The sequence below is a fragment of the Melitaea cinxia genome, chromosome 20 (genome assembly GCF_905220565.1).
Source record: "Melitaea cinxia chromosome 20, ilMelCinx1.1, whole genome shotgun sequence".
Taxonomy (NCBI): Eukaryota; Metazoa; Arthropoda; class Insecta; order Lepidoptera; family Nymphalidae; genus Melitaea; species Melitaea cinxia.
This window is the reverse complement of record NC_059413.1, coordinates 9,728,245-9,800,333: the sequence shown is the minus strand read 5'-3', so window position 1 is coordinate 9,800,333 and position 72,089 is coordinate 9,728,245. Positions and strand designations below refer to the sequence as shown.

Here is a 72,089-nt window from a genome sequence, read left to right as displayed (position 1 = left end):
ACTGTCCATCAATTTCGCCATTTTCGATATAAAAAATTATATTTGAGGTTATTGATGATCAGTTTTTATCCTAGGTATTATACGTTAATATAGTTTAATATAAATATTTTATTATATAATTTTATTATTAACGCACTTCGTATATCTATAATTAAAGAGGTAATTTTCAATTTAAAACTGCACTTCAAGTACATTCTTATACAATTATAAAAAAACTCTTACCGAGTGACTGACAAATAACAGCTGAAACTACTGGGCTCAAAAAGCTGAAATATGGCATATATCTTTCTTGGCAATGTAGGGCAACACTTAGAGAGTTTTTAGAACTCTAAGGTGTGAAATTCGAGGTACAAAGTTGTATAATTTTTGTTATTTCTTCAAAGGATCCATTTGAAACTTTGTACATAGGTTCAAGTGATGTAAGTGAGCCCTATGTATTGATATTTTGTGTTGATTGTTAGTCCGTTTTTCTAGAGAAATCTTCGAAATTACTGTACTGATTTTGATGGGACTTTCAGTGAAAGGTTCATAAAAGCCTCAAACACACGACAATAATACAGATGCAGGTGAAGGAAAAAGCTAGTGTAATATAAATTCCCAAAAAAATAGTATTATCTGTCTGTCTCTATTTAAGAAAAAAAAGTTTACTTTCCTATGTAGTCAGGTATAATTGTTGAATAATGTAGCCGACAAGTTTTGTAATTTACATCCTAAACCAGTGCCTCTTAACCTTTTGTAGATGAGAGACTGTTTGTCAAAATGTATCTTTTGCCCCGGACCACCAATTGTTTTGGGGTAAAATCATTACATAGTATAAAACAGTCGCTTCCCGCTGTCTGTATGCTTAGATCTTTAAAATTACGCAACGGATTTTGATGCATAATGAATAGTACATGCACAATATAGTAGAGGAACACTGATAGTTTTTGCAACTGTGCGAAGCCGGGGTGGATCGCTAGTATAGAATAAATATTTATTCCCACTTTCAGGGACCACTAGTGGCCCGTGGACCACTGGTGGCCCGTGGACCACTGGTTACTGTAAAATTCTCATTTTATTGTAATTTGGTAAAAGATCTGAAAAACTATAATCAAATAAATTGGTAGAAATTATGTATTTCATTGGATTAATTTTTAACAATTAAATTTTATTTTTTCAGAAACTATGGAAGGACATCAAGCACAAGTATGAATAAAAAAAACTGTTGTAACTGATTAATTGTTTAGTTATATTAACATGATTAAATTATACTAATTTACAAAATTGTTTCATTGCCAATCTATACATAGACTAGACCTAGAACTAGAGACATTCTTTAGTATATCATGCAATTTTTTACACAATTACAATTATATTCCATTATTTGTCAACAGTTTTTCATATATACCTAAAAAATTAGTTACTTTTGATAAGTTTGTCAAATTATAATATTTTTCACTATTTTCATTCAAAATACTACTTACAGATCAAAAATCGTACATAAAAAAAGTCGAGGAAATACTTATAGGTAAGCAAAATTAAAATAATTTGTGTAAATGTGTCATTCTAATTTTTAATGTCTAAAAGTTCGTCATCTTTAAAGTAATCTCTTATTATATTTATTCTCATATTTAGGGTAACTCAGTTGTTTTTCGTACTAAATACAGATGTCTCGGTACGATGTAATTTTTTTCGATATAATTTACAAAAAACTCAAGGTGGAATAATATTTAATGGTTTTAGATAATGCAAAAGAACTTAAAGTTTATAGTTGTGTCATGTAATGAACTACTATTTTGGAATAACAGATATTTTATAAAAAAAATCCGAAATTCTTATTGTAGGCATGGAGTATAATGTTTACTACCATTTGTAACCATAGAAAAACATACTTCAATTTAAGTCAGTTTCCATTAGGCGATTTGTTAGATTGTAATTCAAAAATGTCATGAAACACGCGGGGTGGAGAGCGCAGTATCCGAATAACTTGGCCGAAAGGCGTCGTAATGTATGCGTGTGTTTATTCGTAGATCGCTGAGTTACCGTACATAATATGTGACATAAGTGCTTTGATTATAATAGTAAAATTAAAAATATATGTATAAATTTATCAAAATCATCGACATGATTGGAAATTTCACATTCAGCTTTATTAGCGTATTTGTTAAAAATTAATTCTCTAATACAATTCTCACTATATATAATACTTATTCAATATTCCTTAACAAGAATTTATCAGAATAAACAGTCTTTATAAATTAAAATGACATATGATCTTTGGTAATGTAGTAACATATCAATACTAGTCAGATTTTAATCAAGCACCATTTACTAAACAGTTACAAATAATGATGGAGTTAGTTTTGTTTCTACCTAAACTCGACACACATAATTTCAATAGTTTTGTGTATTGAGCGTCAACATCATACGTTCTCCTCAATATGCACACAAGTATTGTCAATCAATGTAGTTTATTACTGATAAAAGTTGAGATTTCTTGTTGAATACAGTTTCTACATAGTTTTTATTTGCCTGATCTGTGGCGTATGTAATCAGGGTCATCTGTTAGAGTGTCTGCCGACGAAGATGAGGGGAGGGACCGGGGTTGAAGGGGTAGAGGTGTGTCGAAACGTTGTTCTTCAGCAAGCGCCCAAATAATGTCCACTAATAAAGGTTGAGCGAGATTCTTTATTGCGTCTTGACGGGCCACCTAAAAATAATTTTTGTCACATTAATCGCCATTAAAACCCATCGCGGGTCGTTGAACAAATAAAAATTGTAACAGTTGATAATAAAAAAGAAAAACGAAGAAACTGAAAACACTAAATAATTTGAAAAGTTCATAATAAATGTGTATGTACATTTTAAATTTAACATCAACTATTAATGTATACGCAGTTGTTTTTTTTTGTAAAAGTGGTTCTTATATTATGAAATACAAAAAAAAAAAACTACATATGAAAATATACTGGAATCAAAGACAATCAATAATTTCAACAAATCTGGTAATTTTTGTGAAAAGTTTTGAATATTTATAGCTCATATTAATTTTAAATATGTCAATAGCCTTGAATCTACTTACCAAGTCGAAATGATGGACTATCATCTTAAGAGCATACTCCTTGATGTCAGCAGCTCGCATTCTGTCAGCAGCTTGTAATATTGCTAAGACATTTTCCGGTGAAACATTGCTTTGCAGATTATGCTTGCAGAATACTTGGAGACGGTTATTTGTGAAACCTAAATTTATTAAAATATTTTTAAATGAAAAAGTCAAATGTGTATGTAATTATGAATAAATATAGAAATTATATAGAATTGAGAATCTTTAATTTTATTATGTATATTATGCATTTTTTTAACAGAATAATTTAATTTAGTTGCAACAATCTTAATATTGAAAGTTAAGAATGATTTTGCTGAATTGTGTAAGTTTTGTTTTATTTACTTGACCTCTTGGCCCATTGACATGATACACTCACACACTTCAGCCTATTGCAGTCCACTGCTGGACATAGGCCAAAAATGGCGTGAACTCATGTATTTTGCTCATAGTCACCACGCTGGGCACGCGGGTTGGTGACCCCAGGGCTGGCTGTGTCTTCGGCCTGTGCATTTCAAAGCCAGCAGTTGGATGGTTATCCCGCCATAGGTCGGCTTTTTAAGTTCCAAGGTGGTAGTGGAACTGTGTTATCCTTACGACACCCACGGGAAGAGAGGGGGGTGGCTATATTCTTTACTGCCGTAACCACAAACGCGAAGTAACTATTAGGTGTTTGATTAGCACTAGTTTAAATTTGTAAATTAAAAAAAAAGCTGAAAGAGCTTGGTATTTGAATTAGGTTAAGTTATAATTATTTAAAAAATTTGAAATGTAAAATTTGCCGCGCCCTTGCAGGATTCTTGTTTGTTCTTCAACATTGTTATGTTATGTATAATGTAATATGAGTAATAATAAATAAATTGAAATTAATTGAAAAGAATTTCATCTGGATCAAGATTAGACTTTAAGTAGGTAAAATTGCTACTTTGGGTATTACTTGTTAAACTATAACAGAAGTGTAGAAAAATTGTGAAATATAATGGAACAATAAAATCATTTACAATTTAGATGGTGATAAAATACGGTAACATATTTAGAAAAATCAGGTTAAAATTTAATGTAGCAGCAATCACTTTCTGTTTAAAGAGAGCCCATACTTTTGTTTATCAAATGTTATTTTTACAAAATTTACTGTAATCATAGAAAATAAATATTACCATAATATATAGGTGCTTGGAACAGGTACAAAGAGTCTTCTGTGGGCATGTTGGTATCGCCGTAGTAAATATACCTCAGCAGTGAATCGAACGCCTCTTCAGATGGTACCGTGTCGCATATTTGAATCTGAAAACGTATTTTACGAAATGATTCAATATTTAGTTTCTTGGAGTTTAAATTGCCATAAACAGCTTGCTTCATCTCAGAATTTCTTTCTAAAGATAATATTTTTTATGAAATATAAATTAATATGATATAGAAATGAATATAATATGTACAGCTCTCAAGTAATGTTGCGTTCCTGTGGTAAGGGTCAGTACCTTCAGTCTGCTCAGGGGGGTTGGAGGACAAAGAAATTAAATGTTGTAGAGTCATGAAATTTCATGGAGCACCCAGCATCAGGAACTATTTTGCTCAAAATTTGGAGCAACTCAGCTGGGGCTACATCACAGCTAAATAATACTGCTCTCAAGCAGTGTTGTGTCGGAGCGGAACATGGCCTCGAAGTAGGCGGCGCGCGCGGCGAGGATGGAGCGGTGCGCCGGCCGCAGCGCGCCCCCACGCGCCTGTATAGATGTAGAGGGCTCACGTTGACGACGTTGTCCTGCGGCGAGAAGGAGCGGAACATGGCCTCGAAGTAGGCGGCGCGCGCGGCGAGGATGGAGCGGTGCGCCGGCCGCAGCGCGCCCCCACGCGCCTGTATAGATGTAGAGGGCTCACGTTGACGACGTTGTCCTGCGGCGAGAAGGAGCGGAACATGGCCTCGAAGTAGGCGGCGCGCGCGGCGAGGATGGAGCGGTGCGCCGGCCGCAGCGCGCCCCCACGCGCCTGTATAGATGTAGAGGGCTCACGTTGACGACGTTGTCCTGCGGCGAGAAGGAGCGGAACATGGCCTCGAAGTAGGCGGCGCGCGCGGCGAGGATGGAGCGGTGCGCCGGCCGCAGCGCGCCCCCACGCGCCTGTATAGATGTAGAGGGCTCACGTTGACGACGTTGTCCTGCGGCGAGACGGAGCGGAACATGGCCTCGAAGTAGGCGGCGCGCGCGGCGAGGATGGAGCGGTGCGCCGGCCGCAGCGCGCCCCCACGCGCCTGTATAGATGTAGAGGGCTCACGTTGACGACGTTGTCCTGCGGCGAGAAGGAGCGGAACATGGCCTCGAAGTAGGCGGCGCGCGCGGCGAGGATGGAGCGGTGCGCCGGCCGCAGCGCGCCCCCACGCGCCTGTATAGATGTAGAGGGCTCACGTTGACGACGTTGTCCTGCGGCGAGAAGGAGCGGAACATGGCCTCGAAGTAGGCGGCGCGCGCGGCGAGGATGGAGCGGTGCGCCGGCCGCAGCGCGCCCGCCACGCGCAGGCGCACGTCCGCCAGCTCCGCGCCGCCGCCGCCCGCGAACACGCACATGTCTTGCTCCAGCGTCGTGCCTGCGCAAGCACAATCATATTATTCTAGGACACACTATTTCCTTAACAAAAAAAACCCTTGGCATAAAAGAGTAATAATAAAGACAGAAAGATACACACAGACAAACATTAGCGTCAAACTTATAAGGCACATCTTTTTGCGTCGGTTGTTAAAAAGCCGTATAATGTACTTGTGTACGTTGGCAAGGGAACAGACCGTTTATTATACACACGTATGCACACTCACGCCAACAAACCATTTCACATACACGTGTACGCTCACTTGTCCTATTTCAGCGTCATGCTTGCGCGCACACGACAACAACCCGTACAATAGGCAAGACGACAGTATCAAAAAATCGTCAATTTAATGATTTTAGGGGAACACTCATATTCAAAAAATTAAAAATACTTCACTTCAGCCTATCGCAGTCCACTGCTGGACATAGGCCTCCCCAAGTTCGCGCCACATATCCCGGTCTTCCGCAATCCTCATCCAGCCTATACCGGCAATCTTACGTAGATCGTCGGTCCAACGGGCCGGAGGACGTCCCACACTGCGTTTGCCAAGACGTGGTCTCCACTCTAGGACCCGTCTACTCCAACGGCCATCGGTCCTGCGACACAGATGACCAGCCCACTGCCACTTCAACTTGCTAATTCTGTGGGCTATGTCGGTTACTTTCGTTCTCTCGCGGATAGTCTCATTTCTAATCCTGTCTTTGAGAGAGACCCCAAGCATAGCCCGTTCCATTGCACGTTGAGCGACTTTAAACTTGTGGACCAGTCCCTTGGTCAGTGTCCACGTCTCGGCTCCGTATGTTAACACAGGCAGGACGCATTGCTCGAAAACTTTTGTCTTCAAGCATTGCGGAATCTTCGAAGTGAAGACTCGACGGAGTCTGCCAAACGCCGCCCAGCCCAACCGAATCCTCCTATCGGCCTCCTTCTCGAAGTTGTTGCGGCCTAGTTGGATAGTATGGCCTAGGTAAATATAATCCTGAACAACCTCGAGAAGGGTACCATCGACCGATACCGGTATCGGTATGACTTGGTTGTTAAACATAACTTTCGTCTTATCCAAGTTCATACAGAGACCGACACGTCGGGAGGACTCGTTTAAAAATACTTGTTTAATTTTATTTAAAAGAATCACATTATTATGATTTTCAAGAAAATAAATCATTCATCGCTTCAGCCTGTAATATCTCACTACTGGGCATAGGCCTCTTTCTTCATGTAGGAGAAGGATCAGAGCTTAATCCACCACGCTGCTCCAATGCGAGTTAGCGAATATATTCCCTACTATGAGTAACGATCGCTATCAGGTGTACATGATAACAACCGGGACCGACGGCTTAACGTGCTCTCCGAGGCACGGTGGGGAGACCCACAAGGACTGCACAAACACCCAGACCATGGCAAACACCTGTATGGCCAATATAAATGTTTGTCATGTGCGGGGATCGAACCCGCACAAAATAATAAAAATAAATCATCAAAATACTCCAATCGGCCATTTTGATTGAAACACGAACCACAGCGCATGACGTCAAGCTTATATAAACATCCTGTCAATACTCTCATTCCCTGTGTTTCGTTCCTAGACACAATAACTGTTTACCTAAGCGTAACGTCAGAGCCGACGCCATGACACCTGCAGCCGTTTTAGCGCACTATTTAAACTTCGTAAAGTTAAGTTTATTACCGAAATAAAGGTTTTTTCGTAAATAGTAAATGTATACCCACAATACGAAAGAGGTTTTCAAAATCTTTCGTCACGCCTATACACACGCCTAAGCGAACGTATAATTATCGGAAGGAATATTGAGCGTTGACCTTCAACTTTACTTCGACTTTTATGGATATATTTAATGGGTACAAAATACTTTATTTTTATTTTTAGCACGAAGCTATCCCCAATGTGTCACCGCTCGCTCAATATCCGTGCCGACACCGACACTGTTATACGTTTACACGCATACATACGCCAGAAAATCGTTTACTATAATTATACACGCATATATAGTTCGCGTCATGTAAAAAGGACGCTGGCCTTGAAGCTGCGCAGAAGCGATTTATCGGTCTATTTGGTGGTATGGGGTAGCGGACGGAAGTGTTTATCACGTGTCGCATGCTTGCCAGTGTGCTATTGGTTGGACAGTTCGACGTCGACTCAAAATATTATCGCGCACAAAAGTTTTAAATTACAAAATTCTCCATTTACTATTTATTTCACTAAAAAACAAATATCAATTTATCATTTTAAACACAGAAAAACTATTAAGATACGAATATCGAGAGTACAGATAATTAATATTTTTGAATACGACATTTCAATAACTGAAAAATTTGTTATTGCTTTTAATTTTTTTTTTTTTTTTTTTTTGTAATTTTGTAAAGTGATAATTATTATACTTATTTAGTCCGAATTATTCGCACTTGTATTTCTAGTATTTTTTAATGTACCTACCAATAACCATTATACGAAGCCGCGAGTGAAAGCGTAATTAAAAAATAAAACAGAAGTACTTTTGTGCGCGAGTATACCCATGCGCAAACGCACCCCCTCCAGTTTCTTTCAGCGTTCTTTTTACATGACGCGAACTATACTCACTTGTCACACTCCGTTATTATTATTATTTATTTTTGAGCCATTGAACTAAAAGGTACAATATGTTAGTTTATACAGAACATAACAAACTTATAAAGTAAGCTGTTGAAAGCCTGACGAGAGCGTTACAAAAAGTGTGATCAGGCGAGGCGAACGGAAGTTGAGACAGATAAGTTAGTGAAGATAGAAAGTTTTACTTCACTCGTGGTCTTAAGCACAGTCGTTTTTTTTTTTAAAAGTAAAACTACACACGCTTGACTTGGGGACTAAGCTGGTGAATGCGTGACGAGAGCGTGACAAAAAGTATGATCGGGCGAGGCGAACGGAATTTGAGAGGAAGATATAAGTTACAGAAGATAGAATGGACTAGTGTTACGTTTCGTATATTACGTAGGAGAAACTAAAGAAGTTTTACTTCAGTCATATGGCCTAAAGCACACTTGTTTTTTTTTACATAAATTGCATTTGTTAACATTTAATAAAAACTATAGTCTAGCTAATGAAAGTACGGCTAGATATTCCCCAATTAAAGAGGTAATATACCCGATGGTGGTAACCCTACAGTGTTGTCATTTAAAAAGTATGCAAAAAAACCGAGTATCTACTTTCGTTAGCCAGACTATATACATTTAAATTACCAATCACTTCCTCCTCTTGCTCGTTGTTAGCGGATATTTTATGCGTTGGTTGGTGTCGACGACGGATCACTTCTACCATTAACCGCTGGTCCATCTGCTCAAACTCCGACGACATCACGATAGCCGTAAAATTGTAGTCTTTCACGACGAACCTACATGAAATTAATAATTTAATCAACTTACGTTAATTATTGAAGAGTCTCTTAATTTCGGGAAGAGTAGCAAAATTATGGCTCGGTATAACTCGCTCGCTCGGTAACATTGTTGTTAACTTGGAATTACGTTTTTATTAAAAACATAAATAGTTTTTTCTTGCAGCCCACGAAAACAATACTGAAACCTATTTTTGGCCCCTATAAAAAAAGGTTGAGTATGGCTGCGCTCAAGGGGCGGTAACGCTCTATAGGGTCGGCAACGCGCTATAGGGTCGGCAACGTGCTATAGGGTCGACAACGCGCTATAGGCTCGGTAACGTACTATAGGGTCGGTAACGCGCTATAGGGTCGGCAACGCGCTATAGGGTCGGTAACGCGCTATAGGGTCGGTAACGCGCTATAGGGTCGGCAACGCGCTATAGGGTCGGTAACGCGCTATAGGGTCGGTAACGCGCTATAGGGTCGGTAACGCGCTATAGGGTCGGTAACGCGCTATAGGGTCGGCAACGCACTAGAGGGTCGATAGCGCGGCAGATGGTCCGGTAGTAGCGGGAGCCACCTCAGGCAGTACTCCTTGATGCAGGCGAGCGCGGCGTGGTGCGCGGCGTGCAGCGCCTGCAGCACGTTGCTGTAGCACAGGTTGGCGCGCAGGTAGCGCGCGCACAGGCCGCGCAGGCGCGGGATGTTGAGCCGCAGCGCCAGCCGCAGCACCTCCATCACCAGCAGGATGGTGGCGGGCGACGCGGGGTCCTCGTCTGTCGACCAACAGTTAAGACAGTTTCAGTCATTTATATAACCATCATCAGCCTATTATACTCCACTGCTGGACGTAAGCCTCACTCGGGGTACGCCACGAGACCCAATCTCCCGCTTTCGTTATCCAGTCGACACCAACTACGCTTTTCAAGTTGTCGGTCTATCTGGCGAGCCATGGCCTCCCGCATTATTTAATAATTTCACAGAAATAAGGTGATTGCTGCTGTGTGGTTACGGCAGTAAAGAATATTACTCTCCTCCTTCTCACTCACCCCCTAAGGGGGGCTTTTCCCGTAGGTGTCGAAAGAGGCGATTAAGGGATAACAGTTCCACTACTACCTTGGAACTTAAAAAGCCGACTGATGACGGGATAACCATCCAACTGCTGACTTTGAAATGCACAGGCCGAAGACGGGTAGCAGCATCTTCGGTGCGACAAAGTCAACCCTACGGTCATCAATCCGCCTGCCCAGCGTGGTGACTATGAGCAAAACACACGAGTTCACGAACTTGTGCAGGCCTATGTCCAGCAGTGGACTGTGATAGGCTAAAATGATGATGATGATGATGATGATAATGATAATGATGATGTTAATGATGATGATGATAATGATGATGTTAATGATGATGATGATAATGATGATGTTGATGATGATGATGAATTTGATTCTTCTACAGATTTTGTATTTACCCCAATGATTAAATACAAGGTTAAGTTAAGTCCAAATCAGCGCCAAAGTCTCAGAATTATTTGTCACTGGTAACAAAAACTACTCGAAATCATTCGTTCTCAGACATTAAAGAACTTTAGAGGGTAACATAATAAAGTTTCTGAACGCTGCCTAACCCATTTCAATTCCTGTTACCTCTTTTTCGAAATATAATCTACTCAGTTGGATTGTATGTCCTAGCTCCTAAGGATAGGTACTCGATAACAATTTATAGAAATAAGCATTAGTTAAAATGTCAATTTGGCTTATATTTTTAGGCTTTCTTCATGAATGGTTTAGTGTGCATTGTAATAAAAATAAAGTAATATTATAATTAAATAATATTATGTTACTACACGATATCCATCTAAAAAAATTACATTACCTTTTTCGGTTGGATCAATTCTGTCAGTGTAAATGTAGTTGAGGACCATATTAAATGCTTCAGGCGTTGCTTCCGGCAGTATAACAGTGAGTTGAGGTCGAGATTTGTATGAACATTCCGCTGTAGCCTCTTCTTCACCTGCCGCTATACGCTTCGCCAGTTCTTCTTTTGCTTCTCTGAGAATTAAAAAGAAAACATACAAATGATTGATACTAAACAATACCTATGTATATATGTCACCAACCCGCCTGCCCAGCGTGGTGACTATGGGCAAAACACACATAAGTTCACGCCATTTTTGGCGCGAACTTGTGGAGGCCTATGTCCAGCAATGAACTGTAATGGACTGCAATAGGCTGAAATGATAATGCTGTCCGTCTGTGGAACTCTGTTCTGCTTTCAATAAGACAAGCTCCAACGCAAGCTTGTTTTTGCATTATTTGTGTTTTTGTTGTTGCATTATACGTCGCTCATTAAGTAATAACGGCCGTGATTTGTAATTTACTTTATATGTGTATATATATATATATATATAAAGTTATATGTTTACTTATTTATATATAAGTTTTTTTATTTATGTAAGTCTATCATATCGTAGTTTATATCTACGTATGTCTGATAATGCCTCGTATTTTTAGTATTAAACATGTAAACAATTTGTTTAACGTTATTTATTATTGATTTTTCCTCCTTAATATGTGCACACTTCTAACCGCTGCTACTGTATCGTGTCCAGTACCCAAAGGTTATCTGGAAGAAATCGCTTCATAGTGATAAGATTGGCTTTGTACATCTTGTATTGTATCTTTTTTTATATGTGTCTGTATTTCGGTGTACATTAAGAATAAATAAATGTTTTTACAAGTAAAATTTTGTAATGCCAATTGTATAAAATTTAAAGTCTCCTTACTCATATATAAAACTATAAAATAATATTTCTTTTTGTAAATTAAAATGTTTCCAATAAAAACGATGTAAAACATTCTTACTTAATTTTAGCTCTAAGATACTGCGATCTAGCAGCAAGCATGGCCTGATGTGCGTAAACTGTGGTTTGATCAGCTCCAACCAGTAGCGTCACGTCGCAGAACTGCTGAGACTTTAGGATACGACCAAAATCGTCGTGCAGTGTACACCGAGGGTAGTTTGAAAGCTAGAAAAAGATTTTTTTTAAAGTAGTTTCTATATAATAAAGATTCCAAATAGAACAAAAACAGTAAATTATAATAATAAAGCCTAACATTGGCGAATTATCTGAGATCTTTTGACACCATTGAAAGTCTTTAATCCAAAAGACAAAGAAGAAATATATTGTTGGTCTATATAAATTTGATTTTGAAGGTCTAATATTTAAGTAAGTATAATAATACCAATCACACTTGCAAAAGTTCTGGTCCAAAGAAAATCAGGATACGTAATTAATCGATCTCCATATAATAGACATAATATAATATTACTTCTTAAGTTGTGAGTTGTTTTGTAGAATGTTTAGTGATAAATAAATTTATACATAATAAAAAAAATCATAATATAACGCAAGTGAAACATTTTACATTTTAACAATTAGGGAAGAAAAGTTAACGAGTAATTGTCAGTTACCTGAAAACGATACAAATCTCCACTCCGCACATTGTTGTCTACGGTGCCGCCGAAGATGTACATGGCATCGCCTACTACCGCGCCTGCGTGGAACAGCCGGCCTGATGGGATCTGGGAATCCGCAGCTGGGTGGACTACCGACCTAATCGAGAATTTAATTTTATAGTACACAGGAGACCGACCGAATAAAACAACAGTAATTAGGAGCAGAATCTTGTAGGCAAGCTCAATTTAAAGTAAGGTAGGTAAAGTAGGTAAGGTAGGTAAAGTAGGTAAGGTAGGTAAAGTAGGTAAGGTAGGTAAAGTAGGTAAGGTAGGTAAAGTAGGTAGATGTGCCGTTCTAATTTTATTTGCGTATATCATATTTGCCGTTCTGCTTCCGGCTGTGAAGTGGCCAACTTCACCCTATAACTTGTCAGTCTTTTTAATTTATAAACACCAGTTTTTATCCGTGTTATTATAACATTTGTTGTGTTGTGGTGAGAGATACGATTTTTGGAGAGCAGGGGTAAATCTATAAATAATATAGTTGCTCAATAGTTTACACAAATAATTACGAAAGATCATCGCATTAAAGGTTTATTTACAGACTACCCCCATATTTTTAACAACAACCGACAAAAACGAACTTCGACTTTTGCCGTCATCGAACGTCAAGTACGACCATAGTGTTGCCAGTCTGCTAACGGGAAAACCACAATAGAAGGACAATTTAAATTACTTTGACCAGATGAAAATTGAGATGGATAAATAAAATAATATAATATCATAAAAAACTAACTGACAGCTAGAACCATTAATAGAAGAAAATAAAATTATGAAGTAAAATTAAGATGTTGGAAAGGAAAATAGAATACTTGGCAAAGGAAAAGAAGAAAAATAATATTTTTGTTTTTGGTATAGAAGAAAAAGAAAAATCTACATTGGAATTATTTCAAATAGTGCAGGGCACTATCGAATCTGAATTAAATATTGCTCTAGAGTCAAATGATGTGTCGAAGGTTCATAGCATCGGGGTCAATAAAGAAAATAAAATACGCCCTGTGCTTGTTTCTTTTACAAATATTTGGAAGAGAAAAGAGACACTAAAGCAGAAAGGAACTTAAAGGAGGTTTATGGAAAGACGAAGAGAATTGTAACTAGAGCTTAAAGAAGAACGGGCGAAGGGAAACTTTTCATGTGTCAAGGAAGTGTAGAAGGCAACATAAATAAAGAGAAAAGGAAAAGAGTACAATCTACGCCTCCAGAAAATTATAAGTATGTAAAGAAACTAGTCAGCGACACTCCATCAATAAAATAAAACAAGAAAAATTCATTCAAGATAACAAGAAATAGATCAAATTCACTGTCTCAAGAAAAGCTCAATCAAAACAAGTAGCAACAATATACTAGTAACCGGATGCAGAACAACACTACCCTAACCTAGCTGGTCCCCGTAGGGTTGTTAAACCATCACCCCCTAGAAAAACGTCCTTCACCATAAACGAGAAGAAATTTTTTTATCACGCAACTTTAAACGTCAGAACTCTAATGGAAGACCATAGATTAGAAGAATTAAGAATTGGAATACGCTCTAAAATCAATAAACTGCGATATTATTGGATTATGCGAAGTTAGGAGATCAGGAGAAGAAATAAGAGAATATAACGAATACATTTTTATCACAATGGTGAGATACAAGGAATGTATGGAATAGGATTTTGAATTTTAAAAAGGCTTAAAGGCAGGCTTATCAATGAATACAAAAAAGATTAAGCTAATGACAAATGCGATAAAACATAACATAGAATTAAGGCAAGAGCCTATTGAATATGTCGACGAGAATACGTATATCTAGGGCTAATCATATCCACAAAAGACCAATATTCAAAGGAGATCGACAGGAGGATAAACAGCACTTGGAAACGCTATTGGTCTTTGAAAGAAATATTTAAAAACGAAACAATCCCAATGACAATATTTACGAAACAGGACAAAAGTGAGTGCTATTAGCAAAAAATTAAAAAAAAAAAATACTGAAATGGAACTGGACCTATTATGAGAACTAACAAAGTGAAAGAAATGTGTGGGAGCACTAGGGGAGGCCTATGTCGAAGGACAACCTAACAAAAGAACCAGTCACTAAAATAGTAAAAAACTGCCATTTTGCAGTGCTACTTGTTATTGAATACACATACATACATATAATCACGCCTCTTTCCCGTAGAGGTAGGCAGAGACCACTACTTTCCACTTGCTACGATCCTTACATACTTCTTTCGCTTCGTCCACTTTCATTATTCCCTTCATACATGCTCTTCGGTTTAGGGTACTTTTTTCAAGACGTCCCTTATTTGGTCTCGGAACGTCCGCCTAGGTCTACCCCTTCCAACTCTTCCATCCACACTCGCCTTATACACTTTTTTGTCAATCGTTCTTCACTCATTCTCTTACATTCAACTATTATATACTTGTTATTGTATTTACTTTATATCTATTTTACTATTGTAATAATTAGGTCTAAACAAAATGGTCAGTGAATAAAGGCTTTATTTATTTATTATCATATTTGCAAAATTGATTTGACTTATTGCTTTTATTAACTTTCTAAAAACTAATTATCCTTTCCATTAAGTTACTAGTCTATTGTAAATTCACCATAAGCGACTAGACTGACTGAGGTCACAGCAGGAAAATATCCTTCTCTCTAAAATCTTGAGCAGCCCCAACAGATTGGGGAAGTGCACAGCTCAACCTTATAGAAGATCAAAGCTAAATAATAGTGCTTTCAAGCAGTATTGTGTTTCTGTAGTCAGTAAGGTGACCAGACGTCTTGGGGCGCAGGGTGGACGTATAGGGTTGGTAACGCGCTTGCGATGCTTCTGGTGTTGCAGGCGTCTATAAGCAACGGTAATCGCTTACCACCACGTTTACCATCACCGCTTATTGCCGACCTATGTACTTGTTTAAAAATAAAATATCTGGTACCAAGCAATAAGTACAGAGTAATCCAAACACGGTATATATAATTACGGCAGCACGTTGTGCTGCGTGGCTACGGCACTAAAGAATTTAGCCACCCCCTCTCTTCCCGTGGGTGTCGTAAGAGGCGACTAAGGGATAACAAGGTTCCACTACCACCTTGGAACTTAAGAAGCCGACCGATGGCGGGATAACCATCCAACTGCTGGCTTTGAAATACACAGGCCTAAGACGGGCAGCAGCATCTTCGGTGCGACAAAGCCAGTACTGCGGTCACCAACCCGCCTGCCCAGCGTGGTGACTATGGGCAAAACACATGAGTTCACGTTATTTGTGGCGTAAACTTGTGGAAGTCTATGTCCAGTAGTGGACTGTTTAGGCTGTAATGATATATAAGTACGGGTTGTTACCACATCTGCGTGTCGAGGTCGTAGCAGTGCAGGTCGGAGGGCAGCGTGCTGTCGGCCGCGCCGCCGAACACGTAGAGGTGTCGCGCGTGGTGCAGCATCACGTGCCCGTAGCGGCGCGCCGGCGCCGGGCCCGCGCTGCGCAGCAGGTGCTCCGTGCACACGCGGCTCCACCTGCGCGGGAGACAACCTCAACACGTGACATACGCTACGACAATTGTGCCTACGTTTTATCTTCTATTAATGTACACAAAATCACTGTCCATATTGGCATCTAGAAACAAATCGATATTCAATATGCTATATAGTCAAGTAATTAATATATATTCTGTCGCCAGTCGCCATTCTAACTTCACACTGTAACATCGTCGCAATAATTAAATATTGTAAATTATAATATTACAATACATATATCTACGCTCAATAGCCTTTCATTACATCAACCACTAGACAATTAGACAAAATGACAACACGTGAAATATGGGTATGATACGTGGAAATGGGTACGGCATGTGTGAGACAGGGACGCCAGTTGCGAGATGGGTATGACGTGCAAGGGACACATGGGAGGAGAGGGACAATACGTGGGAATACAACACAATCTGTGGGAGCAGAACATAATAGATGCGATAATGGATGGTCGCGGAGTCAATCCGCGCCACAGAATTGTTGAGTATATTAACTGTCTTTTGTAATTCAGGAGTATATTATAAAAAATCCCTTTTCAGAATATGTTCTGGGACATCTATGTCAGCAAGTAGAAATGAAATTGCATGATGTATGTACAGTTAAGTCTATACCATATTAGCACAAAAAATTAATGCACTTCAATACTCACGTATGCGTCTCAAAGTCAAACTGGAAGAGTGCGTTGGTGATCTTTGCACCGCTTTGCCCACTGAATACGAACATCTTCCCACGAGCGACAGCCACGGGGAAGTTGCAGCAAGTCGGTGGACACTCACCCTTCTGCTCTACTCGCTCCCATTGATGATTCTCACCCTAGGCAATAAAATATTAAGCCTTGAACCGTTATTTGAAGCCTTTTTATTTGAGAGAGACGAACTTGACTTCCGGTAGCGTGTCGGTAAATTTCTTCCTTTTTGACTGGTGGGTCATGTGACTTCCTTTTAAAAGTACCTCCCACCACGTTGAAGTTTCCTTTTTACCTGAAAGAATCTTGTGGCTCATTGGCGTCTTGCCTTCGGTAGCGTTCGGACACAATTTGGTAAGTCAGTAAAACTTTTATATAACTAGTATAAACTAGTATAAATTATAAATATTATAAATTATAAATTATATTTATTCCTATTATTACTACAATGTCATTATGTCATGTTGATATTATATTATAGTGAGGGTAATACTTATGTTTATTTGTGAAGTGACTTTAACTTCACACTGAATCCGTTTTATTATGTTGATGAAAGAAGATTTTTGCATTACGTTGTACTACCCTCCGGTTTTTTCAGACATTGTGGAATATCGAAGATAATAATTAAACATAGTGATTGTAAGAATATTTATGAACAATTAGTGTGACGTGTTGTTTTTGAATATTTGGTATTAAGAAACTTTATAGGCAATTATAAAAACTGTTTCAGTGTTTTCATTATTATTCAATATGGAAAATGAGGAGCATAATTCATTGGTCTTGTCTGAGGAATCATCTTCTGAGTCGGATTCCTCTGTGGAAGCACAACCAAGTACATCGAAGATTGCTCAAAGCAACAACATCAATAAGAGGAAGAAGACAATATATAAATCCAGAAAGGCGAGTGAAAAGAAAAGGCGGTTAATGGAGAAAACTGTTAAGGATTTAGCTGATCAAGTAAGTCACATTAAAAATTTTATCACTAGTAGCGTTGCTTTTCAACCTGCTTATCAATCAAGTCCTTACTCACATGAGCAAGCTTTGCTATCAGAGAATATTTCTGAGATTAGTGCAGATGTTAGTAGAGAATTATATGATAATGAAGTTGATGTAGCGCAAACATCCAACAGTTTTGATATCGCGTTAAATACAGTTCTTAAAGAGCCCTCATTACCCAAGACTCTTTCTAATCATATTGACATTTTGAATAATATACAGTACTTTAATACTGACGATTGGAATAATGTAAGATTTGCAGAGGTACAGAAACAGTACTGCTCAGTGCCCGGGTTTATTCCATTAGAAACCAATGACGAATTAAAACCTTATGATAAATACGTTCACTTAGCATCTATTGAACGTGGTTTTGCTGCTATTACTCATGCTCTTATTATGCAAAATGAAGCGTTACAACAAGGGTTTAAATCACTTGTAGATTGGTCAAATTCTGTTCAAAATAATATTACGTCAGTTTCATTACAAGAGAAATTAAACGAAATTTTTATAAAGGGTAGCCTACAAAAGATATCGAGTGATGTTTTACAATTAACTTGTGGTCATAGAGCAAATTTGATACAGCAGAGGCGTGAAAATATATTGCGTTCAGTAAAAGATGCATTTTTAAAGACTGCCTTGAATAAGATTCCTCCCACTCAGGATTCACTTTTTCAAAAAGAAACTTTTACTGCTGCTATTGAAAAGGCTGGAGGTATTACCAAAGCTTTTTGGCCTTCACAAAGGTCTTCATATAAGAGGGCTGCTGCGCAAGCTCAGCCATTACGACAGCAAACTCAGGCTCTGCCTAGTTATACGAGGGATTATTATGGCCCTCAACGATTTAACTATCCAGCAAATAGCAATATAAATGATTATTCAAATCGATTCCCAGCTCAGGCTTACATTAATGACAATTTTCAAATGCAAACTCGAGATCCATCTCGTTTTGTTCAAAGGCATCAACAGCCACAAGTTAGATCCTCGCATTTGAGATCTAATCAACAATTTCAAAGCCATCAACCCTTTCCAAAAGGGGCAAGGACTAGGTTCAATAGTCAGGCACGAACTCAGGGTAAACAAAGATTATGACTCGAAAACTTTCCATGCTGGTCAGCTAGAGTATTTTATCCAAAGATGGATAGACTCAAAAGCTCCCTTAATTGTCGTGAATATAATAAGAAACTTTCGGATACCGTTTGTAAAGAAACCACCATTACATACTCCAAATTTAAAAAAGAACATTTACAAGACACCAAGTTCCGAACAAATGGACTATGTAATAGCTCAACTTCTGCAAATGAGAGTATTAGAGCGGGCTCCTCTCAGTCCAAGTTTTGTTTCTCCAATGTTCGCAATATAAAAGAGCGACGGTACATCGCGTCCAATTTTCAATTTAAAAAATCTGAACAAGTACATCCAGATATCCAAATTTCATCTAATCAATGTACAAAGAGTGCCGAATTTTTTACAACTAAACGATTACATGATCACAATAGATTTACTAAATGCATACTTCCATTTGCCAGTAAACAAATCGCACAGACGTTATCTACGTGTTATATACAAAAACCAGTTGATGCAGATGACATGTTTGCCTTTCGGTCTTGCTTGCGCTCCAAAAATTTTTGCTTGCTTAACAAACTGGATCGCCCAATATTTGAGAACAATAGGTCTACGAATTCTTGTATATCTAGACGATTTTTTATTAGTCCATCAAAACCCTCAAACGCTTTATTTACAAGGCCAAAAAGTCATTCTGTTCTTAGAGAGATTAGGATGGAAAATAAATTACAAAAAATCGATCCTTATCCCACAAAAAAGCATTCAATACTTGGGAATTATTTGGAATCCCCACGAGAACCAGAAATATCTGCCGGTACAGAAATGCAAGCAGTTATTGAAAAAACTCCACAAATTGCAAAAACGTCAAAAAGCAACATTAAACGAAATGCAAAGCTTGATCGGGTCCTTGAATTTTGCCAGTTTCCCGGTTCCCAGAGGTCGTCTGAATCATCGAATGCTTTTAAGGCATTGCAATGTGTTACGGCGGCTAAATCCCCGTTATTGTTATCCAATCCCTCCAGATGGAATACGAGAATTGGACTGGTGGATTGTGAATTTAACAAACCGTTCTCCGATACTTTACCCACGAGTAACGAATTATCTCGTAACCGATGCATCAGAGATGGGATGGGGAGCAAAATTGAATCATGTAAGCCTTTGCGGTCAATGGTCTTTAGAAGAAGCAGCTTACCACTCCAACAAGAGGGAGATGTTAGCAATTTGGTGCGTCTTAAAAGATCACGCTCGTGTCCTAAGGAATTCGACTCTTTTAGTTCAGAGCGACAACAAAACGGTCATAGCCTATTTAAGGAACGAGGGCGGAACGAAATCAGATGCTTTAATGAATCTTTGTCGAAAAATATTCAGAATTTTAGATTGCGCGAAGATACACATAGAGTGTCACTACATCCCAGGTCGTTACAACAGCGAAGCAGATCACCTCTCGCGCAGTCTAGCGCGTCCCGAGTGGCATCTCCTGCCAGAAATAACCGAGAAAATTTTTGCTTTATGGGGAATACCGACAATAGATTTATTTGCTTCAGCCCGGGCTCACGTAGTACAGAAATACTGCAGTCTAGACATAAGGGATCCAAAAGCACGTTTTTACGACGCGTTCAGTCAAACTTGGAATTATCCACTTGCATGGGTGTTTCCGCCCCCTTACTTGATACCCAAGGTTCTTCAGCACATGAACTCAGCCAAGGGAACATTTTTGATCGTGGTACCACGGTGGGAGAAGGTATTTTGGAGACCGGATCTCAGAAACAGGGCAATAAGTCCTCCTTACATAATACACAATCTCGACAAAGTCCTTATAGATGTAATGACCAGACGTCCCCCACCCAGATGGCACGAGATGACTCTAGAAGTTTGGAGATGTGGGGGTGGTCTGATAGCCTAAAAGATTGGTCTAAGGAACAAAGATTGTTCTTACAAAAAGCCTGGCGTAGTTCTACTTTGAGGACGTATAAAAATGCATGGCAGAAATGGTCAAATTGGGCTAACAAAAATTCAGTAACTGTTTCTAAACCTTCCGGTTCTGACTTAGCAAAGTTTTTGATTGACTTGCATCAAATACAAGGCCTTGCATATAATACAATTTTAGTTTACAAATCCGCGGTCGCTACATTGTGTGATCCAAATTGTCATGACAGATTAAGCTCGCATTTGTTAGTACATCAAGCATTAAAATCAATTAAATTAAACACTTGTAATAACCGGCCTAAGACAACACCAATTTGGGATGTCGATGATTTAATAAAATGGTTGAAGGAAAATGTTCCTGATAGTAATAGTTTTTATGAATGTTCTGCTAGAGCGGCTTTATTGCTTTTGCTATATTCAGGTCGCCGAGTCCATGATTTGACCTTATTGACAATTGAAAAAGAAGGTTGTTTAATAAAAGAGGGATATATAATATTGTGGCCAAGGTTTGGTTCGAAAACAGACTCGGTACGAAATTGGCAATCTGGATGGCGCATTTTAGAAAATAAAGAATGTATTAATTTAGATGCTGTGTATTGGATAAAACGTATGATTGAATTATCTCACGATAGACGTTCAAAGTATGGCCTGAATAATTTATTTATTACAACATGTGGTTTACCAAGACCTGCCTCTCGAACATACATAGCTGGTTGGGTTAAAAGAATTTTCATTCAAGCGGGTATTAATGCTAGTCCTGGAAGTATACGGTCAGCAGTTAACTCAAAGAACTTTATACAAAATTGTCCAATTGATGAAATTTTATCTAAAGGAAATTGGCGTTCAGAACGTACTTTTATGAAATATTATTGTCGTGAGGTCAGATCGAAGCAAACAGGTCAATCTATGTCACAATATTTTGAACCAGTGAATGAGAACTAATAAATTATTGTACCTATTGTAATTCTTGAATAATAAAAGTTGTATTGATTATAAGTTAATGATTAAACGGTTAAATAAATTATATATGTTTACATTAATTTACAGGAGTTTCATTTATACACCTGGAGATAACAAACAGGTCTCAAATAAAAAGGCTTCAAATAACGGTTCAAGGCTTAATAACAGCGTTTTACCTACCAATAAAACGCTTATTAAGCGTTAACCTTATTTAAAGCCTTATACTCTACCACTTCCAGGTGAATATATGACTTTTATTTGAGACTCAATGAGCCACAAGATTCTTTCAGGTAAAAAGGAAACTTCAACGTGGTGGGAGGTACTTTTAAAAGGAAGTCACATGACCCACCAGTCAAAAAGGAAGAAATTTACCGACACGCTACCGGAAGTCAAGTTCGTCTCTCTCAAATAAAAAGGCTTCAAATAAGGTTAACGCTTAATAAGCGTTTTATTGGTAGGTAAAACGCTGTTATTATTGAAAAATAGGCCAGTTTGATTCACACCTACAAACTAAAGAAGTGAAAATTTTATCATGACTTACCACTAAGTTAATTGTCCACATATCATTTAGCCGCGCATTCCCATCATAGCCAGCAAATATCCACAATTTGTCATCATATACTGCAGCACCATGAGCTGAACGGGGTACTGGTTCTCTAGAAGATAGATAACAAAATAAATGTCAAATCTAACTGTCAACATACCTTTCTTAACCTTAATTATTAAAATTAAACTAATAAATAATTATTAATTAATTTAATAATTAATAAATAATTAATATTAAAGTGCAATTTTCGAATCTAATAAAATACAAATTATATTTTGAGATCTTTTTCCACTGCTAAAAAGGGAAATACAAATTACTATTACAGCTCTATATTTGATATGTAACTTACTGGCCAGTAAACTTCCACTGTACCCATTGAGCATTTTGAAACTTGTATTCAAATAGATCATTTTTATTGGTTAAATTTGAATTTGCTAAAATGTTGCCAGTGTATCCACCAAAGACGAACATTGATGATCTGTGCACCTGCAAAAGTTAAAACAGATTAGTATTCATTTTAGAATGTTAAACCTTTTTATTTTGCAGACAAAACAAAACTGAAAATCATATGCTTTCCTACAACACAAAGCGTTGTATGCAGAAGCAGTATGTGAATTTCGAACGAACGAACAAACTATTTAAAGATATTTCATATATTAATCATTACCGTAATATTTCGGTGTATTTAGTTGATATTACCGAATTCTTAATAATTATCTTTTTATGTAATAATTTTGAGTCTGAATATCAAATTACAACAAGCCGCCATTTATAAATCAAAGTTGAAACGTTTTGGTAAATTATCAAAATAAAAATAATAATTGTGTTTGATAGCAAATGAAAAAAACCGACTTCATATACATTGGCAAGTAATACAACGTAAGTAGACAAAAAAAATAACAAACGCATTAGTCGTCACTACGATTTTCGAGGGATACCCTCGATTTCTCTGGGATTCTATCTTTAGATCCTGGTTTCCTTATCATGGTACCACCCTTAGGATATCTCCTTTGCAACGAAAAAAGAATTATTAAAATCGGTTCATAAACGACGAAGTTATCCCCGAACATGCATTTAAAAAAATTGTTGAATTGAGTAACCTCCTCTATTTTTGAAGTCGGTTAAATAAGTATTTTAGTTTCGTATAACATTTATATCTATGTTTTATTTGAATTATTTTAATATTGAAATATATTACAAAATATCTGCTCTAAAATAGAGGATTTATTAACACAAGATGTGGTATGGTTAGTAACTCAATCTGTAGGACATTTTAGGGATATCTATCTAATATTTATCTTAAAAGTATTATTTCACATTCAATGGTTATTATATTAATTTTCTAGACCTATAAATATTTTTTAAATGTGAAGTTAAAATAAGTTATTTGGAATTTGTGATTTTATAGAAACCAAATTCAGTACTTGTAAGGATTTTAGTAAAACAGAACTTTATGTATTACTTAATATATTGTATTTTGTTATTTATCAAGTATTCAATTCATAGTAACCAAGTAAAAGAGCAAAAGTTTTATCAATTCTTAACATAGGCTTCTTGCTAAATATGTAGTAAAACATCAATTATACATGAATAATAAATAATTATAATATTTTGTGAAATAAATTTTGGTGCATATTAAAGCAATTAAAATATTGATTTTTGAATAATAAAAATTATCTGTACCATATAGGTAAAATTTCTGAACCTCATACATGCTAATCAAATTATTGTTCTGCTTATATATCTCTGCTTCCTTTAATATAGAATCAGATAGATTCTTACATTATTCAAAAATGTAAATACATAATGTGGTGGTTGTATAAAGGTAAAACTAAAATTGATTCTGGCAAGTATTAAGCTTTATCTATAATATATATAAAAGCGAAAGGTCACTCACTCATCACGAAATCTCCGAAACTATAACACCTAAAAACTTGAAATTTGGCAGGTAGGCTCCTTATAAGACGTAGGCATCCGCTAAGAACGGATTTTACGAAACTCGACCCCTAAGGGGGTAAAACAGGGGTTGGAAGTTTGTATGAAAGTCCTATGTTTTTGAAGTAAGGGACTTGAAATTTAAAATGTATGCTCTATAGATGGTGAAAAGATGTCCAAATAATGTATCTTTAGAAATCAACTCCTTTTTGGGGTTAAAACGGGGGATCATAGGTTGACTCACTGATCACGAAATCTCCGAAACTATAACACCTACAAACTTGAAATTTAGCAGGTACGCTCCTTATAGGGCGTAAACCACCGCTAAGAACGGATTTTACAATACTCGATGCCTAAGGGGATAAAACGGGGGTTGGACGTTTGTATGAAAGTCCTATGCTTTTGAAGTAAAAGACTTGAAATTTAAAATGTACGCTCTTTAGATGGTGAGAAGGTGTGCAAATAATGTATCTTTAGAAATCCGTTTCTTTTTGAGGTTAAAACGGGGGATGGTAGGTTGGCTTACTCATCACGAAATCTCCGAAATTATAACAGTTACAAACTTGAAATTTGGCAAGTAGGTTCCTTATAGAACGTAGATATTCGCTAAGAACGGATTTTACGAAATTCAACCCCTAAGGGGGTAAAACGGGGTTTAGAAGTTTATATGAAAGTCCTATGTTTTTGAAGTAAGAGACTTGAAATTTAAAATGTACGCTCTTTAGATGGTGCGAAGGTGTCCATATAATGTATCTTTAGAAATCAACTCCCTTTTGGAGTTAAAACGGGGGGTTGGTAGGTTGACTCAGTCATCACGAAATCTCCGAAACTATAACAGCTATAAACTTGAAATTTGGCAAATAGGTTTCTTAAAGGGTGTAAACATTCGCTAAGAATGAATTTTACGAAACTCGACCCCTAAGGAATAATGCTTCGTAATGTATATAAAAGAAAAAGGTCACTAACTCACTCATCACGAGAATTCAAAAACCGCTGGATGGTCCAACCAAAGATGAAACATTTATATTGATCACCTATAAGTAGTACAAAAAAAAAAATATTTTTTACAATATCTAACCTTTACGTTACTAGAATACTTTTTTATTTACCCCTGTGGTCACGGAGTCACGGAGGAGCGTGCGTTATGCTATTCGTTGGCATATATTTACGCAGAACCATATTAAAAACTAAATTGCATGCAATATTTTAAACATATTTACACTACAATACTATATTATTACTACATTATTTCATACCACAATTCTGACGAATTCAACGAACCATTTTGTTCGACGCGACGCGCGCTTCACGCGGACTTGGTCGCGGGCAACAGTTAGTGTATTATAAAACAAAGTTTCCAAAAGTGTATGTGATCGATTCTCTCAAAATCTACGTTTACGGAATGGCTAAGCCGATTTTGATGAGAGTTTCACTGGAAGTTTAGCGGGAAAACTTTGTGACACACAGATTTCAACGCGGGCGAAGCCGCGGGCACAGCTAGTTCCTATATAAAGAGGAAAATTCATATACTGTTTCTTCATGCAACTCTATGTGTTTTATTCAACATATAGTAATTGTTTTGTTAGAATGCATAAAATTATATTAACTAGTTTTTTTTGCATTAATGTTTCTTTGTATATGGCTAGTAGATTCAGGATCTAGAAGCAAATACTATGCATTAGATATATTCATTGCTTAGGCTAATAGGCACTATCCTAGAGAAAGGTTGGTGTAGGACTTATGCAAACTGTTTCATTTCAGTTCCCAGTAATACCATAATAAAACAAATTCATGTTAAGAAACCTTAGAAATAAAACTAAAACATAATTTATAATATTTTGTAGCCTTTTTCTCTTCTTCTTCTTACCTTTTATTTCAGACGTTGTTGTTGTATATGTGTGTTTAAACCAAAGATGTACTCACCACAGCTGAATGATGATATCTCGGAGCTGGACGTGTGCCCATACATCCTGTCTTTGTCCATGACTTTTCCTTTATATCAAACCTTATAAGATCGTTGAGCATAGATTTGCCATTGTCACCACCAAAAACATAAATGGCATCTTTGTAAGCCACAGCTGTGTGTTTGCTTCGCCTGAAGTTATTTTTTAAACCAATGTCATTCATAACAAAAAAAGTATTGTGTAATTTTTTTAAATACATAAATAAATGGAAATATTTTATAACATATTATTTATATTATTATATTTAATTTTTTTGGGGGTTTACTTTTAAGACATGGCCTTTATTTCTCTATTTTTAGTTTATTAAACTCCACAAATAAAATAAAGCTTTGGTAACAGTTAAGGAATGTATGGTAGAATGGGCAGACATAACTATTTAGTCATTTCTAGTTAACAATCCATTCATATATATTGATAACATTTACTTTGTATTGTTTGCTATTATTTGTATTAATGCTATGGTGATGATGATTTTTCTTTGGCCATCTCAATCACCACAGGAACACAACACTACTTGAAACCAGTATTATTTAGCTATGATCTTCTTTGTATTCTTATTTGTATAAGTCAAACCTTTGTGGTTTTTGTAATATTGTTATTTGTAGATATCATTTTTTAATGAATATCGATTAAAAAATTAATGATACAATAACAGTTCTCATGCAAATAATTATAATAATTAAATTATAAGTGATTTTGAAGAATTTTAGGGTAATTAAAATTTTTAGGATAATAATCTCACCTTGCACCAACAAACTCGTTGCACTCAGACATTCTCTTCCATTTATGTACCGTTTCAAATGGCCCAAATTCCATTCTTAAGCTTATGTCTAGTTCGTTTGGATTACGGAGTTGTTCCGTTATCATTTTTGCTATATTTTGCATTTTTGCATCTACAGGAATGTTTTGTTTTTTCGATATAGTTGTTCTTTAAATATAATCTGTAAAAAAATAATTAAATTTATTTTAAAATCTAAAAAAATGACCAATTGTTACATATTAATTTTTCTGTAGGAATTCTTGTCTAATAAAATAATGCAACCAACTCAATGTGTCTTTTCACTTAACTGGTTTCCTAAATAAACAGTTTTTAATTTAGAGTTTTATTACATATACAAAAATATCGATGGCTCCTAAGTATACTGAGTCAACTCTACTTTTAATAACTTTATTTTTTTCATATGTAATTATGTAAATAGGAAATGAAGTAAATGTTATTAATATCTTAAAAAATGAAATTATCAAAAGTTGTTAGTTGACTCAGTATACTTAGGAGCCATTGATATGTTGTTTCTTAAAATTTTTAATCTTTAATCTTTTGTTACTTTTTTTAAAAGATTAATTAAAAAAATGGATATTTAATACTATGAAATGATAATATAATATGTGTTCATTGAAATTTTAATATCTCTTGTAAGTAATAAATATATACAATAAAAAAAAATATTATAAGTAATATGTAGGGTAATTAGGTAGGTAGGTAGTAAATAAAATATGACTAAAAAACCTCCTAAAATCAATTTATTACACACTAAGTTCTGTTTTGACGTACTTACAAACTTTACTCATCATGCAAATTATTAAATAGTACTTTAAACTCATGCAGAATTTTAAAGAATTAAGATGGAACAAGTATAGAAAATTTAAAATAAAGTAAAAAGACCCAATTAAAGAGGTGACTCCAAAGATGTTTGGACAAAAGCCTTAAATGAGCATTGCTAGTTACAAAACTTACTTCTTAGGAGTTACAAGGGTGGCAATTCAAAATTATCATAACCTTACATCGAATAATCAACAATATCTCCAGGTATATCACATCTCTCAGCCCATTTGACAAAGTTACACTGTATTAAGGACGTAAATTTCAAATTTTAATATACTTCAAGTTAAAAAAATGAATTAAAGCAACACAAACCACAATCATATTATATTGATTCATGGGGTCTAAGCGAAGATTTAATTAGTACATACCGAATAGATTTAAATCAGGGCAGCACAAGTAAAGTAGAATATTAATCCAGCACAACGATGAAAATAAAGTAAACCTCAAAATAAACTATGGTTGAAAAATGGGTCGATGTTTACGGTTTAAGAGTTTTTATTTCCGGCAGGAACTTTTTTTTACGACAGCGGTTATAGTTTATTAACAAGTTTAGGCCTCTTGTACTTTACACAACGAAGAATTACTATTACTACTATCCGGAAATAATCTAAACATCCGAGAAGACCGACAATACACTTTCAGTTCAATTCTATTCTAACCAAAGTTCTGTCTAGTTTTAGAATTTGATATTTTGATTTGACTTTGACACACAAAGGAAGCTGTAACCATGGAGCATAGTCTCTCTCTATGCTCCATGGCCGCGTTCCACTGAGCGTCCGCAACGCCCGCGGCCCTTAATCACTCGATGTCATAGATGACGCCACTGTTCGCAACCTAGGTTCGCAACTATTCTTTTAATTTGTACGATTTTATTTTTGTGTTAACCACACATTAGGAAATTCTAAACATTTTTTAATATCATATCAAAAATCGACCGTTCCAGCGGGGATTGAATCTGTACCTCCGACTGACCGTGTCGGTGCTCTAGGCAATTAAGCTATGGAACGATGTACTCGCTAGATCGAAATTTTAACTAGAAAACTAGTTAAAATTTCGATCCAGGAGGAAACTCGTTTTTGATGCAACAAAAGACAATTGTTTGGGTTTTGTTACCTGCAGACAAATATAACAAAGATTTTAGTAATTATCAGGGTATACATCTAGGTATACATCTAGGGTAGGGTCTAAACATAATTTTACTCTACATTTTATCTAACCATGTAATATAATATAATTATTTATTTCAATAAATAGCATATAGTCTTTGCCTCAAATTCATAAAAATTATAATTTAATGTTATTAATATTAATAAAGTTGGATAGGAGAAATACCAATTCGGGGTTGGTGTAAAAGTTTAGTAGAGAGGAAATATTCGTAGGAAGAGGAATGTTCAATTCAGAAAGAAGATTGTATATAGTCATAGAGCAACACGGAGGGGAGTAGCCATTGCGTTTGTTACCGATACAAAACTGTCTGTCATTTTTTGCGGGGGGAAATTACACACATGCACACTTTATCTAATTCCCACACAAAAATAATCGTCTGTCACTACGAAACTCACACATACTAAATTAAAATCACACTTACATTTTTCACACACACAAAGATACATTCTGTGTCATTACAGTATAATGACACGCCGCAACTACACTGACAAGTTGCTTACAGCCGTGGTTGTACCAACTGTCGATATGCATTATCGATAAATTCAAGTACTCGGTTAGGGAAATAAGGTTTTTAAAGTGATACAAAGGTAATATGTTATTATAAAAATAGACTTAATTTATTATATACTACAAATCAAACATCTTCATGTAAAATAAACGATTATAAAGAGTAAAGATTTGATTGTTCGTTTGTTAGCATTGAATAGGCTCCGAAACTACTGGACCAATTTAAAAAATTATTTCACCATTGAGAAGCTACACTATCCTTGAGCGACATAGGTTATACTATATTTTCAAAAATATTAGAGATCCTTACTAAAACTCCAATAATGTAACCCAAGGGATAAAAAAATAACTTAAAAAATTCCTTACATTGCGTGCGCTGCAAAAACTAATGATAATAGAAATATATAATGTAGTAAGACTTTGTAGAACACATCATTATCTACAATTATTGTATTTGCTCGCAAACGAAAAAAAAAAAACTGACTTCAATTATATCGACAAGCAATACAATATACGTAATATATACGCGTTATCAAAGGTTACTCAAAAAGTTGTTATCAGACCTCGATAAAATTTGAACACAACCACATGATAAACATCAGCTTTCTATTAAATTAAAAATCATCCAAATCGGTCCACCCAGTCAAAAGTTCTGAAGTAACATACATAAAAAACACAGTCGAATTGAGAACCTCCTCTCTTTTTGGAAGTCGGTTAAAAATTGTCGCGACAGCATATATCTAACTATTATAATTATGTCACAATACGTTTGGTGCAACGTTTTTGTGCCAAAAAATGCCAGTCTACAATAAACGATTTAAAGTTAACATACATTTTGAGGAGTTGATGATGTACACGGTGATGTCAACGAATCGGGAATAGGGAGCGTAGCACTAATGGCATCATAAGATGATAGCTTGGCATCTGCTAGATTGACTGATTTGTTGATGACTCTGAAAGGATGGACATTGTTAATTTTCAAAGTTGATAAATCTAAGCTTCATTTCACTACTATGACTAAGGTGAACCATATCTTCATTACCTTGTACATGAGACCAAAAAAATCTTACGGGACAAAAACAGTGTGGCGTTAGTGTTGGTTTGGTGCTCTCGACTAATCCTTTTGTTGTTCGCCAACACTTGAAAGTTAGTGGTATTGATATGATCTGAACAAATTACACTTTTTTTTTGTGGGCGTCCAGGTTAATCTGTTATTACAATTTTTTCCATGTATCCCTTAAATTTGGATTTTTAGAATACCTGCTAAATTTTTATATAAAACATTATGGTCGAAGTTCACATTAAGTAATTCTAGTAAAATGTATTAATACTCATAATACGTGTATTATATTTAATTTAATGCAATTTTATTATATAACTATGTTTATTAAAAAAGCTAGCAATATAATATTTTAAATAAATCAAAATCTCAAAAATGTCTGTCTCCTCTTTTGCCTTTGCCGTTTTTATCGATAATCATCTACAAACAAACCGGTAACAACACTATCGCTCGGCGACAGTGACCTCTCGGAAATAGACTCCGATCAGTCGCTCGACCGATCCGCATATTGTATGAGGGCGAGCGGCCTGTGTTGGTAAACAAATCGAGTCAACACGACCGATAATATTTGTAATTTTTAAGTTTAAAAAAGGTTTAAAAGAAGTATACAAGTAATAATGTGATGAAAAAATACTTACGTATGAAAGGTAACGTCATGTTTTAGTAAATTTGACGTGGCAGATCTTTTTTTGCAGAAAAAAAACAGAACAATTTGGTATTATTTGAAGGACGTTGATTTAATTGCGCAACTAGATTTAGTCTAGTGATCAGTGCGGCTGCAACTAGTTTTATTGTATGCATATGACCATTTGGCCTTATACCTTGACAGAGGGGAACGCCTGTACATGGCTACTCCCCTCCGTGTTGCTCTTTGTATATAGTGAATGTGTTGTTACGACAGGCGAAGAAAATATGGTCGAGGGATCCCTCTTCAAAACCACACTCACACAGAGAGGAGTCTCTTATTCTAATTTTATTTAGAAAGACTGGGGTACGGCAATGGCCAAAACGAATTCTACATAAAATAGAGACAGATTTTTTATTCAATTTCTTGAACTTTGAAAACCATGGTTTTCTTGGAATGATGGGAATGAGGCATAAAACCTTCCTTTTATTTTGTTGGTCTTATCCCGGTCGTTTCTCCCAAGATTGGTATGCTTGTCTCTGAGGAAGATTGAGGATGTCGTAAGTTTGATACCTGTAGTATTTATTGTCTACCTGATGAAAAGTAGCCTGCTTTGTAAGAGAATCCGCTACCTCATTACCTCTAATGCCTGAGTGTCCTGGAATCCAAACTAAAGTAACGTTTAGGCCTTTACTTGAACTTTTGAATAGAGAGTTTCTAATATTTAAAATGATATCACTGCTTAATTTATTATAAATAGTGTTGATAATAATGGATTCCAGGGCACTTTTTGAGTCAGAAAAGATGACAGCGCTAGATATATTATGGCTCTCTATAAATAGACAAGCCTCTAATATACCCACACACTCACCAGTAAATACAGATGAATAGGGAGGACACCGTAATTGTAGGGCAATTTTCGAATTTTGGTAATAGACAGCTACACCTGTTTTTCCTAATTCTGTCAATTTGGATGCATCCATAAAGAAGAAGTGACTGTTATTCCATCTAGTGGCTACCTCTAAAGTAAAAAGGATGTTATTATGGGGGGATTCTTTGGCGAAACCAAGGTTGACTATCACGTTAGCTGAATATGTTATCACCTCATACGGAAATTCATGACAAGACAGTTTCGGAAAGTTTGGATAGGAGAGTCCTGTTGTACGTAGCGCAGTTTTTTTAACTATTAATTAAAAGTGGAGTCTGTTTATGATGCCAATAGGATGAGGTAAGGCAGAGGTTGTATAGACACTCAAGTTTCTGCTTAAGTGGATGATCGGAGCGAGCATTTACACGAAGTAAAAAATGATCAGACAAAAACTGAAAACGGATAAGGAGGGGTGGTTCACCGCACTCTACTTGCAGTGCATTAATGGGGGTAGATCTCATACATCCGAGGACACAACGAAGTGCCCTAGACTGTAAGGATTCTAAAGAGAGGATTTATTAGATGGTTTTAGGAGGAAGGTGCCGTAGTCCAGGGCACTTCTTCTTTGTCCAGGAGGAGTCATTCTTGTAGGTCAGCCATCATTAAGGATACAGAGACCTAGCTCCTCGAGCAATTCTCCTAATTTACTGCCAAAGGAGTCGTTTGTAAATCTAAACAACCAAAAACCAAACTGTAAACACGAGAAAATGCGAAGAAAGAAACAACGTTTTTTAGAATAAACAAACCCAACAAACTTGTCAATTGAAAGCAGAAATATGCAGACATATTGCGAGCACACAGCTGACATCCAAGAAGCTTATACAAGTGACATCTGACACTTGACAGCGCCCAAATATGCTTTCCACGTATAAAGTTCGCCCACAACACCCGCTGCGTTTTTTACATTAGTGGAACGGTAATTTCAGGGGTCGTGGTTTATGATGTTGTGGGCCTTAGGTAGAACCCAACCCGGTAAAGTGCGTTTCAACGAATAGTTCCTATGGCAGTACTGATGTTTCAGATATCCGTATCCGTATCCGCGGGTATCCACGGGAGAAATGAGGTCCGCATCCGTATCCTTATCCTCACGTCACTTTTCTCGAGGATCTTTTACGGATCTTTTATTGATTTTCAAAATCAATTGATAGGATATAATGCTACATAAAAACTTAAAATTAGGATCATGTGATTAAGTAGTATAATAATTTAAAAAAAAAATCCATTCAGAGTATTCTTTATTTCTTAAAATCAAATATTTGGTACTTTTAATTCCAAGCATTATATTCTAGTAAGTTACTATACCAATAGTATATAACTCAAAGATCCTGAATCAATTATCTTATGAGATCACTATTACACATAGAAAGTTATGACATTAGTTTAATAAAGTTAAAAAAATGAAAAACAAATAACTTTTTTATTGAAAAAACTTTTTCAGATTTTATCCCGGTTTATTATTTATTTATCTGGTTGGTAGACAAAAGTAATACGCGTACAAGGCAAGTCAAAACCTGCCCGTCGTTGCAGCGGGCGTGACGTCAACTATCAAAGAGTATATAAGTATTCAACTATTATTTCATAGTCACGCGCCGACACCGATTGAGTGAGTAAATAAATATTCGTATCCGTATCCGTGAATCTTGTTACTAAATATCCGTATCCTGATCCATATCCACGGATATACATTTTTGACGATCTGGCACATCACTAATTGGCAGTGATGTTTTCCAGTGTTTCCACGTCATCACCTATAATAACCCACCTCACAGTAAGGGTGATTTTAAATATGTTTTTTCTAGGTATCTGTAAGCGGTGCACAGCAAGAGCAAGTACCGTAAAATGGGGTGAATAGAAATCGCGGGGTGAATAGAAACAAAACTGGAAGTTTGATTATTTTGTCTCTAGATTATCTATAGCTTATTATTGAAGGTTTATTTCTTCTATTGATTACACGGCAATATTTTTCCTTTATGCTGACAACACACAAATTTACTTAAAATTTAATGGTTTAAAGAAAAAAGCCGTTAAAGTGAACGTGTGTGAATAGTGATTTTAGACCTTGCGAAAAGTTTTGCTCAATATTGAGTTCTTTGAAGATTTCACCCAGGGAATTGATTTATTTGGAAAGATAAATTTCTAATCTTTTAGGAATACAAAGGTAAAGTATTAATATTCAATTATTTCTTTCTTATTTCTTGTAAAATCAGGATGCAGGCATTTTTCTGCAATTTCGAGGTGAATAGATACGAGAAAGGGGTAAATAGAAACGCCTTTAGGGTCAATAGACACGAAGAAAGAGGTGAATAGATACGAGTGAGAGGTTAATAGAAACGAGAAAGGGGTTAATAGAAACACGTTTTTTAGGGTTGTCTATTGTAGACTAGTTCATTATACTTAGCTACCTACGTGCTTTAAAAATATTATAAGTATCAATTAATTATTAGAAAACCATTTTAAGTAGTTATCTCTTTTTTTAAATATAAATTAATTATAAATTTTTAATTTTAAATTATAAATTTTTTGAATTAAATATAAACAGGTACGCTACATCGTATTGCGTTCGCCATGCCGAGGAAAAGGTATCCTAAAGAATTGTTCTTCTGAGCGATGCAGAATTAAAGAAAACATTGTCAAATACATTTGTTGAGACAGCATCAACGAAAACCATTTCTAGGCGGCCCACTTATTATAGGTGTGATCATGATATATTAAATGCTCTGATGGATTCAGATTAAATAGGTAATATAACAAGTTACCAATTTAATTTCCAAAACTAAACCCCAAAAGTGAATTATATTGCTACTATAATCACAATGCTCCCAATTTTATTTTCAATTGTGATTTTTGATCTCATTTTATAGAAAACCTTAGATTATTTACCAAATATAGTTTTTTTTTTTTAGAATTTTATAGTTTATGTTAGAATTAAACATTCTTATATTTTTGTTATTTTTTAAGCTTGTTTGCTTGTAAAATATACTGCTCATGTTTATATTCCTAAATTATTTAATTAAATGTTCCTAAAAATACTTAATACTTATATATATATATATATATATACTCGTATACTGATTTATAAAATATATACATACATTTATGTTGTCTTTGTTCTTACTTAGTATTTCAATAAATAAATTAAAGTTGAATTTGACAGCCCTAGTGTTTTTTCTCTATTCACCCCTTCTCTCGTGTCTTTTGACCCCAGTTTCCGGGTAAATAGAAACCACCCACTTTTTCTCAATTTACAAATAATGGACATAATTTCGCTAATTTTTGGGATTCATATTTGGCATATTACAACACGACTCACGATTTCACAATGTTTTATTAATAAGCTTCTATACAAGATATGTAAGAAAATCAGTGTTGAAGTTGAAAGTTGTGTCTATTCACCCCATTTTACGGTACACAGATTGGTAGTTTTCCAATTACACAGTATAATGTGACTTAGTGGCGCATAATGTCGAATTGTGCTAATGCTTACTTGTAATGTGAATTAGTTTTCAAGTGCACTAGCAGAATGCACTAAGTTTAGTATTGAAAAAAAAAAAATCATAGACAGCAACCTCGTCAATTTATTATAAAGTGGTATAAAAAAATAATTGGTTGAATATTAGTTACGGTTACTTTAAGTAATTTGGATTTTGATTAAAAAATGTTTCTGTTTTGAGTATTTTTTTAAATGAGTTCTAAAAGAATTATATACTTCTTAACATAGAGCTAGTAAAAAAAAAGTAGATAGTGCGCGGCCTTTGTTGTTACTGAAGCCACAAAAACTCGGCTTCTTCAAGTAAACCATGAAGCTTCTACCAGTATATAAGTGTATAATCTATGTGAAGCTTCTCTATGAAATACCTACCCCACCCCAGCCCGCAAAATAATGATATTTGTAATAAAAAAAATACTAATTGATAGATTTTGAATTGCTCAATTCAACTACGTTGTCCTTTTAAATTGCTCACCTCAAATTATATAATTAAAAATCAAAATTTAAAAAAAAAATCAAATATTTTCAAACTCCTATATCTTTCGATGTATACAATATTTTAAATTGCTCAAAGTGTTAAAAAACTGCTCAAGTTGCATTTATAATTGCTCAAGTATAGTTTGGAACAGATCTACTTCCCTTAATTTTTAAATAAATATAAATAGTTTGCACAAATAAAATATTGATATTTGTAAAAAAAAATACTAATCGATACATTTTCAATAGCTCAATTCGACTATGTTGTCCTTTTAAATTGCTCACCTCAAATTATTTGATTAAAAATCAAAAAATTCGTTGAAAAATATTCTTTTATCAATATTTTCAAACTCCTGTATCTTTTGATGTATACAATATTTTAAATTGCTCAACGTGTTAAAACCCTGCTGAAGTTGCATTTATAATTGCTCAAGTACAGATTTGAACAGCTCCACTTTCCTTAATTTTTAAATATATATAAATTGTTTGAACAAATAAAATAATGATATTTGTAAAAAAAATACTAATCGATACATTTTCAATAGCTCAATTCAACTACGTCATCCTTTTAAATTGCTCACCTCAAATTATTTAATTATAAATCAAAAAAGTCGTTGAAAAAATTCATTTATCAATATTTTCAAACTCCTATATCTTTTGATGTATACAATATTTTAAATTGCTCAACGTGTTAAAACCCTGCTGAAGTTACATTTATAATTGCTCAAATACAGTTTTGAACAACTCCGCTTTCCTTAATTTTTAAATAAATATAAATAGTTTGAACAAATTTATCGTTTATATCATAAGACAGGTGTACGCTGCGCGTGCGCATAGACAATGATGCGAAGCCAAAAAATTGCGGATATTCGTAATAAAAAAGATACTAATCGATAGATTTTCAATAGCTCAATTCAACTACGTTGTCCTTTTAAATTGCTCACCTCAAATTATTTGATTAAAAATCAAAAAAGTCGTTGAAAAAAATTCATTTATCAATATTTTTAAACTCCTGTATCTTTTGATGTATACAATATTTTAAATTGCTCAACGTGTTAAAACCCTGCTGAAGTTGCATTTATAATTGCTCAAGTACAGATTTGAACAGCTCTACTTTCCTTAATTTTTAAATAAATATATAAAGTTGGAACAAATTTAACGTTTATATCGATAAAGTGAACGCTGCAGATGCGCATAGATAATGATGGGAAGCCAAAAAAAATTGCAGATATTCGTAATTAAAAGATGCTAATCGTTCGATTTTTTTTTTTTTTTTTTTTTTATGTCACTAGGTCGGCAAACAAGCGTACGGCTCACCTGGTGGTAAGCGATTACCGTAGCTTATAGACACCTGCAATACCAGAAGCATCGCAAGCGCGTTGCCGACCCAATCCCCAATCCCCCCAGGAGCTCTGGTCACCTTACTCACCAACAGGAACACAATACTGCTTTAAAAACAGTATTATTTTGCTGTGATCTTCTGTAAGGTCGAGGTACTACCCCAGTCGGGCCGCTCCATATCTTGAGCAGAAAATTCCTGCTGTGCCCTACCTCAGTTAAAAAATAAAAAAGCGATTTTCAATAGCTCAATTCAACTACGTTGTCCTTTTAAATTGCTCACCTCAAATTATTTAATTACAAATCAAAAAAGCCGTTGAAAAATGTTCTTTTATCAATATTTTCAAACTCCTATATCTTTTGATGTATACAATATTTTAAATTGCTCAAAGTGTTAAAGAACTGCTCAAGTTGCATTTATAATTGCTCAAGTACATTTTGGAACAGCCCCACTTTACTTAATTTTTAAATAAATATAAATAGTTTGAACAAATTTAACGTTTATATCATAAGACAGGTGTACGAACAGGTGTAGTACAGTACAGGTGTGTAAAAATTAAGGAAAGTAGAGCTGTTCAAATCTGTACTTGAGCAATTATAAATGCAACTTCAGCAGGGTTTTAACACGTTGAGCAATTTAAAATATTGTATACATCAAAAGATACAGGAGTTTAAAAATATTGATAAATGAATTTTTTTCAACGACTTTTTTGATTTTTAATCAAATAATTTGAGGTGAGCAATTTAAAAGGACAACGTAGTTGAATTGAGCTATTGAAAATCTATCGATTAGTATCTTTTTTATTACGAATATCCGCAATTTTTTGGCTTCGCATCATTGTCTATGCGCACGCGCAGCGTACACCTGTCTTATGATATAAACGATAAATTTGTTCAAACTATTTATATTTATTTAAAAATTAAGGAAAGCGGAGTTGTTCAAAACTGTATTTGAGCAATTATAAATGCAACTTCAGCAGGGTTTTAACACGTTGAGCAATTTAAAATATTGTATATATCAAAAGATATAGGAGTTTGAAAATATTGATAAATGAATTTTTTCAACGACTTTTTTGATTTATAATTAAATAATTTGAGGTGAGCAATTTAAAAGGATAACGTAGTTGAATTGAGCTATTGAAAATGTATCGATTAGTATTTTTTTTACAAATATCATTATTTTATTTGTTCAAACAATTTATATATATTTAAAAATTAAGGAAAGTGGAGCTGTTCAAATCTGTATTTGAGCAATTATAAATGCAACTTCAGCAGGGTTTTAACACGTTGAGCAATTTAAAATATTGTATACATCAAAAGATATAGGAGTTTGAAAATATTGATAAATGAGTTTTTTTCAACGACTTTTTTGATTTTTAATTAAATAATTTGAAGTGAGCAATTTAAAAGGCCAACGTAGTTGAATTGAGCTATTGAAAATCGAACGATTAGCATCTTTTTATTACGAATATCCGCAATTTTTTTGGCTTCCCATCATTGTCTATGCGCATCTGCAGCGCTCATTATATCGATATAAACGTTAAATTTGTTCCAACTTTATATATTTATTTAAAAATTAAGGAAAGTGGAGCTGTTCAAATCTGTACTTGAGCAATTATAAATGCAACTTCAGCAGAGTTTTAACACGTTGAGCAATTTAAAATATTGTATACATCAAAAGATACAGGAGTTTGAAAATATTGATAAAAAAATATTTTTCAACGACTTTTTTAATTTATAATTAAATAATTTGAGGTGAGCAATTTAAAAGGACAACATAGTCGAATTGAGCTATTGAAAATGCATCGATTAGTATTTTTTTTTACAAATATCAATATTTTATTTGTGCAAACTATTTATATTTATTTAAAAATTAAGGGAAGTGGATCTGTTCCAAACTATACTTGAGCAATTATAAATGCAACTTGAGCAGTTTTTTAACACTTTGAGCAATTTAAAATATTGTATACATCGAAAGATATAGGAGTTTGAAAATATTTGATTTTTTTTTTTAAATTTTGATTTTTAATTATATAATTTGAGGTGAGCAATTTAAAAGGACAACGTAGTTGAATTGAGCAATTCAAAATCTATCAATTGGTATTTTTTTTATTACAAATATCATTATTTTGCGGGCTGGGGTGGGGTAGGTCTATGAAATAAACACACGCGTTCACGCACACATATACATCAAACTACGCTCATTGTCGTTAGTATGTCACGAGGTTTCGTACAATAACTTTGCATATAAAATGCCGTCTTGTGTAATTAAATGGTGCAAAAACAATACCAAAGTGAACAACAAGTCTGAAGGAATATCGTTTCACACGTAAGTATATATAAAACTTTAATTTATTGTTATTCCAAAATAATCAGAACTTATAATTTCAATGTCACGAAATGACGTACCAAGGGAGTGTTGCCAGTAGTTCTAATTTCCAATAGCCTAAAATCTGGGTAAGTCAATTGTACGCAATCAGAAAAATAATTAAGTAGAAAGTAGATATTATAATTGTTTTTTTTTCTCGTGTTAATTTATGTTACATAAATTGAAAATCAAAAAATTAAATAATAATTATATGAATCTTTAACTCTTTTGTTTTGTTTTAACTTTTTTAAATTTTTGAGTTAACTACCCATATTTTACTATCAAATGGTTTCATGGTTCTCATGGTTTTAGGTTTCCAACGAATATTTTAGTAAGAGATGAATGGGAAGCTGCTGTAAGACTGAGCCGAAATGAACCACAATGGCAGCCATCCTCATCTAGTGTGGTTTGTTCAGACCATTTTGATAAGGCTGACATGTACGATACAAAACGTGGACTTCGCAGAGTCCATAGAACAGGATATCCAAAAAAGGTATATTTAACCGACTTCAAATAAAGAGTTCACTCTTTTCTTCCTGTATAATTATGTTATATTAAAATTATATATGACGCCGCGTTGGCGCAATGGTCACAACACTGGTTTGTGGCTGTTGCACTGGCGGTTGCGGGTTCGATCCCCACACATGACAAACATTTGTATTGGCCATAGAGATGTTTGCCGTGTTTGTGCAGTCCTTGTGGGTCTCCTCATCGTGCCTCGGAGAACACGTTAAGCCGTTGGTCCCGGTTGTTATCATGTACACCTGCGATTGCTATGATCGTTACTCATAGTAGGGAATATATCCGCCAACCCGCATTGGAGCAGCGTGGTAGATTAAGCTCTGATCCTTCTCCTACAATGGGGAAATAGGTCTGTGCCCAGCAGTGGGATATTGCAGGCTGAAATTATATAAGTTGCGGTTTTCTTTCTATATCTTTCCTTATTAGTAACCTTAATTTATTAATAACCTTATTAGGTATCTAATTGTTTACATGTATTTAGATACATTTTTTTTATTACAGAAATTATTTCCGCATTCCGATAAGGTTGTCAGTGATGTATTGTTGCCAAATATACCATCTCCAATTGTTCCTGTGAGTATATAACAATTAGGCGCATATTGTTTTCGATAAAATTAACCACTCCATGTATTCGTAACGAATATTGTATTTTTTGTAGGACTTACCAGTCTTGCCTAGTGTTGTCCTCGACAGCAAGCACGCAGTTTTACCAAGTACATCTTCTACAGCCGTTCTCGTAAGTACTACACAATGCAGACTTACGTAAACTTTTTATGTCAAATGTAGTGTTCTTGGTCATCAATACGAATATTGTATTTATTGTAGGACTTACCAGTCTCGCCTAGTGTTGTCCTCGACAGCAACAACGCTGTCTTACCGAGTACATCTTCTACAGCCATTCTCGTAAGTACTAGTGCAAACTTACGTATACATTTTTTTTATTAATTAAAAATACTTTTATGTTGTATTTTTTGTTCTAGGATCTACCGGATGAGTCTAAATCAGACTTAAACCAATATTTAATATTTGATACACATAAACATAAGCTAAAAGAAAAGTTAAAAAAACAGGACCTTTCTTTAAAAAAAAAAGTAAAAAAAATTAAAGTATTACAGCAAAGAGTCAGGCGTCTTAAAAACAGGAACTTGTCCCTCAAAAAAATCATCAATAACTTAAAAACGCATAATTTCATCGAACCAGATTAATGTAATTCACTAAAGCAAAATATGGCTACAAAAGATTTATTTAACAATTTGACTCGAAAAAAGAAACAAAAAAGAGCATTAAATATACACCGGCACTTAAGAAATTTTGTTTAACACTAAACTATTACTCTCCAAAGGCTAGACCAGACATGACAGAGAGACATGTATTAGACATGCGTTTAATACATGTCTCCCGCATCCAAGCACGTTGTGTAGATGGCATGGATGCATTAATAGCAAACCGGGGTTCACAGAAGAATCATTCCAGGCCCTAAAAGCCAAATCCCAAGTCAGTGAACATCACTAATAATAATATGTTCTTTGGTGTTCGATGAAATGGCTATTAGAGCATAAAAAATCTGGGACGGTAAAAAGTACATAGGTTTGGTGGACATGGGAACAGGAGTAGATGCTCTTTTAGCTACCCAAGCATTAGTTTTTCTTTTGGTACGAATAACGCGTAACTTTAAAATCCCTTTAGGCTACTTTTTGATTGACAGTATATCCTTGGAACAGAAAGCAAACCTTATCAAACTGTCTTCTCAAATGTTCTGAAGTTAATGTAGATGTCGTTTCAATAACATATGACGGACATTCTACCAATTTTACAGACATTGAGTTACTTGGGTGCAAATTTGCAGATCTAGCAGATGTCAAAACGAATTTAAACATCCTGTAAATGACTCTCAGGTCGCTTGATTTATAGATCTCATCAAATTGGTAAGAAACCAATTTGAATTAAAAAGAATTTATGGATGAAAATAATAATACTATAGCATGGAAATACTTGGTACAGTTAAATGAAATACAAATCGAGACAGGGATTCACTTAGGTGATAAGTTGACGAAACGACACATTAATTTTCAAAACCAAATTATGAAGGTTAAACTTGCTACACAGTTACTTAGTAGGTGTGGTAACACTGTTAGTAACCACGTCAGAACCAAAGAGTAAAATAACTTGCTTATACAAAAGAGTGCCCTCTTGCAGGTTTTATTGTTAACTGTAAACACTAGCGCTCTCTAAAAAATGATTCCGTCAATTATAAATGTATATATACATATATATATAATGTTCATATTAAGCATTCGTATTGGTATTACTCACTTTTTTAAATATTCATAAAAAACGCATATTTCAAAATGTTATAAAGCAGAATTTTACGAATACAGTAAAATAATAGTACCTATAAAACAATATAATTGGACATTATTGATTTTAATATACGTTTTCTATGAATATGTACACAAAATGAGTAACAAAAGAAAATTGCTAATAATTTATAAAAATTGTAATTAGATTTCCAAAAATACGTAACTATTATATTCTTTGAAATAAATATTGTTTGTTAACTAGTAAAATATAATGTATCTGTAAATATATTAATATTCAATAGGGGAAAAGTGGTAGTTAATAAAACACTTCAGTTTGTTTATTTTTTATTTTTATAAAGGTTATGTTTTTCATGATATAATTTCGCAGTAAGTTTGGTTTCATCCTGACCGTCATATGTAATCCTCATAACAGGTTGCATAGACTGAAATGAAAGAATATTCTTTATCAATAATGACAGTATTTAATGTTAAAAATATTACTCTTTTCAGAATAGTTATTAAAACATAGGTACTTAGAAATATATTTTCTACTGGTACTAGTAGTTGCCCACAGCTTCATTACAATAATTTATGACTGTTTGTACCACATTTATGGTTCACCTTAAGTGCGTTTCATACAGACTCGCATAAGCCCTAAAGGGGCCTACTCAAAGCACTGCCTGCAGGGCCCTGCTTGCAGTGCCACTGCCGATCGTATTGTATGTATGCATGCAGGGCCGATATTTTAATTGTTCACCCTGTCGCAGGGCCGCAGTGTCGTTCTGCCAGCCCGACACACGATCTCCCCACTCCGTAAACTGCAATCAGGGACATGTGTAGCTCGGTCGGGCCGATTTAGACCACCATTTTGTTTACGTCGGTACATTGCGACGTTTGTCTACTCTATTTGACCTGGGGTTTGTCTTGTCAGTGGTTGTCATTTAGCAATTAATCAGTTAGTTGGTGGTTAGTTGGTTTGGTTTTATTATATTATTTGTTTGGCTCTGTTTTCTTCAAGAAAAATGAGCCAGCGAGAAAAAGATGTGTGGAGGGACGTAATCTAATTGTATAGGGATTTGCCATGTCTTTGGAAAACTAACCACGATCATTATCATAACAAAGATATGCGGTCGCAGGCTATGTGGCTTTTACATGAAAAATATAAAACTTTTTTACACCAGTGCTTCCTTTTTTTCTTTTGAACGCTACAAGTACTCAATACAGTCAAACCCAATGCTATTTTTTGGTGTTTGAATAATGTAGGAGCCATTTATAAAAACTGACGAATTTAGGCAAGGACAAAGAGAACACAAGTGAACACGACAACGTATGCCGCGTAAATGATTTGCAGTGCTTTGTGGAGCAACATCCTCTGCGGCAGTAACTGCAAGCAGGCCCTGCAGGCAGTGCTTTGAGTAGGCCCTTTAAGACTACCGTAAACCAGTCCTGTCACATAATCCTTTCATAAGGTACGTCTACTAACTATAAACTACCTCTGTGCCTAATTTCAAGTTTGTAATAATATATATTTATAATAGTAAATAATGCTACATGTTTTAAAGGACCGAGAACCAGCATATTCTTTACATGATATCTATAATCTATAATCTATATCTATAATCTATAATATATATAAAAGCGAAAGGTCACTCACTCATCACGAAATCTCTGAAACTATAACACCTACAAACTTGAAATTTGGCAGGTAGGCTCCTTATAAGACGTAGGCATCCGCTAAGAACGGATTTTACGAAACTCGACCCCTAAAGGGGGTAAAACGGGGGTTGGAAGTTTGTATGAAAGTCATATGTTTTTGAAGTAAGAGACTTGAAATTTAAAATGTGAGCTGTATAGATGGTGAAAATGTGTCCAAATAATGCATCTTTAGAAATCAACTCTTTTTTGGGGTTAAAACGGGGGATCGTAGGTTGATTCACTGGTCACGAAATCTTCGAAACTATAACACCTACAAACTTGAAATTTAGCAGACAGGTTCCTTATAGGGCGTAAACTATTGCTAACAATGGATTTTACGAAATTCAACCCCTAAGGGGGTAAAACGAGGGTTGAAAGTTTGTATGAAAGTCCTATGTTTTAGAAGTAAGAGACTTGAAATTTAAAATGTATGCTCTATAGATGATGGAAAGGTGTCCAAATAATATATCTTTAGAAATCAACTCCCTTTTGGGGTTTAAACGGGGGATGGTAGGTTGACCCACTCATCACGAAACCTCCGAAACTATAACAGCTATAAACTTGAAATTTAGCAGGTAGGTTCCATATAGGGCGTAAACATTTGCTAAGAACTGATTTTACGAAACTCGACCCCTAAGGGGATAAAACGGGGGTTGGAAGTTTGTATGAAAGTCCTATGTTTTTGAAGTAAGATACTTGAAATTTAAAATATTTGGTCTATAGATGGTGAGAAGGTGTCCAAATAATGTATCTTTAGAAATCAACTCCCTTTTGGGGTTAAAACGGGGGATGGTACGTTGACCCACTCATCACGAAATCTCCGAAACTATAACACCTACATACTTGAAATTTGGCAAGTAGGTTTTGTATAGGACGTAAAAGATAAAACGGGGGTCGGAAGTTTGTATGAAAGGCCTATGTTTTTAAAGTAAGAGACGAAATTTAAAATGTATGCTCTATAGATGGTGAAAAGGAGTCCAAATAATGCATCGTAATCTATATATATAAATGAGAAAGGTCACTGACTCACTCATCACGAGAACTCAAAAACCTCTGGATGGTCCATCCATCCAGGATGGACAAAGATGAAATTTAGCAGGGAGGTAGATTATAGTTAGAAAACGTCCGCTAAGAACGGATTTTTTGATATTCCACTGCTAAGGGCGTTTGACAGCAGTTGGATGGTTATCCCGCCGCCGGTCGGCTTTTTAAGTTCCAAGGTGGTAGCGGAACTGTGTTATCTCTTAGTCGCCTCTTACGATACCCACGGGAAGATAGGGGGCGGCTATATATTTTATTGCCGTAACAACACAGATATTTTGTCCAAATGAAAGTCCAGTAATAAAATAAAAAATAAATAAAACAACTACCGCAGATTAGCTGGAAGAGACTTCTTCTAGAGTTATCGCTACCGGCTTTCTACATATAAATTATATAATGTGTATAACGCCTGACTGAGCGCAGTAGTCAGTGGTCATCGTCCGGGCTACATGTGACGCACGTTAGCAATAGTTTTCATTCATTAGTTTTGATTCATTGTATATTGGAAAATTACTAAAATCGGAAACATCGACATTTTTTTTATTGTCCGCTTAACTTAAACACGCCAATACGCCAACACGCCAACATGCCAAAACTCCAACACGCCAACATGCCAACACTCCAACATGCCAACACGTCAACACGCCAATACGCCAACACCCCAACATGCCAATACGCCAATGCACCAACACGCCAACACGCCAATACGACAACACGCCAATACGCCAATACGCCAACACGCCAATGTGCCAATACGCCAACACGCCAACAGTCCAACACGCCAACATGCCAACACGCTAATATGCTAACACGCCAATGCGCCAACACGCCAACAGTCCAACACGCCAACATGCCAACACGCCAATACGCCAACACGCCAATACGCCAATTCGCCAACACGCAACACGCCAATGTGCCAATACGCCAACACGCCAATACGCCAACACGCCAACATGTCAAAACGCCAACACGCCAATACGCCAATCCGGCAACACGCCAATACGCCAACACGCCAATATGCCAACACGCCAACACGCCAACAGTCCAACACGCCAACATGCCAACATGCCAACACGCCAATATGCTAACACGCCAATGCGCCAACAGTCCAACACGCCAACATGCCAACACGCCAATACGCCAACACGCCAATACGCCAACACGCCAACACGCCAATGTGCCAATACGCCAACACGCCAATACGCCAAAACGCCAACACGCCAATACGCCAACATGTCAAAACGCCAACACGCCAATGCGCCAACACGTCAACACTCCAACAAGTCAACACTCCAACACGCCAATACGCCAACACGCCAATGCGCCAACGTGCTAACGCGCCAATGCGCCAACACGACAGGACGCCAACAAAAATAACAAACCTGTTTAATAACGAATCGTTATTTATGATATTATATCTGTCTCGGTCCGGAAGAAGCCACTTCGCCATCTAAGGACATCGTGGCAAGTTTGCCGGGAAAACTTTTTGAGTCACTGATTTAAACGCGGGCGAAGCCGCGGGCACACCTAGTATATATATATATATATATATATATATATATATATAAAGTATATACTTTTTTAAAATAAAATTTACCTGTGAAAGAAGTTGAAGGCCCAGTAGATAAGCTTTCAGAAACAGAGCTTATATTTGTTTCTTGTTGTGTAATAGCAGGAATCCTACCTGAAAAACAGTAACATTTATAAATGTAGGTTTTATTCTGTTGTATTATAATGGTATTCATTAATGTACAAACATACAGCAATATTTTTTTAAATTTTATGGTACCATCTAGACATATATTTCTTTTAATACATACACAGAGGCAATAAAAAATGTAACTTACTAGGTAAATGTACTATGATTTTTTTTTTATGATTACTATGATTTCGTTTGAACTTACCAGAAGGTTCACATCCTAATACACAACGTCTCGGCATCTTGATATACTGCTAGCACAAAACAACACGAGAATATTATAGGGTCCTTTTCGCAAAACAAACACATTCTTTTATTAACGTCTTTTGGAACTTAAAATACTATACCGGCCGGTAATATATATTTCGAATCGGGGGCGAAGTCCTAGTAGTTTTACGGAGGAATACGAAGCTCAACTCAACGCAAAAACTAGAAATCACAACCAAAAAGCAACAAAATTGAACGAAAACAAATAATCAAGATTACACGCAATGAGTTTTCGCCATTTTGTAAAAATTAAATTCATAGGCATTTGATTTTGATTTAAATTATTATCTGTGCACATTTTATCGGAATCATAAAACAGATGGCACCACTTCATATGAAAATGAAGGTTACTATGTAAGTGTCCACCCCCTGGTCAGAACCTAAAAATAGAATTAAGGACTTGCTGGGGTTGGATGGTTGTGTTAAATTAAACTTAGGTAAAAGAATAAATGATCTTGCAGTTGATAATCAAAAGAAAATGGAAATTTTGAAGAGAAATGAAGACATATTTCATGGAACTGGCCTAATAAAAAATTATGAGTGTCACATTAAAGTGGATAAATCTGTAACACCGGTCCTACCTACCTTTAGCTATTAAGGACAGATTGAAAGAAAAGTTGGATCTTTTGGAAAGAGAATAAATTATTGAAAAAATGGATGTCCGGTGACATGGCTCAGCAATCTTGTAGTCATCGAAAAATTAGATGGAGGTCTTCGAGTATGTTTGGACCCAACTGATCTGAACAAAGCCATCATTAAAACACCTGCGTTAATACCTACCTTGCAAGAAGTAACTTCTCAATTAGCACGTAAATGTTATTTTTCTTTACTTGATCTTAAGGAGGGATTTTATAATATTAAACTGGATGAAGTATCTAACTTGTGCGCATTTTCAACACCTTTCGGGTGCTATAAGTTCCTCAGACTCAGATTGTATGATATAAAAAAACTAAAAAAAATATGTGTTGGTTAGGCTGGGCAGTAGCACTATCATTACTCTCATACATAATAATAATAATAATAAATTATAATAAATATTTACACAATACACACACGGTCGTCTGTTCCTAAAGTAAGCAACTTAATGCTTGTGTTATAGGTTACAGCCGACTGGTATACAGCTACATATTTTTTTTTTTCGATAAACATACTTATAAATAATACATATATAAATATATAAATAAATATTTATATTACACCCAGACTCGGGGTGGGAATCGAACCCACAACCCTCGGAGCAGAAAGCAGGGTCACTACAAACTGCGCCAACGGGCTAGTCGTACATACATGTGTCGTACGTACATGTTTGTACCACCTCCTAAACATTAAAACTAAAAGGAGGAAAGGACAAAGACAGCTTAAAAGGGTAGGTAAGCTAATGAAAATTAACACATAATTTTTTTTTCTAAGAAATTTGAAAAGATTTTATCATAGTACCAGTAAAATACATTCACGACAAAAATATATAAATGAAGGAAGACCTGTACGGTTTTGTTCGCTTCTGTATCTATTTTTGTTCCATTAATGCTAAACAAGCATGAATAATATGATATATATTCTGTTACTTTTGCATTCTTTTTTGACTCAGAGAATTAAAATCTATTAGTAATTAAAATATGTAATGAATCATAAAAATAAAAAATCGCCATCCATAGGTATATATATAGAATAGATCATCCTAAAATCTAATAACATAACATAACCTTGTCTGAGTGATCATCATCGTCGAATAGCATAATATGACATAATTGTGTTTGCAGGCAAACGAAGAAAAACCGCCTTCAATTATATTGACACAACGCGTACAGACGCAGAAAAAGCTGATGCTTTTGGCACTCATTTAGCCGCAATATTTAAACCCAATGAAGCACTTGGCGATGATGATCCGCATAAAGATTTAATTCTGAATCAAGATTTTCAACTCAGTGTTCCACCCTCACCAACATCACCCAGTGAAGTATTGAGAGAAATAAAAAACATGAATGCCAAAAAAGCGCCTGGTTTCGATCTCATAACGCCAAGGCTCTTGAAGGAATTACCAAAAAATGCGTGGTGTTTTTAACTAATCTCTTCAACGCCACATTGAGACTTTCTCACTTTCGCAACGTCTGGAAGTCTCGCAAATAATTATGATCCACAAGCCCGGAAAACCAACTCATGAACCATCTTCATACCGGCCCATCAGTCTGACTCCCGTCCTGTCAAAGCTGTGGGAGAAAATATTTCTCACTAGACTTTCCAAATATATCAACGAACGTGATATCATACCGCAACATCAATTTGGTTTCCGAAAACATCATTCAACCGTGGAACAGGTTCACAGAGTCTATGATTCCATTCGCCACTGCCTGGAAACCAATCAGTATTGCTCTGCAGCATTTTTGGACATTCAGCAGGCCTTCGACAAGGTTTGGCACAAAGGATTGCTCTATAAAATCAAGAAGCTTCTACCACATCCTATATTTTCCACTATAAGATCTTACTTGGAAAATAGAGTTTTCTTAGTTAAGCAGGGTGAAGCTAGATCTGGCTTATTCAAGTGTCTTGCTGGAGTGCCCCAGGGCTCAGTCCTCGGACCCGTCTTGTATAACAATGGGTGAAGAACCCACGATCTACCACAGTCAGGGGACGTCACTATTGCTACCTACGCTGATGATGCTGTCTTCCTTTCATCTTCTGTGGATCCAATAAGAGCAACCGCAAAACTGCAAAGGCAACTAAATGACACTCACTCTTGGCTTAACAAATGGCGAATGAAAGCTAGTGCCCCCAAATCTTTTCACATTACTTTTTCACTACGGCAGGGTGATTGCCCACCGGTCAGGCTTGACAACACAATTCTGCCACAAACAAACTGCGTCAAATATCTCGGTTTCCTTCTGGATAGACGCCTAACCTGGAAAGACCACATTAAAGCCAAAAGAGACGAAACCAACCAACGATTCAGGAATTTGCTTTGGTTACTCAGTAGACAATCAACTCTATCCACTGACAACAAACTGCTCGTTTACACTACTATCCTAAAACCGATCTGGATATATGGAATCCAGATTTGGTCTACAGCCAGCAAATCTAATATAATGTGTCTCCAAAGAGTACAGAACAACATTCTGCGTGTCATTGCTGGCGCCCCGTGGTTTGCTCGAAACTCAGAAATCCATGATTATCTTGGGATTCCCACGGTAACGGCGGAAATTGAACGTTACAGGAAAAACTACATGGAGCGTCTTTCTGCACATCCTAACCCACTAGCCTACCAGCTGACGACCTCAAGGCCTGTAAAAAGACTGAAGAGAGCTCATGTGCTTTCTACCTAAAAGAGGGCTGCAGCCCAATCCTGTAGCCACTCTAATCGCCATTCTCCTTATAACAAATTTACTTATAGTCTGACGACTGATTGTAAATTACAAAAAAAATATATATATGAATATATATATGACGGATTATTACTATTGTTTAAGTTTTTAGAAAGTGTGACGTCAGCATTGCTGACGTCACCATTATTCACGTCACTCATAATCAGCAGACAATGAAATGAAACAACTATACACTTACAATACACTCTGTTTTTTAACTTTCGTTTTATAATTATCACTTTACTTAATTTATAAATTTAACAAAAATCTTAAGTCTACCCTTAATTTAACTTTTAAACAAAAGCAACAATAATTCCAATAGCACAGTAAAATAATTCAGATAGCAATTATTTAAAAAGCACTCACCAAACTACCGTTCTCAGCAGACGTCGCGTGAAAAGTGTGTCAACAACATGGTGGCCTCCCACCATGTTGCTTCTTTACAATAGTTTTTAATTAATGGTTTTAATACGAATATTTCGTTACAGTAATTCGTGAAATAATTTTAAAAGATTATTTAAACACTTATAAACGCAAATCATTTCATAAAATTACACGTGGTTTTTATCACTCATCGTTCAAAACAATCTCCAATGAACATTCAAAAAGCAACTATTAAAAATCAACTTAAAGAATTATTAATGATTAAATTTTGAATGTATTTTGCAAATAAAAGATTTGATTTATAATTAATTTTCAACCTAACTTTGTAATTTAAAGTTAACTTTTTGAATGTTCGAAACTTCTAAGGAAGTAATAACAAATGTTGACAAACTCAATTTATAAATTATTCGATTTAGGTTTAAAAATGAAGCTTACCTATTTCATTGGTAATAACATAGGTTATAATCAATTATCATTATTAAGTAGACATAAGTAATAAACCTTAAAATTTAATATAAAAGATAATGTTGACTGTTTTTGCGTCGACACGGCCATTCTGCGGGGCGGTGCGCGCTCTGCACCAGCCTCGGTTTCCTTTATGTTTCAGTTTCTGGAAATAAGAAAACGCTTTTGACTAGGTATCTGTGTACATAGATACTCCAGTTGACGATGTACGGTTTTATTGAAAATGTCTGGTATTTGTGCTTATGCTCATACATTCATTTAATTTTGTTTGTTGCATTAAATGGTGAAAATAATGAATATAATAAATTTGTTGTAAAATAAGGGAATATAGGAAATTGAGCGTTTCTTTGTAATTCGTGCTTATGCTCCACGCACTTCACACGTCATGTTGAACTTATAGTAATGCAAATGCTCCACGCATCCTTGCATTTTATCAATGTACTCGTAGACAGGAATGTTGCTGTGGTGCTGGGCGGTCTCGTACGCCGTGGTCCACAGGGGCTCTAAAGGATATGGGAACTAGGTCGACGCTGTGGTGCTAGGCGGTCATGAACGCCGTGGTCCACAGAGGCACTAAAAGGAAGATTTTTATCATTGTGGTTCTGAGCGGTCTTGAACGCCGTGGTCCACAATTTTCATTTATTTATAATTATTGTTATAATTATTATTTACTTGTGTATAAGCTCAAGTGAATGTTGCTGTGGTGCTGAGCGGTCTCGTACGCCGTGGTCCACAGGGGCTCTAAAGGATATGGGAAGGACGATGCTGTGGCCTAGGCCTTTTTAGACCGTGGTCCACAGAGGCTCTGAAAATGATAGGATAGGAAAAGGATTCTAAACATATTTTAATTTAAATCGATTCAATATTGTGTGTGTGTACAGAAGTTTCCTTATTGGATTCAGTGGCAAAGGTAACTTAAATGGTTTACTTTGATTGAAGCTTCGTTATTATCTGCCTCAAAACAGTAAGAGAAATCCTACTGCTAAAAATAAAATATTAGTTTACTATGGAAGGAACTCACCATTTGTTACAGATTGTGATGGCATTGCAGCATGAGACGTGGATGGCTGTGACTCCTCGTTGTCGTCCGTCGACATGGTCATTTGCTCGCCTGGTCGTGGTGCTCGGCGCAGCTGGTCATGAGCTACCTTACGAGGCCTTCCTCTGCCAGTAACCCGCTTCACGATGTACCGGTCATTATCAACGACTCGTTGAATTTCGTAAGGTTCGCTATATTTGAGATCAAGGCATGTCTGATTTCGAGGATTATTCTTAATCAGAATGTAATCACCTCTTTGAAATGACTGAATCTTGGCTTTGTTCTTGTCAAACCGTTGTTTCTCGTATTCAGCCGCAGTCAGCATTTTTTGATGTACTTGTTGCTCTAGTAGATCAAAGTCGACAGTCTCTTCATCAATATTCACTAACCTCAGGAGCTCCGGCGGGACACAGTGTTGACGACGTGTAAGGAGTGTAAGAGGTGCTACTCCAGTCACACGGTGCGGAGTACAGTTGAATGCTAGTTGTAATGCTTCTAATGCAGTTTGCCAATTTTCGGTCTGATAATTTTTGATCATAGTAAGTGCATTCTTTAACGTTGCCATAACGCGCTCTACTTGGCCATTAGCTCGGCTGACTCCTGGCGATATTGCATGTATATTGATGTTGAAGTTGTCGCAGTAGTTTTTAAATTCTCCCAGGAACTCTCTGCCACCATCGACGACAACTTGAATAGGCGTACCAAACAAGTGTATAGTGCGTTTTAATGCTGCTAGGCTGCTGCTTTGACTCTTATCATTTGAATAGCTCAGGAGCAGATACTTTGTGAAAGAATCTATGGTGACAATTACATATTCATCAAGACCTTCTTGGTTTCTTGTACCGAGTTTTCCCGTTATATCCATATGGATTACTTGGAATGCGGCTGTAGGCTTTTGAATAGGATGGAGTTGAACTTGTGTGGCTCCAGATGACCCCTTTGACGTCTTGCACACGATGCAATTGTCCACGAATTTCCTGACAACTGTGTTCATTTTATCAAACCAGTATGATTCTCTTAATTTCTGTAAAGTTTTCTCCCATCCGGGGTGATGTAGTGCTGTATGATAAGAGTTGATAAGCGTCCATTGATATGACTTTGGTACAACAATTGCCTTACGTGTTCCCAGTACAGGGTCTGTCAGCCGCCGCTTAAGTACACCTTCATCTAAGTCATACTTATCTACAGGATTTCCATTTGCCATATTGTTAATCAATAAACGTAAGTTTTCGTCTCGTCGCTGCTCTATTTGTATCCATTCAGTGTCTCTGGTCATTAGGTTGACGTTCGTTATAGGATTTCTACTGAAGAAATCGGCGTGTTGGAGACGTTCACCCTTTCTGTACTCTACCTCGAAATCGTAGTTCTGTAAGAATGCCCACCAGCGGTGGATTCGAGGAAGAAGATCCTTCTTATGCTTAGATGCCTTGAGAGCATTACAGTCAGTGATAACCACAAATTTTCGCCCATACAAGTACTGCCGGAAGTGTTTTATGGCTCTAACTACCGCTAGGGTTTCGAGCTCGTACGAGTGGTAACGGCTCTCGGCCTCAGTAGTACGTAAGCTCATATAGGCAATAGGATGACGCCGTTTATCTATTATCTGAACCAACACAGCTCCGTAGCCGAGACTACTTGCGTCCGTGTAGAGCTCTATGGGTGCTTCTTCCTGGAAAAGTGCAAGAGTGGGCGCAGTAGACAAATATTGAACAATGTGATTCCTAGCTTCTTCATGTCGGGCGTTCCATTCCCACTTAGCATCTTTCTTAGTTAATTCATATAGAGGTACCATGAGACGTGAAAAATTGGGAATGAATCACCGAAAATAGCTAGCCAGACCGTTAAATTGTCTCACTTGCTTTACAGTGGTAGGTACAGGAGCTTTCGTCAAAGCCTCTACCTTTCTTGGGCTGGGACTTACTTTACCGTCTGATATAATATTGCCTAAGTATTCAATAGAGCGCTTAAAGAAAGATGTCTTCTCCACATTAATCGAAAACCCAGCGCTTTGAAGAGCGATGAGTATTCGCTCAATGTGGGAAAGTCCCTGGGAAAAGTCTCTACATTTTGACAGAACATCATCGACATAAACTTGACAAACTTGCTCTACCGTGTTTGTTAGAGGTCCCAACGCTCTATTTATGCAGCGTTGATACACTGAGCATGCATTACTTAGCCCAAATGGCATGGCGAGGTATTCATAGAGTCCATCGGGTGTAATAAACGCCGTTTTCTCTATTGAGCTCTCTGTGATGGGAATCTGATGAAATCCCGCCGCCATGTCAAATGTAGAATAGTAGAGGCCCCCTGCTAATTGGTCAATTTGGTCCGAAATGATGGGCAATGGATAGTGATCTCTCAAGGTATTTCTATTAAGTTCGCGGTAATCAACGCACATGCGATCTTTACCATTTTTCTTTTTTACTAAAATTATTGGGCTAGAAAATGGTGATTTGCTCTCCCTAATAATCTTATGATCTAATAATTCATTAACAATAACTCGTACTTTCTCACGCTCAAGAGGACTTAGTCTGTACGGCCTTCGCTCTACATATTTATTATTATCTTTAAGTCGTATTTCGAGAGACCCAGTATTAACTCGAGTGAGTGGATACCCCCGAATAAATAAATGTTCGTACTTATTTAAAAGGATTTTTAACTCATTTATTTGTTGATCATTGGTTAAATCACAATCTAGATTATCAAATTTTTCGTTATGAGATCGCATGTGGCAAACAACTGGTTGGTGAACTATTTTAACACCCTGAGAGGTCACTAGTACGCTAAGGTTTGTGTTATCTTACAAGGTCAATACCGATTAATAGATCCGTATTTATTTCATAGTCTGAAACTACATGAAATTTAAGTTCTACGTGTAACTCATCGATAACACACACCGTTAATATTGTTGTTAATGATACCACAGTGAATTGGCCAATACCCTTCAGATACTGAACCTCATTAACCCTTCTACCCGGAAGTTTAGCAGCCACCGACTCACGTATTACGGAACACTCTGCTCCACTATCAAATAAAGCAAATATTTTCATGTTACCAATCATGACAGGTAATAGGGTACGTTTTAACGTACCCACACAATTTATGTTTGAAACTACTGCGCGTTCGCGCTTGTAACAGGTCTCATATGTGTGACCTACTCTGGAGCAAAATGTGCATGTCCGTTTGTCGGTAGCCGCAGGCGGATTCTTTTGATCTTGACGCGGTTGAGCTGTATCGATTTTGTTATTACTAAAGTGACACTCACGGGTGTCATGATTCGTTCTCTTACATATTCGACAAAATAAAGAAGGTTTATCCGGAAACCTTGAGCGTTTACTAGGCCCCTGTGAGTTTACATTACTAGGTGGTGGGCGTTTTACTCGCCGTATTGACGACGCGATGGAAATTAATTCCGGCACCGATTTGGCACGCGCATTTAGTAATTCTATACGCAATCTTTCATCACCGATACAACCTATAACAGCCTCGACCGCGTCATCGTTCGACAATTTATCTTTAGTGATACGTTGCCATAATATCCACGCCTCAGAGAGGAATTGCGATATATCTTTGCTACTGTCATAAACGTGTTCCCTAAAACGAACTATATCGCGTGAGTACCTATTTTCAGGTTCAAAAGTTGTTATCAAAATATCACGTAATTCCTCCCATGATTTCGCAGATACCAGCCAGCTATCAACCCACAACTTGGCGCGTCCTTTTAACAAACTACCCACTTTCATTCTCACATCATAATCGCTCAAGTTGTAAGTTTCAACTGCAGTGGTCACATGCTTACACCACTCACGTATTCCTATATTAGAATCAGGATCGTAGGATGGCAAAAAAATATCATTAATTTTAACTTGAGAAATCGGAACCGCCATACGATCCGTCATCTGTTTCATCATCTGCATCATATGAGCGAAAAACTGGGTCGGCACACCGTTTACAGACGAATTATCTAATACATCAGAATGACCGGCAGAAGAGGGATCTGATCCCACTTCTGATGACGGATTATTACTATTGTTTAAGTTTTTAGAAAGTGTGACGTCAGCATTGCTGACGTCACCATTATTCACGTCACTCTTAATCAGCAGACAATGAAATGAAACAACTATACACTTACAATACACTCTGTTTTTTAACTTTCGTTGTATAATTATCACTTTACTTAATTTATAAATTTAACAAAAATCTTAAGTCTACCCTTAATTTAACTTTTAAACAAAAGCAACAATAATTCCAATAGCACAGTAAAATAATTCAGATAGCAATTATTTAAAAAGCACTCACCAAACTACCGTTCTCAGCAGACGTCGCGTGAAAAGTGTGTCAACAACATGGTGGCCTCCCACCATGTTGCTTCTTTACAATAGTTTTTAATTAATGGTTTTAATACGAATATTTCGTTACAGTAATTCGTGAAATAATTTTAAAAGATTATTTAAACACTTATAAACGCAAATCATTTCATAAAATTACACGTGGTTTTTATCACTCATCGTTCAAAACAATCTCCAATGAACATTCAAAAAGCAACTATTAAAAATCAACTTAAAGAATTATTAATGATTAAATTTTGAATGTATTTTGCAAATAAAAGATTTGATTTATAATTAATTTTCAACCTAACTTTGTAATTTAAAGTTAACTTTTTGAATGTTCGAAACTTCTAAAGAAGTAATAACAAATGTTGACAAACTCAATTTATAAATTATTCGATTTAGGTTTAGATAATAATATATAAATAATATAATATAAAGATAATGTTGACTGTTTTTGCGTCGACATATATATATATATATATATATATATATATACATATATATATATATATATATATATATATATATATATATATATATATATATATATATATATTGACAAGTAATACAACGTAGGTAGACAAAAAAATTGTCGAGTAAATACGCATTATCAAAGATTACTCCAAAAGTTGTAATCAGATCTCGATGAAATGCGACCACATGATAAACATCGGCTTTCGATTAAATTAAAAATCATTAAAATCGGTACACCCGGTAAAAAGTTATGCGTCTTTTCGAGAGTTTCCCTCGATTTCTCTGGGATCCCATCATTAGGTCCTGGTTTCCTTATCATGGTACCAAACTAGGGATATCTCCTTTCTAAGAACAAGAATTATCAAAATCGGTTCATAAACGACGAAGTTATCCCCGAACATACATAAATATATATTTTTAGGAGAAACAAACTTAATTAATGTGCTGTGTGGCTACGGCACTAAAGAATTTAGCCACCCCCTCTCTTCCCGTGGGTGTCGTAAGAGGCGACTAAGGGATAACAAGGTTCCACAACCACCTTGGAACTTAAGAAGCCGACCGATGGCGGGATAACCATCCAACTGCTGGCTTTGAAATACACAGGCCGAAGACGGGCAGCAGCGTCTTCGGTGCGACAAGGCCAGTACTGCGGTCACCAACCCGCCTGCCCAGCGTGGTGACTATGGGCAAAACACATGAGTTCACGTTGTTTTTGGCGTAAACTTGTGGAGGCCTATGTCCAGCAGTGGACTGTATAGGCTGTAATGATATGCTAACAATATATATTTATATACGAGGGAGCGTTTTTATGTTCGCGGAGTGAAGGGTAAGGGGTTGAAATAAAAAAACCAAATTATTTTTCCTTTTCAATATATTCACCTGCAAAACGGACACATTTTTCAGATCTTTCAATTAACTTGGGATTGTGTATCCAATGCCCCAGAGGAGTTCCAAAGAGTAAACGCTTCCATATTTGCAGACATTCCTGGACTTATAATATATTTTGATGACATTTTAATCGCAACTGAGACAGAAAAAGAACACGATGAAGTGCTAAATAAAGTATTAGAAAGGGCCAGGTCAAGTAATTTAAAATTTATTCCTACTAAATTTCAATATAAAACTAATAAAGTCACATTTTTGGGGTTTGACTTTGATAAGAATGGGATGAAAATTGACCCACAGAGAATAGAAGTTATTAAAAGTTTAGAGAACCCTAGTAATAAGAAGGAATTACAGAGAATTTTGGGCATGCTTAATTATATAAGAAATTTTATTCCAAATTTTGCTGACTTAACTTTTAATTTGCGTGCCCTTTTGAGATGTAATGTGGAATATATTTGGACAGAAGCTCATTCAATGCTTCTAAAAAATATAAAAGAATTAATTACAAAAATTCCAGTGTTAACTTATTTTGATGCATCTAAAGAAATTACTATTGAATGTGATGCATCTAAGGATGCAATAGGATGCTGCTTAATGCAGGAGGGACAACCTATTTCCTATGCGTCAAGGTCGTTGTCACCAACAGAAAAGAATTTTGCACAAATTGAAAAGGAATTATTAAGTCTTCTGTTTGCAACGTCTAAATTTCACTTGTACATCTATGGCCGTAAAACTTTAGTCAGAACAGACCACAAACCTCTTGTGTCTCTAATTAAAAAGAATGTAGAAGAAATACCATCACCCAGGTTGCAGCGGATGATTCTTAAATTAATTAAATATGACTTAGATTTGAGGTATGTGCCTGAGAAGGAATTATATATTGCTGATTTGTTGTCAAGAAGTTGTGAAAATGAGATCATCAATTCTGAAGAAGGTTGGATTAGCGAGATAGCGCATGAAGTAGCAGCTAATAATCATCAGTTACAGGTGACACCTAGAAGAAAAAAGATTCTTGAAGAAGAAACCGCCAAAGATAAAACATTGCAACGCCTAGTTCAGTATTATATGAAGGGTTGGCCCGCCAATAGTAAAGATGTACCTGAAGAAGTAAGGATATATTACAAATTTAAAGACAAAATATCTGTGAGTGGAAACTTAGTATTTGTTGGCAGAAAGCTGTTGGTGCCTATTTCCTTGGGAAAAGAAATCTTGGAGAAACTTCATAGCCCGCATTTAGGAGTCAGCAAAACTCAAAAAAGAGCAAGACAAATATTTTACTGGCCGCAAATGAATTCGGATATTGAAGAATATGTATTGAAATGCAAAATATGTGAAACGTTTAGGAATAAAAATACAAATGAACCTTTATTGCCTTACCCGGTACCATCAAGACCTTATCAACGGGTTGGTATGGATTTCTTCCAATCAGGAGACTATTCAATCATTACAGCCTATACAGTCCACTGCTGGACATAGGCCTCCACAAGTTTACGCCAAAAATAACGTGAACTCATGTGTTTTGCCCATAGTCACTACGCTGGGCAGGCGGGTTGGTGACCGCAGTTCTGGCTTTGTTGCACCGAAGACGCTGCTGCCCGTCTTCGGCCTGTGTATTTAAAAGCCAGCAGTTGGATGGTTATCCCGCCACCGGTCGGCTTTTTAAGTTCCAAGGTGCTAGCGGAACTGTGTTAACCCTTAGTCGCCTCTTACGACACCCACGGGAAGAGAGGGGGTGGCTATATTCTTTAGTACCGTAGCCACACAGTACAGGAGACTATTCCTACTTAATAATTGTGGATTATTTATCAGCCTGGTTTGATGTTGTGAAGATGCCACATAAAACATCATCAGAAACAATCAAGGCTGTTAAACCGATATTTGCCACACACGGCATACCGGATGAAATTGTGGCTGATAATATGCCTTTCTCATCCTTTCAGTTCAGGAGATTTTGTCAAGATTGGGAAATAAAATTGACTAACACTAGCCCACATTATCCACAATAGAATGAAATGGTGGAGAAAGCAGTTGGTATCTGCAAAAGCATCATGATAAAACGCTGCAAGTCTGGACAGGATTTCAATTTGGGATTGATTGAGTATAGAAACTGCCCAATCACAGGATTGTCAGTAAGCCCAGCACCAGTGCTGATGAGCAGAACTCTAAGAACTGTCCTCCCAACTGTCGAAGAGAACCTTCTGCCAAATGTTGTTAGAGTAAAGGAGGATAGGGAAATTAAACAACAAAAGTCTAAGCTACACTTTGATAAAACATCAAAGAGGAGAAGAGTTTTCCATGATGGTGAAAGTATAGTCCATAGAAGAGGAAGGAGATGGGAGCCAGCCCAGATTATTAAATCAAACAAAACACCTAGATCCTACATAATAAGAACTGAGGATGGTCAAGCATTAATTAGGAACTCAGTCCATCTACGTGAATCAAGAAATCCTTTCACTATTAATAGAGATATAAATATTGATTCTGCTTTGGAAAATAACATTATTGAAAGTAGTAAATCGAATACTTTTCCAGCTCAATCATCGAATACTGTTCCAGCTCAATCACATCAACTTCCGCAAGGGAATCCTGAGGTCATCTCTGAAACCCATAACTCAGCTCAACCTATGTCTAGATATGTAAGACAAATCATTAAACCGAGAAGATTGGTGGAAGAATAAACATTATAATTTAATTAGTATTATTTTATGTATATTGTGAAAATTTATGTAATGTTTTAATTAGTTGTTTTTTGTGTTTATTATGAAAATTTATCTTATTTTGTAGTATTGTTAATCTTAAGTTTAAATAAAAGAAAGGAGATGTGGTAACACTGTTAGTAACCACGTCAGAACCTAAAAATAGAATAGCTTGACACTGGCAGAATGTCGCTAATGGCGATCGTATGCCAAAAATAAAAGAAGAAGAAGAAGAAGAAGAAGGACAGCTGTCAATAAGTAGTAATGTTCACAAATTAATTATAATAAAGTTATGTTAAAGACTGGTGACTTTAATTTACAAACTATCAATACAACAGTAGGAGGTTGGCTACGGCCTTAAAGTTATGCAGAGTAGATCTTAAACTACCTAATTTTAGAGATGCCGAAGCTACAGAGCAATTTGTACAAACAATGAATCAAATTTTTGATGTATTTAATTCAAAATCAATGAGACACTTCGAGTTGCAAAAACCCCTTCATTTAAGAAATAAAGATTTAATTTTTAAATTTTTAGAGCAAATAAAAAGGTATTTATTAAATCTTAAAGTTAAATCAGTTAGTGCAAAGTTATTAGAGACGGCCGTCCGACTTATTTAATAACTCTATATTACAAACCAGTGCTTGATGCAAAATGTAAAACAGGTTTTTTTGGGTATTATAATAAATATAGATAGTTTGAAAATTATAATAATATAAAACGATTTGATAGAAAGACAAAAAAGACTTCTTTATATTCCAAAAAGACTTCTTTACATTTCGGTTTACAAGATTAGCCAAAATCACTTAGAACTTATCTTTTCATCTATTAGGATGCAAGGTGGGTTTAATGACAACCTAAATATGCGCCAGTTAAAAGTTGCGTATGGAAAACTGTTTTGCCACTTTGAATTAAAATGCTTATCTATTGGGAACTGTGTCCAGTTAGAAGAAGTAGCCATTATAAATTGTACATCTACAGCTGTTACAACTATTAATTCAACCAGGACATCTTATAGACATGAAGAACAGGAGTATCCAATAGATCAAGAATTAGCTTCACTTTCTCCGTAAAATACAACAAGATACGGCAGAACTCGCAAGCACTCTGAAGTCTGAATGTTGCAGAATACGATGATTTAAAAAAAATAATAGTTTATGTCGCTGGTAGCACTGTACACTACATTTCAAAAATATTAAAATGTGAAAAGTGTCTCAATAGTCTACTGTCTACAGAAGAACATGATTTCCACAAATTAATCCTAGCAAGAAATAAAGGTGGTCTGTGTTTTCCTTCCAAGATGTTTTTAACATATACGCAACTTGCGAAGTCATAATAAGAAAACTGTCCACGGAGAATATAAATTTGGTGTAAGAAAGCCAGCATACCTATATGTCACGCAAATTTTAGGTTCTTTTACAGGTAATAACAGAACTTGTTATTACTTGGAAAATGACCACGATTATGCTGGTCATGGGCATAAAGTTAATTTAATAAGATTAGTAATTGAAAAATATTTGAACATAAGACTACATCATATTAGTAAAATGCATACAATGACGACGACTGAGTTTTAAGCGACAAAAATTTAAGAAACTCATACAACATAAAGGATTCTAGGTTTAATAGAAATAGTTAAAAAAAAAAAAAACACCGACTGCAAACTGAAAAGAGATAAACAGAGGGGATGGGAAGTGTCTATTCATATGATTATCGTACGAATATTTTTTGTATTATTCTATCGACTTTTTGTTTTATTTTTAGTAAATTTATTTAAAACTATAAACAACTTATTTTCGCATAGCCATTTTATCTATATTAAATTAATAGTGTTTAATCCCATCTAATAAAATTTTCAGGGAGTTTTTTTTTTTAAAGTGTCAACACTTCACTCACACATAGTTAAAAAAGTGGCTTCAGTCTTATATACTCTTTGGCTTCAGTTTTTTGTTCTAAGTGCATTATCTACTTTTTTACTTGATCTATGCTTTTTAATTGAATCATCTTAGCCAGATGATCGTGATGATGATGATTTGTCGAGTACTACGAGTTTAAATCAGTCAATTAGTTCGTTATCAATTGATACATTTATAAAACAAATGAGTCATTTAAGCAATTGATAGAATATTTGACAAGTGATAACAGATTTTCGAAACCAAAGACTAAGAAATTATCTTATGTAGTAAATGCTGATTTTAAAGAATTTTTTTTGATTATAGCGAACTACTGCGTATCATCTGATAAATACGTATTTTAGGCATACATATTTTTGAGTTTTACCTAAATAGTTAAAACTAAATATACTATTATATATAATGTATTACAGAAACCTTTTTTGGTATATGAACTTTAAACATCGACTTTTATTCCCAAGAATATATTTGGGATGAACCCCACAAGCGCTGAAATAAGTTTCTTAATATTTTCGAGGGTTATTGCAAATACTGAACCATTGATGACTATGTCAAATATATTTGAATTTCATTAACATTACGAGTAATTTGCTGTGTCGTAACTTGGATTCTAACAAAATTGGATGATGTTATCAAGTGGCCTCAGACTTATTATTCAATAATCAATACAAAAAAATAAACTAGAATATAGTATCAAAAATATTGTATTAATCAGCATATTTTTGGCAAGGAAATAAACTTTAACAATCTCTCTTTAATTAAAATAACTCAAACATTAACATTATTAGCAACTACTTAATTTAAATTGCACATTAATTAAATCAGTCGATTGTAACACTTAGCCCCGTATCTGGGGTAGTCTGTTACAGGGTCAGGGGCTCAATGTTACAACATTTAAAAAAGTAATAGAAAAACTAACAATAAAAGAAAAAGTTCTAACAAATATTAAATTTCTTTAAAATATCCTTTGGGAACTTATAGACATCTGTCTGACATGCTTTGCATTTGCTGCTTTTCGAAGACTCACGCCACTTGCAACCGTCATAATCGCTTCTGCCATATCTTTTTCACTATGAAGACCGTAATCCATCTTCCTCTTACGATTTCGCACCATTTTCTTTTAATACCTTGAAATAGTATAAAAATGTTAATTGTTACAGTGTTACACAGTGCCTTGTAACACAGTGCCCCAGAGAGGTAAACCAAATAAAAAAATTCGTAGCGTATTTTAGGTTATGTTTACAACAAACTACTTACAAGTAATTTTTAGCTAAATATACATTAAATAAAGGAAAATTACCATCACTTACCTAAATACAATACCTCCGGAAAGAAATTAAAAACTTTGAAATTATTTTTTCGTCGTTTTATCACATAAAAACCTTTTTTGTTTATTATTTTTTAAATACGGTACAAACTGCCGCGATGAGAATTGTTTAAAGATGGCTGCTTGGGAGCTTGACAAACGTCTATACCAACATCATAAAAGTAAAGGACAGGGACGGAGATAAATGCATTGTAACATTGTACCCCGTGTAACACTGTACCCCAACTTACCCTACTTGTGAAGGTTTTTACACCCAAAAGAATATATCAAATAGGTATCTTAGGAGAAATAGATTGTACACATACAGGGTGTGGCGTAAATAGTGGTCCACCGTTAAGAATTCGGTAAACCAGGTAATTTACTATAACATATTACAATTTTATCCATTTTTACTCAAAGGTTCCGGAAATATTTTTATTTTTTATTTTTTTACGATATTTGTACCCTTTGATACAAATTTGGTTGTAGTTTTAACAAATACCATTATTTTTTCATTTTGATTACTGGTAATTACTGCTGAACACTAGAGCTATCGTTAAATAACATGTTTTTAATGTAAATTTAAGGCTTTTGAAGAAAAAAATTGGTTTTACTCTACTTTAAACCCAAATTTTTAACATATCATGCTAATTCAAGAGCGATTTTTGTAAAAAAAATGTACTAAGCTGTCAGTGCCCATTCATTTAAAAATATGCCTACTAAATACCAATTTCAAAATGGTATCACAATAGCAGATCCTTTTGTTTAACAGAAATATATCCAATTTTAATTGAAGAAAGGACGATTTTCATTAGAATACATTTTAAAATTTGGTTGCGTTAATACTTATGATTTTTGTAAAAAAAGAAACTACACTGTCAGTGCCTATTCATTTTAAAATATTCCTACTAAACACAGATTTTAAAACGATTTGCCATCCCATTAATAAAAAAAAAATTATGGCAATTTTAATTGAAAAAGACTTAAAATAAAAATAAAAAATTACTACTGTTACAGAGTGATCTTGGCCTAACTTGTAAATTAGAACAAGTCATTAAAAAATAATTGTGTTTGCTCGCAAACGAAAAAAAAAAACCGACTTCAATTACATCGACGAGTAGTACAACGTAGATCGACGAAAAAATAGTCAAGTAACTATGCGTTATCAAAGATTACTCAAAAAGTAGTGATCAGATCTCAATAAAATTTATATGTGACCACGTGATAAACATTAGCTTTCGATTAAATTAAAAATTATCAAAATCGGTACACCCAGTAAAAAGTTATTACGGATTTTCGAGAGTTTCCCTCGATTTCTATGGGATCCCATCATCAGATCCTGGTTTTCTTATCATGGTACCAAACTAGGGATATCTCCTTTCCAACAAAAAAATAATTATCAAAATCGGTACATCCAGTAGAAAGTTATGCGGTATAATACACCGTAGGTCGGCGAAAAAAGCGTCAAGTAAAAACGCATTATTAGATATAGCTCGAAAAGTAGTTGTTAGATATCAAATAAATTTAAATGGGCCCAATTGACACACACCACCTCTCGATTAAAAAAAATTCTCGAAATCGGTCCACACGGTCAAAAGTTCTGATGTAACATACATAAAAAAAATACAGTCGAATTGAGAACCTCCTCCTTTTTGGAAGTCGGTTAAAAACAAGTCATACTGTCATCGTTTATTATTATTCTTTGACATGATTACAAACACTGTATATTCGACGTTGCAGAGCATGTATAGCTGCGAATGGGGGCCATTTCGAGCATTTGGTGCAATTTTTACAGTGTTTGTAATCATGTCAAAAAATAATAATAAACGATGACAGTATGACTTGTTTTTTTAATACCTTGTTCTAATTTACAAGTTAGGCCAAGATCACTCTGTAACAGTAGTAATTTTTTATTTTTATTTTAAGTCTTTTTCAATTAAAATTGCCATAATTTTTTTTTATTAACGGGATGACAAATCGTTTTAAAATCTGTGTTTAGTAGGAATATTTTAAAATGAATAGGCACTGACAGTGTAGTTTCTTTTTTTACAAAAATCATAAGTATTAACGCAACCAAATTTTAAAATGTATTTTAATGAAAATCTTCCTTTCTTCAATTAAAATTGGATATCTTTCTGTTAAACAAAAGGATCTGCTATTGTGATACCATTTTGAAATTGGTATTTAGTAGGCATATTTTTAAATGAATGGGCACTGACAGCTTAGTACATTTTTTTTACAAAAATCGCTCTTGAATTAGTATGATATGTTAAAAATTTGGGTTTAAAGTAGAGTAAAACCAATTTTTTTCTTCAAAAGCCTTAAATTTACATTAAAAACATGTTATTTAACGATAGCTCTAGTGTTCAGCAGTAATTACCAGTAATCAAAATGAAAAAATAATGGTATTGGTTAAAACTACAACCAAATTTGTATCAAGGGGTACAAATATCGTAAAAAAATAAAAAATAAAAAAATTTCCGGAACCTTTGAGTAAAAATGGATAAAATTGTAATATGTTATAGTAAATTACCTGGTTTATCGAATCCTTAACGGTGGACCACTATTTACGCCACACCCTGTTTAAGGATTGCAAAGCCTTCTGAGAATGTATCAGATTATTGTAATCGGAAAAAATATTTCTCTTTAAATCTTCAAGCAGTAGTTGATTTTAATATGAAATTTACTAATATTTATTGTGGTGAGCCAGGATTTTACATGACGCTCGAGTTTTACGAAAATCACCTAAAATAAAGAATACACAAAATATTTTTCAACAATTAAACATTACTAACGATACAGTATAAATAAATAATTTCGATCAATGTCAACTTAAAGAAAAATCATTTGTTAATGTTTTGCTACTGGGTTGCAAAAAAATTAACAAGTGTTTTTTCAAGCAGCACTTTTGATTTGAATTTGCTCGATTGTGCAAAGCGTTGCTGTTTTTAAAACATTCAACGTTTAGCATTATTCCGCATAATACGCTTTAGTGCTGTCATTGGAAAACTAGGATAGTCTATGATTTATACTTCATAATTTTCTTTTCTGTGGTTAATCTAGTAACAGCTCAAGTTTGTTTCTTTTGTATTTTTGTTGAATAGTTATTTTATAAAAAATATTACTGCATTTGAAACAATATCGTACTATACATTTCTCTATAAAAGTCGGTTCGAATTATCATATAAAGAAATGTCTTCGCCGGTATTTATAAAAATAGTTTTTTTTGTTTAATGTATTTCTTACTGATATAGTTATTGTTTTCTTTCTATATTTTTTACAGACCGAAGAAAGTGTTAGACGAAACAGTGAGAGCGAAGCTGGAGGAGCGGAAACGCCGGAGCACGACCCTCATTATGAGCCCATTGTTTCTTTGCCGTTGGTGGATATACAAACTAACGAGGAAGAAGAGGAAGAACTCGTCAAGATACGCGCCAGGCTTTACAGATACGACACCGGAGATCATGAGTGGAAAGTTTGTACTTGAAAGATTTATTACAATTTCAAATAAGTATTTGTTTAAAACTCGAAAATTTATTGTATCATTTAAATATATTAATTTTTAAAATTAATATTATGACGAGATTATGTCCCGATTTTTTCTTATAATCAACGGTTACAACCGAAAAAAGTTAAATAAATTTTTCTTTAATTATTTTATAATGGTTTTTATATATTATACTAATTGGTAAATGATTTTAAGTTCAGATTTTTTATTCCTTTGTATTTATTCATTGAGATGATGTAGCAATTCTTAAATACAAATAAATAAAATATTAGAATATTTTATAGTTATTTAGAGTGTAAATTTTTTTTTCTAGGAGAGGGGTACCGGAGATGTTAAATTGTTACGTCATAAAGTAAATAATTCAGTGCGAGTTGTAATGAGACGTGACAAAACTTTAAAAGTTTGTGCTAATCATTTTATCACTCCTGACATTCGTATGAATGTTCACTGTGGTTCCGATAAAGCTTTCAACTGGTCTGTATTTGCTGATTATGCAGATGAAACATGCAAACAGGAGCTACTTGCTATAAAGTTTGGTAATCCACAAAGTAAGCATTGCTTTCATAAATGTTAAGTAATTATCAATTTTTTATGTTTTCTTATGTTTCATTAATGGCGTGGTGAACAATTGTATTTCTTACAATTTTATCTGATTACTATTTTACAAATAATAATTAAAAATCTCTAATAGCTTACTGCACTGTAAACCATAGGTAGGATATGTTGGTTGAACCGTAGAATTTGATATCATATATGTCTCATTCCAGCAAACGAAGAATTATTTTTTATTAGTGTGCAACAGTTATTATGTACAGACATTACTTTTACAGATGCCGAACTGTGGAAAACGAAATTTGCGGAAGCTCAAGAAATAGTCAGAACTAAATGCAGTCTTTATACACAAGATCAGTCCTCAGATGATGAGAGCAGTATCACGAGAAGTGAGGATACAGACACACCGGAGCCTAAAAGTTCAGACAAAACAGAGGATGAGGCAAAGAAGGACCAAGGTGAAAATAAAGACTCAGACGGTGTTGTTTTAAAACTAAAAGAACTAAAAGTGGAGAGTGAATAATTGAAATGATATTTCTTTCGTAAATTCCATTCTTTTTTGTAAAGATTATTCTTTAAGATTTTTAAGATAATATTGCATTTTTTTGGAAGTGGAAAAACACCACATAGTAGGTAGTGCTAAATTTTTAGAAACAGCCAAGTCCTTACAGTAATTGTAAGTAATTTTTTGTAGTTTGTTACTACATTGTAAAGATGTGTCCTCTTGAGTAAAGACAGCTATGGAGTGGAGTTTTATTTCTTAACATGAATAAAAAGGCATATTGGAAATTTCTCATGAATTAATAAATTATTTACGAATTTATTAGGGTCATACTTTGTTAAAGTAGTATATTTTGTTCCACTATAATGAAAAAGTGTTAAAACACATAATTTTTCTAAACCATTGAATTAGCATCTATTATATAAATATAAAGTTACATTTACATTTGTGATTATTGGATTTGATAATGACATGATTCTCAAATAATTATATTTTAAGATATACCACATTCAACATTTTTGTAATACATTACATATCATTTTATAACTTGTGTTATTTTATCTTAGTACCACTGTTCATGTGTACGTCGCTTAGAAAAAAGGATGATTATCTCATTTATGTGACATTATTATGAATTTTGTATGTACTTGAGAGTTGTGCATTTAACTTAATATCTTATAACTATGACAAAAAACTTTTGTAAAAATTTAAAATTTTTGTGTAATAAGAAAGGGGCGTTTATAAAATACGTGAGATGTTTAAGGGGGGGGAGGGGGTTGAGTCAAATCTCATCTAATCTTACATTGGAGAGAGGGCCCTTGGCAAATATCACGTAATTTTTTTTCTGATTGAAACAAAAAACAATTATAATATTTTGGTCCATTTAATCCAGATTGTACATGTTTAAGATTTAATCTTAAGCGTAATCGTAATAAGATTAATATCATTCACTAATTCGTTCAAAAGAAAATAATTTAATTCATACTTTGATGTTATACATCTACTGTCTGATTTGTTGATTGTGTCTGATTACTAGTCTTAACTAGTCGTAAATAAAAGCATGAGGCAATTTTTTTTTCTTTTTACAACAATAATCCAACGCGTTTACGTAAGAAACCCACATTTTGAAAAATCTCACGTGAGATTGGGGGATGGGGGAGGGGCTTGAATAAAATCTCACGACATCTCACCAGAGGGGAAGAGGGACAGAAAATTTAAAAAAACACCTCACGTAATTTATGGACGCCTCCAAATCTAAATTTGAATTGAATTAATGAACCATCAACTGTACACATCAGGCATTGACTTAAACAGATGTTGATTTAAAGGACATTAAAAGTATGAATGTAGTTTTATAAAAAATATTACAAAAATCTATTATTTCATTAATATAATAAATTTTGTCTAAATAATTTAAGTTTGATATGTAGATTTTGAAGATATTTTTGGAAGAAAGCACAACTTGTAAACTGGATTAAATTAAAATTTAATAACACATAATTATGTTTTCAAAGATGAATTGATTTGTCTTATAATAAATAAATGAAAAGCAGTATTGCTTCACACCTTTATTGTTTCAACAAACTCACATGTGCAACAACTATTTCCAAATAAAATATATGCAAAAAAACACGCTCAATTATATAAATAAATCTTTAAATAAAATTGGAATGCATGAATTCAGATACTTCACAAATAAAATGTAATGTAATTTAAAAGAAAAAATACATTGACATTAATATTAGTAATATTAAAAAGTATTGAAAACACATAATTACAATTCTTCTTTTACAGTTTTGTTGTTAAATGTAAAAGACTGAAGAATATTTAATCTTACGTTCAATTCGTGTCTTTTCTTATCTGAAATTTTATCATCTAATATTTTCTTTACTCTTGCTACTTCAGACCCGATAAAATCATCACCTTTTTCTAGAACCTTCTTCATTAATGTTATATAGATTTTACCTGTTCCGGAATCCTAAAATATTAAAAAAATCACATTAATTATAAAATAAAGAATAATTTTTATAAATCTCAATATGCAGTTCCTTGGAAGTTTGGTTAAATAATTTACAAATCGATTGCTATATTATCACATTACATACCTTACTTTTCAACTTTTCCAAAACATTCTCAGCCTCTTTAAGAATATGTTTACGATTTTCTACATCCGAGTCTTTAAACTTGATAGCTAGTAAGTCGAGATCTTTAATGCAACCTGGAAGACTTAAGTATATCTCGCTCTTGTCGCGAATAAAACGGCGCAAACTCTCAGTTGTAAACCCTTTTGTATCATCGAAGGCAATCGGTTCGCTTTTTCCCTTTAAAAATAATTTGACATTTGGAAAGTTTTCCTTTGAAGCACCATATTTAAGAGCAAGAGCTTCATTGTCTCGATCACCATAATCTTTAACTCCAACTTCCGCGAAAAGTAAATCGTCGATGTCCTTTGATTCTTTAGCTAGCGCCACGAAAGCATCATGCTTGTCACCGTATGGAAAGGCAACATCAAATTTTACTACACTAGCCGCAAATTTGCTTATAACTTTGTCAAAAGTATACTCGTCCAATTCAACTGAACCGCTAATACTCGTTGATGCTAAATATGTCGAAGGAACCGCAAGTATAACACAAACAAATGCTATTAATCGCTTCATTTTTTATACAATATTTTGAATATCGTATTGACGATCACTCGTGTTTTATTAAGAACAGTAAATATAGCTTTATTTGTTTATCACGAAGTGAATTTTTTACCAAATTTTCACCGTTCTATTATTGACTGTTGTTTTAAAATTTATCCCCAATAGGGAAAGGCAAAGGACTATAATCCATACAGCCTAGTCTGAATTTGTAAGTTTCGTTCTGATATATCAAAAGGCCGGAGCCAAGTCTGAAGTAACTTTATTGTTCTTCTGATTCGATGACTGGTAGAGTAAGGCCGAAACCAAGTCTGAAATTTCATATTTTCGTCTACTCTTCTTTGTCTATAAGTGATAGGCGAGGTCGAAACCAAGTCTGTAATAGGCCGAAGCCTGAAATATCAAAATAAAATTTCACATCCGATGAATGAAGGTCCTGATCCTGTTTCAAATATCATTGATAGTATTGCAAATAAATTCAAATATACTAGTATAGTTATCCAAATTAGTCAATAAATCTTGTGTATTGCGCGGGACATTTTTTGGTCCAGAAGTTGATAACAAGTTGGCTATAAATAAGAGGCGTTCCAGATTAAAAGCGGAGCATTCAAAAAATATGTGATCTAAAGACTGTGTAGAGTTGTTGGTGCAATGTGGGCAAACGGGCGATGAGATGATACGCATACGATTCAAATGTGCATTAAATCTGCAATGTCCAAATCTCAAGCGGCATAGTATTGTATAATATTTTCTGCTTCTATGTTGATGCGATTTAGTAAACCAAGGACTTTTTCCAATATCTTGATTTATCTGAGCATACCAA

General features: G+C 35.1%; 5 protein-coding genes and 1 long non-coding RNA gene across 6 annotated transcripts in view; 3 read left to right on the top strand and 3 right to left on the bottom strand.

Moving 5' to 3' along the window:
- Positions 1–1,258, top strand: part of LOC123663738 (cytochrome b-c1 complex subunit 9) — a 1,612-nt gene extending 354 nt beyond the window's left edge. Inside the window, exon 2 of the mRNA XM_045598403.1 lies at positions 1,160–1,258. Coding sequence (XP_045454359.1) covers positions 1,160–1,195 — 36 coding nt within the window. The 3' untranslated portion in view covers positions 1,196–1,258. The remainder of the gene's footprint in view (positions 1–1,159) is intronic.
- Positions 1,208–28,457, bottom strand: LOC123663736 (leucine-zipper-like transcriptional regulator 1 homolog). Its single transcript, XM_045598402.1, has 16 exons — positions 28,103–28,457; positions 26,874–27,072; positions 26,091–26,262; positions 22,582–22,718; positions 22,227–22,341; positions 16,706–16,869; positions 15,871–16,041; positions 12,500–12,641; positions 11,890–12,053; positions 10,901–11,076; positions 9,609–9,804; positions 8,895–9,046; positions 5,485–5,663; positions 4,240–4,366; positions 3,062–3,219; positions 1,208–2,689 (listed from the first exon to the last, which is right to left on the bottom strand). The coding sequence occupies exons 2-16, from the start codon at positions 27,014–27,016 to the stop codon at positions 2,504–2,506; spliced, it is 2,382 nt and encodes a 793-aa protein (XP_045454358.1). The 5' UTR covers positions 27,017–27,072; positions 28,103–28,457; the 3' UTR covers positions 1,208–2,503.
- An 11,534-nt stretch (positions 28,458–39,991) lies between these two features.
- LOC123663246 lies at positions 39,992–42,097 on the top strand. Its single transcript, XM_045597935.1, has 6 exons — positions 39,992–40,184; positions 40,715–40,786; positions 40,872–40,949; positions 41,039–41,116; positions 41,194–41,270; positions 41,935–42,097. Exons 1-6 carry the CDS (start codon positions 40,128–40,130, stop codon positions 42,095–42,097), a joined length of 525 nt encoding a protein of 174 aa, XP_045453891.1. The 5' UTR covers positions 39,992–40,127.
- A 748-nt stretch (positions 42,098–42,845) lies between these two features.
- On the bottom strand, positions 42,846–47,517 carry LOC123663449. Its single transcript, XR_006744657.1, has 3 exons — positions 47,154–47,517; positions 46,847–46,933; positions 42,846–42,956 (listed from the first exon to the last, which is right to left on the bottom strand). It is a non-coding gene; the product is annotated as an uncharacterized LOC123663449 (long non-coding RNA).
- A 19,737-nt stretch (positions 47,518–67,254) lies between these two features.
- Positions 67,255–69,167, top strand: LOC123663735 (ran-specific GTPase-activating protein-like). Its single transcript, XM_045598401.1, has 4 exons — positions 67,255–67,266; positions 67,346–67,537; positions 67,884–68,118; positions 68,401–69,167. The coding sequence occupies exons 1-4, from the start codon at positions 67,255–67,257 to the stop codon at positions 68,643–68,645; spliced, it is 684 nt and encodes a 227-aa protein (XP_045454357.1). The 3' UTR covers positions 68,646–69,167.
- Positions 69,168–70,321: 1,154 nt separating this feature from the next.
- LOC123663210 (endoplasmic reticulum resident protein 29) lies at positions 70,322–71,402 on the bottom strand. The gene is made up of 2 exons (XM_045597906.1): positions 70,730–71,402; positions 70,322–70,602 (listed from the first exon to the last, which is right to left on the bottom strand). The coding sequence occupies exons 1-2, from the start codon at positions 71,279–71,281 to the stop codon at positions 70,399–70,401; spliced, it is 756 nt and encodes a 251-aa protein (XP_045453862.1). The 5' UTR covers positions 71,282–71,402; the 3' UTR covers positions 70,322–70,398.
- Between the last annotated feature and the right edge of the window lie 687 nt (positions 71,403–72,089).

Coding starts and splice junctions, on each gene's coding strand:
- LOC123663210 (XM_045597906.1), bottom strand. CDS start 71,281: ATGAAGCGATTAATAGCATTTGTTTGTGTTATACTTGCGGTTCCTTCG. Junction 70,603..70,729: donor TGGAAAAGTTGAAAAGTAAG/GTATGTAATGTG, acceptor TTAATATTTTAG/GATTCCGGAACAGGTAAAAT.
- LOC123663735 (XM_045598401.1), top strand. Junction 67,538..67,883: donor CCGGAGATCATGAGTGGAAA/GTTTGTACTTGA, acceptor TTTTTTTTCTAG/GAGAGGGGTACCGGAGATGT. Junction 68,119..68,400: donor AAAGTTTGGTAATCCACAAA/GTAAGCATTGCT, acceptor TTACTTTTACAG/ATGCCGAACTGTGGAAAACG.
- LOC123663736 (XM_045598402.1), bottom strand. CDS start 27,016: ATGCAAAATATAGCAAAAATGATAACGGAACAACTCCGTAATCCAAAC. Junction 11,077..11,889: donor TATCTTAGAGCTAAAATTAA/GTAAGAATGTTT, acceptor TTTAATTCTCAG/AGAAGCAAAAGAAGAACTGG. Junction 9,047..9,608: donor ATCAAGGAGTACTGCCTGAG/GTGGCTCCCGCT, acceptor AATTTCATGTAG/GTTCGTCGTGAAAGACTACA.
- LOC123663246 (XM_045597935.1), top strand. CDS start 40,128: ATGTACGATACAAAACGTGGACTTCGCAGAGTCCATAGAACAGGATAT. Junction 40,787..40,871: donor TACCATCTCCAATTGTTCCT/GTGAGTATATAA, acceptor TATTTTTTGTAG/GACTTACCAGTCTTGCCTAG. Junction 41,117..41,193: donor CATCTTCTACAGCCATTCTC/GTAAGTACTAGT, acceptor TTTTTGTTCTAG/GATCTACCGGATGAGTCTAA.